This window comes from Muntiacus reevesi, unplaced genomic scaffold (assembly GCF_963930625.1).
Source record: "Muntiacus reevesi unplaced genomic scaffold, mMunRee1.1 SCAFFOLD_33, whole genome shotgun sequence".
Classification (NCBI taxonomy): domain Eukaryota; kingdom Metazoa; phylum Chordata; class Mammalia; order Artiodactyla; family Cervidae; genus Muntiacus; species Muntiacus reevesi.
In genome coordinates this window covers 1,201,913-1,274,001 of record NW_027078014.1, presented here as the reverse complement: position 1 = coordinate 1,274,001, position 72,089 = coordinate 1,201,913, and positions in this window count along the sequence as shown.

Below are 72,089 nucleotides of genomic sequence, written 5' to 3'. Positions count from 1 at the left end.
CGTGGGAATCACGTGTCAATCAGGAGAGAATCATGTGTGAATCACATGGGAATCACGTGAGAATCACGTGGGAATCACGTGTCAATCATGTGGGAATCACGTGGGAATCATGTGTCAATCACGTTGGAATCATTGGGAATCACGTCTCAATCACGTGGGATTCACGTGGGAATCAGGTGGGAATCACATGTCAATCACGTGTCAATCAAGTGGAATTCACGTGGGAATTAGGTGGGAATCACGTGTCAATCACGTGGGAATTACGTGGGAATCACGTGTCAATCACGTGGGAATCACGTGGGAATCACGAGGGAATCACGTGGGAATCACGTGGAAATCACGTGGTAATCACGTGGGAATCACGTGGAATCACGTGTCAATCACGGGGGAATCACTTGGGAATCACGTGGGAATCATGTGCAAATCACGTGGGAATTACGTGTCAATCACGTGGGAATCACGCGGGAATCACATCTCAATTACGTGGAAATCACGTGGGAATCAGGTGGGAGTCACGTGTCAATCACGTGGGAATCACTTGGGAATCACGTGGGATTCACGTGTCAATCACGCGGGAATCTCGTGGGAATCACGTGGGAATAACTTGTGAATCACGTGGGAATCACGTGGGAATCATGTGAGAATCACATGGGAATCACGTGTGAATCACGAGGAAATCACGTGGTAATCACGTCGGAATCAGGTGGGAATCACGTTTCAATCACGTGGGAATCACGGGGGAATCACGTTTCAATCACGTGGGAGTCACTTGGGAATCACGTAGGTTTCACATGAAAATCACATGGGAATCACGTGTCAATCACGTGGGAATCATGTGGAAATCACGTGTCAATCACGTGAGAATCACGGGATAATCACGTGGGAATCACGTGGGATTCACGTGGGAATCACGTGGGAATCACGATTCAATCTCATGGGAGTCACTTTGGAATCTCGTAGGTTTCACGTGAAAATCACGTGGGAATCACGTGTCAATCACGTGGGATTCACTTGGGAATCACCGGAGAATCAAGTGGGAATCACGTGTCAGTCACGTGTCAAAAACGTGGGAATCACGTTGGAATCACGTGCGAATCACGTGTCAATCACGTGGGAATCACGAGGGAATCACGTGGGGATCACGTGGGAATCACGTGGGATTCACGTGGGAATCACGTGGGAATCTCGTGTCAATCAAGTGGGACTCACGTGCGAATCACGTGTCAATCACGTGGGAATCACGTGGGAATCACGTGGGAATCACGTGGGAATCACGTATCAATCACGAGGGAATGACGTGGGAATCACGTGTCAATCACATGAGAATCACGTGTCAATCACGTGGGCATCACGTGGGCATCACGTGGGAATCACGTGGGAATCACGTGGGAATCACGTGTCAATCAGGAGAGAATCATGTGTGAATCACATGGGAATCACGTGAGAATCACGTGGGAATCACGTGTCAATCATGTGGGAATCACGTGGGAATCATGTGTCAATCACGTGGGAATCGATTGGGGATCACGTGTCAATCATCTGGGAATCACGTGGTAATCACGTGGGAATCACGTGGGAATCACGTTCCAATCATCTGGGAATCTCGTGGAAATCACATGTCAATCACGTGTGTATCACGTGAGAATAACGTGCCAATCACTTGTCAATCACGTGGGAATCACGTGAGAATCACGTGTCAATCACGTGGGAATCACGTGCGAATCACGTGGAAATCACGTTTGAATCACGTGTCAATCACGAGGGAATCACGTCGGAATAACACTAGAATCACATCTCAATCACTTGGAAATCACGTGGGAATCACGTGACATTCACCTGGGATTCACGGGGGAATCACGTGGAAATCACGTGGGAATCATGTGGGAATCACGTGTCAATCACGTGGGAATCATGTGGGATTCACGTGTCAATCACGCGGGAATCACCTGGGAATCACGTGGGAATCATGCGTCAATCACGTGGGAATCACGTGGGAGTCACGTGGGAATAACGTGTTAATCACGTCGGAATCACATGGGAATCACGTGTCAATCCCGTGGGAATCACGTGGGAATCACGTGTCAATCACTTGGGAATCACATGGGAATCACGTGTAATTCATTTGGGAATCACCTGGGAATCATGTAGGAATCATGCGTCAATCACGTGGGAATCACGTGGGAATCACGTGACAATCACGTGGGAATCACATGGGAATCACATGTCAATCATGTGGGATTCAGGTGGAAATCACGTTGGAATCATGCATCAATCACGAGGGAATCACGTGGGAGTCACGTGGGAATCACGTGGGAATCACGTGTGAATCACGTGGGAATCATGTGGAAATCACGTGTCAATCACGAGTGAATCACTTGGGAATCACGTGGGAATAACGTGTCAATCACGTGGGAATCACTTGTGAATCAGCTGAGAATTACGTGTCAATCACGTGGAAATCATGCGTCAATCACGTGGGAATCACGTGGGAATCACGTGGGAATCACATGGGAATCACGTGTCAATCACGTGGGAATCACATGGGAATCACATGTCAATCATGTGGGATTCAGGTGGGAATCACATGGGAATCACGTGTCAATCACATGGGAATCACGTGGGAATAACGTGTCAATCACGTGGGAATCACTTGTGAATCAGGTGAGAATTACGTGTCAATTACGTGGAAATCATGCGTCAATGACGTGGGAATCACGTGTCAATCACGTGGGAATCACGTGGGAATCACATGGGAATCACGTGTCAATCACATGGGAATCCCGTGGGTATAACGTGTCAATCACGTGGGAATCACTTGTGAATCAGGTGAGAATTACGTGTCAATTACGTGGAAATCATGCGTCAATGACGTGGGAATCACGTGTCAATCACGTGGGAATCACGTGGGAATCACGTGGGAATCACGTGTCATTCACGTGAGAATCACATGGGAGTCACGTGGGACCACGTGGGAATCACGTGGGAATCACGTGTCAATCACGTGGGAATCATGTGGGAATCACGTGTCATTCACGTGTGAGTCACGTGGGAATCAATTGGAAATCAGGTGGGAATCACGTGTCAATCACGAGGGAATCACGTGTCAATCACGTGGGAATCACGAGGGAATCACGTGGGAATCACGTGGGAATCACGTGTCAATCCCGTGGGAAACACGTGGGAATCATGTGAGAATCACGTGGGAATCACGTGTCAATCACGAGGGAATCACGTGTCAATAACATGGGAATCACGTGTCAATCACGTGGGAATCACGTTTGGAATCATGTGGGAATCACGAGGGAATCAGGTGGGAATCACGTGTCAATCACGTGGGAATCACGTGGGAATCATGTGGGAGTCACGTGAGAATCACGCGGGAATCACGTGTCAATATTGTTTGAATCACGTGGGAATCACGTGGGTATCACGTGGGAATCATTTGGGAATCACGTGGGAACCACGTGGGAATCATTTGGAAATCACGTGTCAATCACGTGGGAATCACGTGGGAATCACTTGTGAATCAGGTGAGAATCACGTGTTAATCACGTGGAAATCATGCGTCAAACACGTGTGAATCACGTGGGAGTCACGTTGGAATCACGTGGGAGTCAGATGGGAATCACGTGGGAATCAAGTGTTAATCACGTGGGAATCACGTGTCATTCACGTGGGAATCACGTGGGAATCACGTGGGAATAACGTGTCAATCACGTGAGAATCACTTGGGAATCACATGGGAATCATGCGTCAATCACGTGGGAATCACATGGGAGTCACGTGGCAATCACGTGGGAATCACGTGGTAATCACGTGGTGTTCACGTGGGAATCACGTGGGAATCACGTGTCAATCACGTGGGAATCACGTGAGAATCACGTGGCAGTCACGTGTCAATCACGTGGGAGTCACGTGGGAATCACGTGTCATTCACGTGGGCATCAGGTGGGCATCTCGTGGGAATCATTAGGGAATCATGTGTCAATCATGTTGAATTCACGTGGGAATCACGTGGGAATCAAGTGTCAATCACGTGGGAATACGTGGAAAACACGTGTGAATCAAGTGTGAATCACGTGACAATCACGTGGGAATCATGTGGGAATCACGTGTCAATCGCGTGGGAATCACGTGGGAATCACGTGGGAATCACGTGGGTATCAAGTGTGAATAAAGTGACAATCACGTGGGAATCACTTGTCAATCACGTAGGAATCATGTGGGAATCATGAAGGAATCACGTGGCAATCACGTGGGAATCATGTGACAATAATTTGGGAATCACCTGGGAATCACGTGTCAATCACGTGTCATTCAAGTGAGAATCACATGGGAGTCACGTGGGACCACGTGGGAATCACGTGGGAATCACGTGTCAATCACGTGGGAATCATGTGGGAATCACGTGTCATTCACGTGTGAGTCACGTGGGAATCAATTGGAAATCAGGTGGGAATCACGTGTCAATCACGAGGGAATCACGTGTCAATCACATGGGAATCACGAGGGAATCACGTGGGAATCACGTGGGAATCACGTGTCAATCTCGTGGGAAACACGTGGGAATCATGTGAGAATCACGTGGGAATCACGTGTCAATCACGAGGGAATCACGTGTCAATAACATGGGAATCACGTGTCAATCACGTGGGAATCACGTTTGGAATCATGTGGGAATCACGATTGAATCAGGTGGGAATCACGTGTCAATCACGTGGGAATCACGTGGGAATCATGTGGGAGTCACGTGAGAATCACGCGGGAATCACGTGTCAATATCGTTTGAATCACGTGGGAATCACGTGGGTATCACGTGGGAATCATTTGGGAATCACGTGGGAACCACGTGGGAATCATTTGGAAATCATGTGTCAATCACGTGGGAATCACGTGGGAATCACTTGTGAATCAGGTGAGAATCACGTGTTAATCACGTGGAAATCATGCGTCAAACACGTGTGAATCACGTGGTAGTCACGTTGGAATCACGTGGGAGTCAGATGGTAATCACGTGAGAATCAAGTGTTAATCACGTGGGAATCACGTGTCATTCACGTGGGAATCACGTGGGAATCACGTGGGAATAACGTGTCAATCACGTGAGAATCACTTGGGAATCACATGGGAATCATGCGTCAATCACGTGGGAATCACATGGGAGTCACGTGGGAATCACGTGGGAATCACGTGGTAATCACGTGGTGTTCACGTGGGAATCACGTGGGAATCACGTGTCAATCACGTGGGAATCACGTGGGAATCACGTGGGAATCACATGTCATTCACGTGAGAATCACATGGGAGTCACGTGGGACCACGTGGGAATCACGTGGGAATCACGTGTCAATCACGTGGGAATCATGTGGGAATCACGTGTCATTCACGTGTGAGTCACGTGGGAATCAATTGGAAATCAGGTGGGAATCACGTGTCAATCACGAGGGAATCACGTGTCAATCACGTGGGAATCACGAGGGAATCACGTGGGAATCACGTGGGAATCACGTGTCAATCTCGTGGGAAACACGTGGGAATCATGTGAGAATCACGAGGGAATCACGTGTCAATCACGAGGGAATCACGTGTCAATAACATGGGAATCACGTGTCAATCACGTGGGAATCACGTTTGGAATCATGTGGGAATCACGAGGGAATCAGGTGGGAATCACGTGTCAATCACGTGGGAATCACGTGGGAATCATGTGGGAGTCACGTGAGAATAACGCGGGAATCACGTGTCAATATCGTTTGAATCACGTGGGAATCACGTGGGTATCACGTGGGAATCATTTGGGAATCACGTGGGAACCACGTGGGAATCATTTGGAAATCACGTGTCAATCACGTGGGAATCACGTGGGAATCACTAGTGAAACAGGTGAGAATCACGTGTTAATCACGTGGAAATCATGCGACAAACACGTGTGAATCACGTGGGAGTCACGTTGGAATCACGTGGGAGTCAGATGGGAATCACGTGGGAATCAAGTGTTAATCACGTGGGAATCACGTGTCATTCACGTGGGAATCACGTGGGAATCACGTGGGAATAACGTGTCAATCACGTGAGAATCACTTGGGAATCACATGGGAATCATGCGTCAATCACGTGGGAATCACATGGGAGTCACGTGGGAATCACGTGGGAATCACGTGGTAATCACGTGGTGTTCACGTGGGAATCACGTGGGAATCACGTGTCAATCACGTGGGAATCACGTGAGAATCACGTGGGAGTCACGTGTCAATCACGTGGGAGTCACGTGGGAATCACGTGTCATTCACGTGGGCATCAGGTGGGCATCTCGTGGGAATCATTAGGGAATCATGTGTCAATCATGTTGAATTCACGTGGGAATCACGTGGGAATCAAGTGTCAATCACGTGGGAATACGTGGAAAACAGGTGTGAATCAAGTGTGAATCACGTGACAATCACGTGGGAATCATGTGGGAATCACGTGTCAATCACGTGGGAATCACGTGGGAATCACGTGGGAATCACGTGGGTATCAAGTGTGAATAAAGTGACAATCACGTGGGAATCACTTGTCAATCACGTGGGAATCATTTGGGAATCACGTGTGAACCACGTGGGAATCACCTGTCAATCCCGTGGGAATCACGTGGGAATCACGTGGGAGTCCCGTTCGAATCAGGTGGGAGTCACGTAGGAATCACATGGGAATCATGCGTCAATCACGTGGGAATCACGTGGGAGTCCCGATCAAATCAGGTGGGAGTCACGTAGGAATCACATGGGGATCACATGGTAATCACGTGGTAATCACTTGGGAATCAAGTGTCAATCACGTGGGAATCATTTGGGAATTACGTGTCAATCACGTGGGAATCACGTGGGAATCACGTGGGAATCACGTGGGAATCACGTGGGAATCACGTGGGAATCACTTGTGAATCAGGTGTGAATCACGTGTCAATCACGTGGGAATCAGGTGGGAATCGCATGTCAGTCACGTGGGAATCACGTGGGAATTATGTGGAAATCACAATAGAATCACGAGGGAATCACGTGGAAATCACGTGGGAATCACGTGTCAATCACGTGAGAAACACGTGTCAATCACGTGGGAATCAGGTGGGAATCACGTGTCAGTCAGGTGGGAATCACGTGGAAATTATGTGGGAATCACATGTCAATCACGTGTGAATCACGTGGGAATCACGTGGGAATCACGTGTCAATCACGTGAGAAACACGTGTCAATCACGTGGGAATCAGGTGGGAATCACGTGTCAGTCACGTGGGAATCACGAGGGATTCACGTGGGAATCCCGTGGGAATCACGTGTCAAACACGTGGGAATGAGGTGGGAATCACGTGTCAATCACGGGGGATCACGAGGGAGTCACGTGGGAATCCCGTGGGAATCACGTGTCAATCACGTGAGAATCAAGTGGGAATGTCAATTACGTGGGAATCACGTGGGAATCACGTGTCAATCACGTGGGAATAAGGTGGGAATCACATGTCAATCACGTGGGAATTACGAGGGAGTCACGTGGGAATCCCATGGGAATCACGTGTCAATCACGTGGGAATCACGTGGGAATCACGTGTCAATCACGTGGGAATCACGTGGGAATCACGTGAAAATCACGTGTCAATTACGTGGGAATCACGTGGGAATGTGTCAGTCACGTGGGAATCCGGTGGGAATCACGTGTCAAACACGTGGGAATTAGGTGGGAATCACGTGTCAATCACGTGGGAATCACGTGGGAATCACGTGTCAATCACGCGGGAATCACGTGGGAATCACCTGAAAATCACGTGTCAATTACGTGGGAATCACGTGTCAATCACGTGGGAATCACGTGTCAATTAAGTGGGAATCTCTTGGGAATCACGTGGGAATCACGTGTCAATCACGTGGGAATCACATGGGAATCACTGGTCAATCACGTGGGAATCACGTGGGAATCACGTTTCAATCACGTGGGAATCACGTGGGAATCACGTGTCAATCACGTTGGATTCAAGTGGGAATCAGGTAGGATTCACGTTAGAGTCACGTGGGAATCACGTGTCAATCACGTGGGAATCGATTGGGGATCACGTGTCAATCATCTGGGAATCACGTTGTAATCACGTGGGAATCACGTGGGTATCACGTGGGAATCAAGTGCCAATCATCTGGGAATCTCGTGGAAATCACGTGTCAATCACGTGGGTATCACGTGAGAATAACGTGCCAATCACTTGTCAATCACGTGGGAATCACGTGAGAATCACGTGTCAATCACGTGGGAATCACGTCGGAATTACGCGGGAATCACATCTCAATCACGAGGAAATCACGTGGGAATCACGTGACATTCACCTGGGATTCACGGGGGAATCACGTGGAAATCACGTGGGAATCATGTGGGAATCACGTGTTAATCACGTGGGAATCACGTGGGATTCACGTGTCAATCACGCGGGAATCTCGTGGGAATCACGTGGGAATAACTTGTGAATCACGTGGGAATCACGTGGGAATCATGTGAGAATCACCTGGGAATCACGTGTGAATCACGAGGCAATCATGTGTGAATCATGAGGTAATCATGTGGGAATCACGTGATATTCACCTGGGATTCACGGGGGAATCACGTGGGAATCACGAGGGAATCACGTGTCAATCACGTGGGAATCAGGAGGGAATCACGTGGGAATCACGTGTGAATCACGTGTCAATCTCGTGGGAAACACGTGAGAATCACGTGGGAATCACGTGTCAATCATGAGGGAATCACGTGTCAATAACATGGGAATCACGTGTCAATCACGTGGGAATCACGTTTGGAATCATGTGGGAATCACGAGGGAATCAGGTGGGAATCACGTGTCAATCACGTTGAAATCACGTGGGAATCACGTGGGAATCACGTGGGAATCACGTGTCAATCACGAGGGAATCACGTGTCAATAACTTGGGAATCACGTGTCAATCACGTGGGAATCACGTTTGGAATCATGTGGGAGTCACGTGAGAATCACGTGGGAATCATGTGTCAATATCGTGTGAATCACGTGGTAATCACGTGGGTATCACGTGCGAATCACGTGGGAATCACGTGTCAATCATGTGGGAATCACGTGGGAACCACGTGGGAATCATTTGGAAATCACGTGTCAATCACGTGGGAATCACGTGGGAATCACTTGGGAATCACGTGTCAGTCCCCTGGGAATCACGTGGGAATCACGTGGGAATCACGTGTCAATCACGTGGGAATCACGTGGGAATCACGTGTTAATCACTTGGGAATCACATGGGAATCACGTGGGAATAGGTGGGAATCACATGTCAATCACGTGGGAATCACGTGGGAATTATGTGGGAATCACGTCAGAATCACGAGGGAATCACGTGTCAATAACGTGAGAATCACGTGGGAATCACCTGGGAATCATGTGTCAATCACGTGTCAATCACGTGGGAAATACGTGGGAATCACTTGTGAATCAGGTGAGAATCACGTGTCAATCACGTGGAAATCATGCGTCAAACACGTGTGAATCACGTGGGAGTCACGTTGGAATCACGTGGGAGTCAGGTGGGAATCACGTGGGAATCAAGTGTTAATCACGTGGGAATCACGTGTCAATCATGTGGGAATCACGTGGGAACCACGTGGGAATCATTTGGAAATCACGTGTCAATCACGTGGGAATCACGTGGGAATCACTTGGGAATCACGTGTCAGTCCCCTGGGAATCACGTGGGAATCACGTGGGAATCACGTGTCAATCACGTGGGAATCACGTGGGAATCACGTGTCTAACACGTGGGAATCACTTGAGAATCACGTGGGAATCACGTGGGCATCACGTGTCAATCACGTGGGAATCATGTGGGAATCACGTTTGAATCACGTGTCATTCACGTGTGAATCACGTGGTAATCACATGTCAATCTCTTGGGAATCACATGGGAATCACATGGGAATCACGTGTCAAACACGTGGGAATCACGAGGGAATCACGTGTCAATCATGTGGGAATCACGTGGCAATTACGTGGGAATCATGTGGGAATCACGTGTCAATCACGTGGGAATCACGTGTCAATCATTTGGGAATCATGTGGAAATCACGTGGGAATCACGTGGAAATCACGTGGCAATCACGTGGGAATCACGTGTCAATCACGTGGGAATCACGTGGGAATCACCTGTGAATCACGTGGGAATCACGTGGGATCACGTGTCAATTATGTGTGAATCATTTGGGAATCACATAGGCATCATGCGTCAATCACGTGGGAATCACGTGTGAGTCACGTGGGAATCACGTGTCATTCACATGGAAATCAAGTGGGAATCACGTGTCAGTCACTTGGGAATCACGTGGGAATCACGGTGGAATCACGTGTCAATCACGTGGGAATCACGTGTTAATCACGTGGGAATCAGTTGGGAATCACGTGGGAATCACGTGTTAATCACGTGGGAATCACGTGGGAATCAGGTGGGAAGCACGTGTCAATCACGTGGGAATCACGTGGGAATCAGGTGGGAATCACGTTTCAATCACGTGGGAGTCACGTTGGAATCACGTGGGAATCAATTGTCAATCACGTCGAATCACGTGGGAATTATGTGGGAATAACGTGAGAATCACGTGGGAATCACGTGTCAGTAACGTGTGAATCTCGTGGGAATCTCGTCGGAATCACGTGTGAATCACGTGGGAAACATGTGTCAATCGCGTACAAATCACGTGGAAATCACGTGGGAATAACCAGGGAATCACTTGGGAATCATGTGGTAATCACGTGTCAATCACGTGCGAATCACGTGCGAATCACGTGTCAATCACGATGGAATCGCGTGGAAATCACGTGGGAATCACGTGTCAATCACGTGGGAATCACGTGGGAATCTCGTGGGAATCACGTGTCAATCATGTGGGAATCACGTGGGAATCACGTGTGAATCACGTGGGAATCATGTGTCAATCGCGTACGAATCACGTGGAAATCACGTGGGAATCACGTGGGAATCACGTGGGAATCACGTGTCAATCAAGTGGAAATAACCGGGGAATCACTTGGGAATCATGTGGTAATCACTTGTCAATCAAATGGGAATCACGTGGGAATCACGTGTCAATCACAAGGGAATCCCGTGTGAATCACGTGCGAATCACGTGGGAATCACGTGGGAATCACGTGGGAATCACGTGTCATTCACGTGAGAATCACATGGGAGTCACGTGGGACCACGTGGGAATCACGTGGGAATCACGTGTCAATCACTTCGGAATCATGTGGGAGTCACGTGTCATTCACGTGGGAGTCACGTGGGAATCAATTGGAAATCAGGTGAGAATCACGTGTCAATCACGAGGGAATCACGTGTCAATCACGTGGAATCACGACGGAATCACGTGGGAATCACGTGTCAATCTCGTGGGAAACACGTGGGAATCACGTGGGAATCACGTGGGAATCACGTGTCAATCACGAGGGAATCACGTGTCAATAACATGGGAATCACGTGTCAATCACGTGGGAATCACGTTTGGAATCATGTGGGAATCACGAGGGAATCAGGTGGGAATCATGTGTCAATCACGTGGGAATCACGTGGGAATCATGTGGGAGTCACGTGAGAATCACGCGGGAATCACGTGTCAATATCGTTTGAATCACGTGGGAATCACGTGGGTATCACGTGGGAATCATTTGGGAATCACGTGGGAACCACGTGGGAATCATTTGGAAACCACGTGTCAATCACGTGGGAGTCACGTGGGAATCACGTGTCATTCACGGGGGAATCAGGTGGGCATCTCGTGGGAATCATTAGGGAATCATGTGTCAATCACGTTGGATTCACGTGGGAATCACGTGGGAATCACGTGTCAATCACGTGGGAATACGTGGGAAACACGTGTGAATCAAGTGTGAATCACGTGACAATCACGTGGGAATCACGTGGGAATCACGTGTCAATCGCGTGGGAATCACGTGGGAATCACGTGGGAATCACGTGTCAATCACGTGGGAACCACGTGGGAATCACGTGTCTATCACGTGGGAGTCACGTGGGAATCACGTGAAAGTCAGGTGGGAATCACGTGGGAATCACATCACGTGTCAATCACGTGGGAATCACGTGGGAATCACGTGGGAGTCACGTGGGAATCACGTGGGAATGACCTGTCAGTCACGTGGGAATCACGTGGGAATCACGTGGAAATCACGTGTCAATCATGTGGGAATCACGTGGGAATCACGTGGGAATCACGTGGGAATCACTTGTGAATCAGGTGTCAATCACTTGTCAACACGTGGAGATCATGCGTCAAACAGGTGGGAATCACGTGGGAGTCACGTTGGAATCACGTGGGAGTCACGTGGGAATCACGTGGGAATCACGTGTCAATCACGTGGGAATCATGTGGGAATCACGTGTCAATCACGAGTGAATCACTTGGGAATCACGTGGGAATAACTTGTCAATCACGTGGGAATTACGGGGGAATCACGTGTCAATCACGTGGGAATCATGTGGGAATCACGTGGGAACCACGTGGGAATCACGTGGAAATCACGTGGAAATCCCTTGGGAATCACGTGTCAATCACGAGGGAATCATGTGGAAATCACGTGTCAATCACGAGTGAATCACGTGGGAATCACGTGGGAATAACGGGTCAATCACGTGGGAATCACGTGGGAATCATGAGTCAATCAAGTAGGCATCAGGTGGGCATCACGTGGGAATCATTTGGGAATCACATGTCATTCATGTTGGAATCACGTGGGAATCACGTGGGAATCACGTGGGTATCAAGTGTGAATAAAGTGACAATCACGTGGGAATCACTTGTCAATCACGTAGGAATCATGCGGGAATCACGAAGGAATCACGTGGCAATCACGTCGGAATCACGTGACAATAATTTGGGAATCACCTGGGGATCACGTGTCAATCACGTGGAAATCACGCGGAAATCACTTGGGAATCACGTTTCAGTCACGTGGGAATCACGTGGGAATCACGTGGGAATCATTTGGGAATCACGTGGGAATCACGTGGGAATCACGGTGGAAACACGCTTTAATCACGTGGGAATCACGTGGGAATCACGTGTCAATGACGTGGGAAACACCTCGGAATCACGTGGGAATCACGTGGGAATCACATGGGAATCACGTGTCAATCACCTGGGAATCACGTGGGAATCACGTGAGTATCACGTGGGAATCACGTGTCAATCACGTGGGAATCACGTGTCAATCACGTGGGAATCACGTGGAATCATGTGTCAATCACAAGGGAATCATGAGGGAGTCACGTGTGAATCACGTGGGAATGACGTGTCAATCACGTGGGAATCACGTGGGAGTCACGTGTCAATCACGTGGGAATCACCTGGGAATCACGTGTCAATCATGTGGAAATCACGTGGGAATCACGTGGGAATCATGCGTCAATCACGGGGGAATTACGTGGGAGTCACGTTGGAATCAAGTGGGAATCACCTGGGTATCACGTGGGAATCACGTGGTAATCACGTGGTAATCACGTGGGAATTATGTGTCAATCTCGTGAGAAACATGTGGGAATCACGTGGAATCACGTGGGAATCACGTGTAACTCACGAGGGAATCACGTGTCAATAACATGGGAATCACGTGTCAATCACGTGGGAATCACGATTGGAATCATGTGGGAATCACGGGGGCATCATGTGGGAATCATTTGGGATTCAGGTGGGAATCACGTGGGAATCACGTGGGAAACACATGGCAATCACGTGGGAATCACATGGGAATCACGTGGGAATCACGTGTCAATCACGTGGGAATCACGTGGGAATCACGTGGGAATCACGTGTCAATCACGTATGAATCATTATGGAATCACGTAGTAAACACGTGTGAATCATGTGGGAATCACGTTACAAACACTTGGGAATCACCTGCGAACCAAGTGTCAATCACGTGGGAATCACGTGGGAGTCACGTGTCAATCACGTGGGAATCACGAGGGAATCACGTTGGAATCACGTGGGAATCAAGTGGGAATCACATGGGAATCACGTGGGAGTCACGTGTCAATCACGTGGGAATCACATGTTAATCTCGTGGGAATCACGTGGGAATCACTTGGGAATCAGGTGGGAATCACGTGTCAAACACGTGGGAATCACGTGGGAATTATTTGGGAATCACGTGAGAATCAAGAGGGAATCACGTGTAAATAACGTGTGAATAACGTGGGAATCTCGTGGGTATCATGTGGGAATGACGTGTCAATCACGTGGGAGTCAGGTGGGAATCACGTGAAAATCAGGTGGGAATCTCGTGGGAATCACATCACGTGTCAATCACGTGGGAATCACGTGGGAATCACGTGGGAGTCACGTGGGAATCACGTGGGAATGACCTGTCAGTCACGTGGGAATCACGTGGGAATCACGTGGAAATCACGTGTCAATCATGTGGGAATCACGTGGGAATCACGTGGGAATCACTTGTGAATCAGGTGTCAATCACTTGTCAACACGTGGAGATCATGCGTCAAACAGGTGGGAATCACGTGGGAGTCACGTTGGAATCACGTGGGAGTCACGTGGGAATCACGTGGGAATCACGTGTCAATCACGTGGGAATCATGTGGGAATCACGTGTCAATCACGAGTGAATCACTTGGGAATCACGTGGGAATAACTTGTCAATCACGTGGGAATTACGGGGGAATCACGTGTCAATCACGTGGGAATCATGTGGGAATCACGTGGGAACCACGTGGGAATCACGTGGAAATCACGTGGAAATCCCTTGGGAATCACGTGTCAATCACGAGGGAATCATGTGGAAATCACGTGTCAATCACGAGTGAATCACGTGGGAATCACGTGGGAATAACGGGTCAATCACGTGGGAATCACGTGGGAATCATGAGTCAATCAAGTAGGCATCAGGTGGGCATCACGTGGGAATCATTTGGGAATCACATGTCATTCATGTTGGAATCACGTGGGAATCACGTGGGAATCACGTGGGTATCAAGTGTGAATAAAGTGACAATCACGTGGGAATCACTTGTCAATCACGTAGGAATCATGCGGGAATCACGAAGGAATCACGTGGCAATCACGTCGGAATCACGTGACAATAATTTGGGAATCACCTGGGAATCACGTGTCAATCACGTGGAAATCACGCGGAAATCACTTGGGAATCACGTTTCAGTCACGTGGGAATCACGTGGGAATCACGTGGGAATCATTTGGGAATCACGTGGGAGTCACGTGGGAATCACGTGTCATTCACGTGGGCATCAGGTTGGCATCTCGTGGGAATCATTAGGGAATCATGTGTCAATCACGTTGGATTCACGTGGGAATCACGTGGGAATCACGTGTCAATCACGTGGGAATACGTGGGAAACACGTGTGAATCAAGTGTGAATCACGTGACAATCACGTGGGAATCACGTGGGAATCACGTGTCAATCGCGTGGGAATCACGTGGGAATCACGTGGGAATCACGTGTCAATCACGTGGGAACCACGTGGGAATCACGTGTCTATCACGTGGGAGTCACGTGGGAATCACGTGAAAATCAGGTGGGAATCACGTGGGAATCACATCACGTGTCAATCACGTGGGAATCACGTGGGAATCACGTGGGAGTCACGTGGGAATCACGTGGGAATGACCTGTCAGTCACGTGGGAATCACGTGGGAATCACGTGGAAATCACGTGTCAATCATGTGGGAATCACGTGGGAATCACGTGGGAATCACGTGGGAATCACTTGTGAATCAGGTGTCAATCACTTGTCAACACGTGGAGATCATGCGTCAAACAGGTGGGAATCACGTGGGAGTCACGTTGGAATCACGTGGGAGTCACGTGGGAATCACGTGGGAATCACGTGTCAATCACGTGGGAATCATGTGGGAATCACGTGTCAATCACGAGTGAATCACTTGGGAATCACGTGGGAATAACTTGTCAATCACGTGGGAATTACGGGGGAATCACGTGTCAATCACGTGGGAATCATGTGGGAATCACGTGGGAACCACGTGGGAATCACGTGGAAATCACGTGGAAATCCCTTGGGAATCACGTGTCAATCACGAGGGAATCATGTGGAAATCACGTGTCAATCACGAGTGAATCACGTGGGAATCACGTGGGAATAACGGGTCAATCACGTGGGAATCACGTGGGAATCATGAGTCAATCAAGTAGGCATCAGGTGGGCATCACGTGGGAATCATTTGGGAATCACATGTCATTCATGTTGGAATCACGTGGGAATCACGTGGGAATCACGTGGGTATCAAGTGTGAATAAAGTGACAATCACGTGGGAATCACTTGTCAATCACGTAGGAATCATGCGGGAATCACGAAGGAATCACGTGGCAATCACGTCGGAATCACGTGACAATAATTTGGGAATCACCTGGGAATCACGTGTCAATCACGTGGAAATCACGCGGAAATCACTTGGGAATCACGTTTCAGTCACGTGGGAATCACGTGGGAATCACGTGGGAATCATTTGGGAATCACGTGGGAATCACGGTGGAAACACGCTTTAATCACGTGGGAATCACGTGGGAATCACGTGTCAATGACGTGGGAAACACCTCGGAATCACGTGGGAATCACGTGGGAATCACATGGGAATCACGTGTCAATCACCTGGGAATCACGTGGGAATCACGTGAGTATCACGTGGGAATCACGTGTCAATCACGTGGGAATCACGTGTCAATCACGTGGGAATCATGTGGGAATCACGTGGGAACCACGTGGGAATCACGTGGAAATCACGTGGAAATCCCTTGGGAATCACGTGTCAATCACGTGGGAATCACATGGGAATCACGTGTCAATCACCTGGGAATCACGTGGGAATCACGTGAGTATCACGTGGGAATCACGTGTCAATCACGTGGGAATCACGTGTCAATCACGTGGGAATCATGTGGGAATCACGTGGGAACCACGTGGGAATCACGTGGAAATCACGTGGAAATCCCTTGGGAATCACGTGTCAATCACGAGGGAATCATGTGGAAATCACGTGTCAATCACGAGTGAATCACTTGGGAATCACGTGGGAATAACGGGTCAATCACGTGGGAATCACGTGGGAATCATGAGTCAATCAAGTAGGCATCAGGTGGGCATCACGTGGGAATCATTTGGGAATCACATGTCATTCATGTTGGAATCACGTGGGAATCACGTGGGAATCACGTGGGTATCAAGTGTGAATAAAGTGACAATCACGTGGGAATCACTTGTCAATCACGTAGGAATCATGCGGGAATCACGAAGGAATCACGTGGCAATCACGTCAGAATCACGTGACAATAATTTGGGAATCACCTGGGAATCACGTGTCAATCACGTGGAAATCACGCAGAAATCACTTGGGAATCACGTTTCAGTCACGTGGGAATCACGTGGGAATCACGTGGGAATCATTTGGGAATCACGTGGGAATCACGTGGGAATCACGGTGGAAACACGCTTTAATCAGGTGGGAATCACGTGGGAATCACGTGTCAATGACGTGGGAAACACCTCGGAATCACGTGGGAATCACGTGGGAATCACATGGGAATCACGTGTCAATCACCTGGGAATCACGTGGGAATCACGTGAGTATCACGTGGGAATCACGTGTCAATCACGTGGGAATCACGTGTCAATCACGTGGGAATCACGTGGAATCATGTGTCAATCACAAGGGAATCATGAGGGAGTCACGTGTGAATCACGTGGGAATGACGTGTCAATCACGTGGGAATCACGTGGGAGTCACGTGTCAATCACGTGGGAATCACCTGGGAATCACGTGTCAATCATGTGGAAATCACGTGGGAATCACGTGGGAATCATGCGTCAATCACGGGGGAATCACGTGGGAGTCACGTTGGAATCAAGTGGGAATCACCTGGGTATCACGTGGGAATCACGTGGTAATCACGTGGTAATCACGTGGGAATTACGTGTCAATCTCGTGAGAAACATGTGGGAATCACGTGGAATCACGTGGGAATCACGTGTAACTCACGAGGGAATCACGTGTCAATAACATGGGAATCACGTGTCAATCACGTGGGAATCACGATTGGAATCATGTGGGAATCACGGGGGCATCATGTGGGAATCATTTGGGATTCAGGTGGGAATCACGTGGGAATCACGCGGGAATCACATCTCAATTACGTGGAAATCACGTGGGAATCAGGTGGTAATCACGTGTCAATCACGTGCGAATCTCGTGCGAATCACGTGTCAATCACGAGGAAATCGCGTGGGAATCACGTGGGAATCACGTGTCAATCACGTGGAAATCACGTGTCAATCACGTGGGAATCACGTTTCAATCACATGGGAGTCACTTGGGAATCACGAAGGTTTCACGTGAAAATCACGTGGGAATCACGTGTCAATCACGTGGGAATCACGTGAAAATCACGTGTCAATTACGTGGGAATCACGTGTAAATCACGTGGAAATCACGTGTCAATTAAGTGGGAATCTCGTGGGAATCACGTGGGAATCACATGGGAATCACTTGTCAATCATGTGGGAATCACGTGGGAATCACGTTTCAATCACGTGGGAATCACGTGGGAATCACGTGTCAATCACGTTGGATTCAAGTGGGAATCAGGTAGGATTCACGTTAGAGTCACGTGGGAATCACGTGTCAATCACGTGGGAATCGATTGGGGATTACGTGTCAATCATCTGGGAATCACGTGATAATCACGTGGGAATCACGTGGGTATCACGTGGGAATCACGTGCCAATCATCTGGGAATCTCGTGGAAATCACGTGTCAATCACGTGGGTATCACGTGAGAATAACGTGCCAATCACTTGTCAATCACGTGGGAATCACGTGAGAATCACGTGTCAATCACGTGGGAATCACGTGCGAATCACGTGGAAATCACGTTTGAATCACGTGTCAATCACGTGGGAATCACGTCGGAATTATGCGGGAATCACATCTCAATCACGTGGAAATCACGAGGGAATCACGTGACATTCACCTGGGATTCACGGGGGAATCACGTGGAAATCACGGCGGAATCATGTGGGAATCACGTGTCAATCACGTGGGAATCACGTGGGATTCACGTGTCAATCACGCGGAAATCTCGTGGGAATCACGTGGGAATAACTTGTGAATCACGTGGGAATCACGTGGGAATCATGTGAGAATCACATGGGAATCATGTGTGAATCACGAGGTAATCATGTGGGAATCACGTGTGAATCACGTGGGATTCACGTGGGAATCACGTGGGTATCACGTGTGAATCACGTGGGAGTTACTTGGGAATCACGTAGGTTTCACGTGAAAATCACGTGGGAATCACGTGAGAATCACGTGGGAATCACGTGTCAATCACGTGGGAATCACGTGGGAATCACGTGTCAATCACGTGGGAATCACGTGTCAATCAAGTGGGAATCACTTGGGAATCACTTGGGAATCACGTGTCAATCACGTGGGAATCACGTGGGAATCACGTATCAATCACGAGGGAATGACGTGGGAATCACGTGTCAATCACGTGGGAATCACGTGTCAATCACGTGGGAATCACGTGGGCATCACGTGGGAATCACGTGGGAATCACGTGTGAATCACGTGTCAATCAGGAGAGAATCATGTGTGAATCACATGGGAATCACCTGAGAATCACGTGGGAATCACGTGTCAATCATGTGGGAATCACGTGGGAATCATGTGTCAATCACGTTGGAATCATTGGGAATCACGTCTCAATCACGTGGGATTCACGTGGGAATCAGGTGGGAATCACTTGTCAATCACGTGTCAATCAAGTGGAATTCACGTGGGAATCAGGTGGGAATCACGTGTCAATCACGTGTCAATTACGTGGGAATCACGTGGTAATCACGTGTCAATCACGTGGGAATCACGTGGGAATCACGAGGGAATCACGTGGGAATCACGTGGAAATCACGTGGTAATCACGTGGGAATCACGTGGGAATCACGTGTCAATCACGGGGGAATCACTTGGGAATCACGTGGGAATCATGTGCAAATCACGTGGGAATCACGTGTCAATCACGTGGGAATCACGCGGGAATCACATCTCAATTACGTGGAAATCACGTGGGAATCAGGTGGGAATCACGTATCAATCACGTGGGAATCACTTGGGAATCACGTGGGATTCACGTGTCAATCACGCGGGAATCTCGTGGGAATCACGTGGGAATAACTTGTGAATCACGTGGGAATCACGTGGTAATCATGTGAGAATCACATGGGAATCACGTGTGAATCACGAGGAAATCACGTGGTAATCACGTCGGAATCAGGTGGGAATCACGTTTCAATCACGTGGGAATAACGTGGGAATCACGTTTCAATCACGTGGGAGTCACTTGGGAATCACGTGTCAGTCACGTGGGAATCACGTGGGAATCACGTGTCAATAACGTGGCAATCACGTGGGAATCACGTGGGAATCACTTGTTTGTCACGTGGGAATCACGTGGGAATCACGTATCATTCACATGGGAATCACGTGGGAATCACGTGGGAATCACGTGGTAATCACGTGTCAATCACGTGCGAATCTCGTGCGAATCACGTGTCAATCACGAGGAAATCGCGTGGGAATCACGTGGGAATCACGTGTCAATCACGTGGAAATCACGTGTCAATCACGTTGGAATCACGTTTCAATCACATGGGAGTCACTTGGGAATCACGAAGGTTTCACGTGAAAATCACGTGGGAATCACGTGTCAATCACGTGGGAATCACGTGAAAATCACGTGTCAATTACGTGGGAATCACGTGTAAATCACGTGGGAATCACGTGTCAATTAAGTGGGAATCTCGTGGGAATCACGTGGGAATCACGTGTCAATCACGTGGGAATCACATGGGAATCACTTGTCAATCACGTGGGAATCACGTGGGTATCACGTTTCAATCACGTGGGAATCACGTGGGAATCACGTTTCAATCACGTTGGATTCAAGTGGGAATCAGGTAGGATTCACGTTAGAGTCACGTGGGAATCACGTGTCAATCACGTGGGAATCGATTGGGGATTACGTGTCAATCATCTGGGAATCACGTGGAAATCACGTGGAAATCCCTTGGGAATCACGTGTCAATCACGTGGGAATCACATGGGAATCACGTGTCAATCACCTGGGAATCACGTGGGAATCACGTGAGTATCACGTGGGAATCACGTGTCAATCACGTGGGAATCACGTGTCAATCACGTGGGAATCATGTGGGAATCACGTGGGAACCACGTGGGAATCACGTGGAAATCACGTGGAAATCCCTTGGGAATCACGTGTCAATCACGAGGGAATCATGTGGAAATCACGTGTCAATCACGAGTGAATCACTTGGGAATCACGTGGGAATAACGGGTCAATCACGTGGGAATCACGTGGGAATCATGAGTCAATCAAGTAGGCATCAGGTGGGCATCACGTGGGAATCATTTGGGAATCACATGTCATTCATGTTGGAATCACGTGGGAATCACGTGGGAATCACGTGGGTATCAAGTGTGAATAAAGTGACAATCACGTGGGAATCACTTGTCAATCACGTAGGAATCATGCGGGAATCACGAAGGAATCACGTGGCAATCACGTCAGAATCACGTGACAATAATTTGGGAATCACCTGGGAATCACGTGTCAATCACGTGGAAATCACGCAGAAATCACTTGGGAATCACGTTTCAGTCACGTGGGAATCACGTGGGAATCACGTGGGAATCATTTGGGAATCACGTGGGAATCACGTGGGAATCACGGTGGAAACACGCTTTAATCAGGTGGGAATCACGTGGGAATCACGTGTCAATGACGTGGGAAACACCTCGGAATCACGTGGGAATCACGTGGGAATCACATGGGAATCACGTGTCAATCACCTGGGAATCACGTGGGAATCACGTGAGTATCACGTGGGAATCACGTGTCAATCACGTGGGAATCACGTGTCAATCACGTGGGAATCACGTGGAATCATGTGTCAATCACAAGGGAATCATGAGGGAGTCACGTGTGAATCACGTGGGAATGACGTGTCAATCACGTGGGAATCACGTGGGAGTCACGTGTCAATCACGTGGGAATCACCTGGGAATCACGTGTCAATCATGTGGAAATCACGTGGGAATCACGTGGGAATCATGCGTCAATCACGGGGGAATCACGTGGGAGTCACGTTGGAATCAAGTGGGAATCACCTGGGTATCACGTGGGAATCACGTGGTAATCACGTGGTAATCACGTGGGAATTACGTGTCAATCTCGTGAGAAACATGTGGGAATCACGTGGAATCACGTGGGAATCACGTGTAACTCACGAGGGAATCACGTGTCAATAACATGGGAATCACGTGTCAATCACGTGGGAATCACGATTGGAATCATGTGGGAATCACGGGGGCATCATGTGGGAATCATTTGGGATTCAGGTGGGAATCACGTGGGAATCACGCGGGAATCACATCTCAATTACGTGGAAATCACGTGGGAATCAGGTGGTAATCACGTGTCAATCACGTGCGAATCTCGTGCGAATCACGTGTCAATCACGAGGAAATCGCGTGGGAATCACGTGGGAATCACGTGTCAATCACGTGGAAATCACGTGTCAATCACGTGGGAATCACGTTTCAATCACATGGGAGTCACTTGGGAATCACGAAGGTTTCACGTGAAAATCACGTGGGAATCACGTGTCAATCACGTGGGAATCACGTGAAAATCACGTGTCAATTACGTGGGAATCACGTGTAAATCACGTGGAAATCACGTGTCAATTAAGTGGGAATCTCGTGGGAATCACGTGGGAATCACATGGGAATCACTTGTCAATCATGTGGGAATCACGTGGGAATCACGTTTCAATCACGTGGGAATCACGTGTCAATCACGTTGGATTCAAGTGGGAATCAGGTAGGATTCACGTTAGAGTCACGTGGGAATCACGTGTCAATCACGTGGGAATCGATTGGGGATTACGTGTCAATCATCTGGGAATCACGTGATAATCACGTGGGAATCACGTGGGTATCACGTGGGAATCACGTGCCAATCATCTGGGAATCTCGTGGAAATCACGTGTCAATCACGTGGGTATCACGTGAGAATAACGTGCCAATCACTTGTCAATCACGTGGGAATCACGTGAGAATCACGTGTCAATCACGTGGGAATCACGTGCGAATCACGTGGAAATCACGTTTGAATCACGTGTCAATCACGTGGGAATCACGTCGGAATTATGCGGGAATCACATCTCAATCACGTGGAAATCACGAGGGAATCACGTGACATTCACCTGGGATTCACGGGGGAATCACGTGGAAATCACGGCGGAATCATGTGGGAATCACGTGTCAATCACGTGGGAATCACGTGGGATTCACGTGTCAATCACGCGGAAATCTCGTGGGAATCACGTGGGAATAACTTGTGAATCACGTGGGAATCACGTGGGAATCATGTGAGAATCACATGGGAATCATGTGTGAATCACGAGGTAATCATGTGGGAATCACGTGTGAATCACGTGGGATTCACGTGGGAATCACGTGGGTATCACGTGTGAATCACGTGGGAGTTACTTGGGAATCACGTAGGTTTCACGTGAAAATCACGTGGGAATCACGTGAGAATCACGTGGGAATCACGTGTCAATCACGTGGGAATCACGTGGGAATCACGTGTCAATCACGTGGGAATCACGTGTCAATCAAGTGGGAATCACTTGGGAATCACTTGGGAATCACGTGTCAATCACGTGGGAATCACGTGGGAATCACGTATCAATCACGAGGGAATGACGTGGGAATCACGTGTCAATCACGTGGGAATCACGTGTCAATCACGTGGGAATCACGTGGGCATCACGTGGGAATCACGTGGGAATCACGTGTGAATCACGTGTCAATCAGGAGAGAATCATGTGTGAATCACATGGGAATCACCTGAGAATCACGTGGGAATCACGTGTCAATCATGTGGGAATCACGTGGGAATCATGTGTCAATCACGTTGGAATCATTGGGAATCACGTCTCAATCACGTGGGATTCACGTGGGAATCAGGTGGGAATCACTTGTCAATCACGTGTCAATCAAGTGGAATTCACGTGGGAATCAGGTGGGAATCACGTGTCAATCACGTGTCAATTACGTGGGAATCACGTGGTAATCACGTGTCAATCACGTGGGAATCACGTGGGAATCACGAGGGAATCACGTGGGAATCACGTGGAAATCACGTGGTAATCACGTGGGAATCACGTGGGAATCACGTGTCAATCACGGGGGAATCACTTGGGAATCACGTGGGAATCATGTGCAAATCACGTGGGAATCACGTGTCAATCACGTGGGAATCACGCGGGAATCACATCTCAATTACGTGGAAATCACGTGGGAATCAGGTGGGAATCACGTATCAATCACGTGGGAATCACTTGGGAATCACGTGGGATTCACGTGTCAATCACGCGGGAATCTCGTGGGAATCACGTGGGAATAACTTGTGAATCACGTGGGAATCACGTGGTAATCATGTGAGAATCACATGGGAATCACGTGTGAATCACGAGGAAATCACGTGGTAATCACGTCGGAATCAGGTGGGAATCACGTTTCAATCACGTGGGAATAACGTGGGAATCACGTTTCAATCACGTGGGAGTCACTTGGGAATCACGTGTCAGTCACGTGGGAATCACGTGGGAATCACGTGTCAATAACGTGGCAATCACGTGGGAATCACGTGGGAATCACTTGTTTGTCACGTGGGAATCACGTGGGAATCACGTATCATTCACATGGGAATCACGTGGGAATCACGTGGGAATCACGTGGTAATCACGTGTCAATCACGTGCGAATCTCGTGCGAATCACGTGTCAATCACGAGGAAATCGCGTGGGAATCACGTGGGAATCACGTGTCAATCACGTGGAAATCACGTGTCAATCACGTTGGAATCACGTTTCAATCACATGGGAGTCACTTGGGAATCACGAAGGTTTCACGTGAAAATCACGTGGGAATCACGTGTCAATCACGTGGGAATCACGTGAAAATCACGTGTCAATTACGTGGGAATCACGTGTAAATCACGTGGGAATCACGTGTCAATTAAGTGGGAATCTCGTGGGAATCACGTGGGAATCACGTGTCAATCACGTGGGAATCACATGGGAATCACTTGTCAATCACGTGGGAATCACGTGGGTATCACGTTTCAATCACGTGGGAATCACGTGGGAATCACGTTTCAATCACGTTGGATTCAAGTGGGAATCAGGTAGGATTCACGTTAGAGTCACGTGGGAATCACGTGTCAATCACGTGGGAATCGATTGGGGATTACGTGTCAATCATCTGGGAATCACGTGGTAATCACGTGGGAATCACGTGATTATCAAGTGGGAATCACGTGCCAATCATCTGGGAATCTCGTGGAAATCACGAGTCAATCACGTGGGTATCACGTGAGAATAACGTGCCAATCACTTGTCAATCACGTGGGAATCACGTGAGAATCACGTGTCAATCACGTGGGAATCACGTGCGAATCACGTGGAAATCACGTTTGAATCACGTGTCAATCATGTGGGAATCACGTCGGAATTACGCGGGAATCACATCTCAATCACGTGGAAATCACGTGGGAATCACGTGACATTCACCTGGGATTCACGGGGGAATCACGTGGAAATCACGTGGGAATGATGTGGGAATCACGTGTCAATCACGTGGGAATCACGTGGGATTCACGTGTCAATCACGCGGGAATCTCGTGGGAATCACGTGGGAATAACTTGTGAATCACGTGGGAATCACGTGGGAATCATGTGAGTATCACATGGGAATCACGTGTGAATCACGAGGTAATCATGTGGGAATCACGTGGGAATCACGTGGGATTCACGTGGGAATCACGTGGGAATCACGTGTGAATCACGTGGGAGTTACTTGGGAATCACGTAGGTTTCACGTGAAAATCACGTGGGAATCACGTGAGAATCACGTGGGAATCACGTGGGAATCACGTGTCAATCAAGTGGGAATCACGTGGGAATCACTTGGGAATCACGTGTCAATCACGTGGGAATCATGTGGGAATCACGTATCAATCAGGAGGGAATGATGTGGGAATCACGTGTCAATCACGTGGGAATCACGTGTCAATCAAGTGGGAATCACGTGGGAATCACTTGGGAATCACGTGTCAATCACGTGGGAATCATGTGGGAATCACGTATCAATCACGAGGGAATGATGTGGGAATCACGTGTCAATCACGTGGGAATCACGTGTCAATCACGTGGGCATCACGTGGGCATCACGTGGGAATCACGTGGGAATCACGTGTCAATCAGGAGAGAATCATGTGTGAATCACATGGGAATCACGTGAGAATCATGTGTCAATGACGTTGGAATCATTGGGAATCACGTCTCAATCACGTGGGATTCACGTGGGAATCACTTGTCAATCACGTGTCAATCAAGTGGAATTCACGTGGGAATCAGGTGGGAATCACGTGTCAAACACGTGTCAATCACTTGGGAATCACTTGGGAATCACGTGTCAATCACGTGGGAATCACGAGGGAATCACGTGGGAATCACGTGGAAATCACGTGGTAATCACGTGGGAATCACGTGGGAATCACGTGTCAATCACGGGGGAATCACTTGGGAATCACGTGGGAATCATGTGCAAATCACGTGGGAATCACGTGTCAATCACGTGGGAATCACGCGGGAATCACATCTCAATTACGTGGAAATCACGTGGGAATCAGGTGGGAATCACGTGTCAATCACGCGGGAATCTCGTGGGAATCACGTGGGAATAACTTGTGAATCACGTGGGAATCACGTGGGAATCATGTGAGAATCACATGGGAATCACGTGTGAATCATGTGGGAATCACGTGGGAATCATGTGATAATCACATGGGAATCACGTGTGAATCACTAGGAAATCACGTGGTAATCACGTCGGAATCAGGTGGGAATCACGTCGGAATCAGGTGGGAATCACATTTCAATCACGTGGGAATCACGTGGGAATCACGTTTCAATCACGTGGGAGTCACTTGGGAATCACGTAGGTTTCACATGAAAATCACATGGGAATCACGTGTCAATCACGTGGGAATCATGTGGAAATCACGTGTCAATCACGTGGGAATCACGGGATAATCACGTGGGAATCACGTGGGATTCATGTGGGAATCACGTGGGAATCACGATTCAATCACATGGGAGTCACTTGGGAATCACGTAGGTTTCACGTGAAAATCACGTGGGAATCACGTGTCAATCACGTGGGAATCACTTGGGAATCACGTGTCAATCACGAGGGAATCACGTGTCAATAACATGGGAATCACGTGTCAATCACGTGGGAATCACGTTTGGAATCATGTGGGAATCACGAGGGAATCAGGTGGGAATCACGTGTCAATCACGTGGGAATCACGTGGGAATCATGTGGGAGTCACGTGAGAATCACGCGGGAATCACGTGTCAATATCGTTTGAATCACGTGGGAATCACGTGGGTATCACGTGGGAATCATTTGGGAATCACGTGGGAACCACGTGGGAATCATTTGGAAATCACGTGTCAATCACGTGGGAATCACGTGGGAATCACTTGTGAATCAGGTGAGAATCACGTGTTAATCACGTGGAAATCATGCGTCAAACACGTGTGAATCACGTGGGAGTCACGTTGGAATCACGTGGGAGTCAGATGGTAATCACGTGAGAATCAAGTGTTAATCACGTGGGAATCACGTGTCATTCACGTGGGAATCACGTGGGAATCACGTGGGAATAACGTGTCAATCACGTGAGAATCACTTGGGAATCACATGGGAATCATGCGTCAATCACGTGGGAATCACATGGGAGTCACGTGGGAATCACGTGGGAATCACGTGGTAATCACGTGGTGTTCACGTGGGAATCACGTGGGAATCACGTGTCAATCACGTGGGAATCACGTGGGAATCACGTGGGAATCACGTGTCATTCACGTGAGAATCACATGGGAGTCACGTGGGACCACGTGGGAATCACGTGGGAATCACGTGTCAATCACGTGGGAATCATGTGGGAATCACGTGTCATTCACGTGTGAGTCACGTGGGAATCAATTGGAAATCAGGTGGGAATCACGTGTCAATCACGAGGGAATCACGTGTCAATCACGTGGGAATCACGAGGGAATCACGTGGGAATCACGTGGGAATCACGTGTCAATCTCGTGGGAAACACGTGGGAATCATGTGAGAATCACGAGGGAATCACGTGTCAATCACGAGGGAATCACGTGTCAATAACATGGGAATCACGTGTCAATCACGTGGGAATCACGTTTGGAATCATGTGGGAATCACGAGGGAATCAGGTGGGAATCACGTGTCAATCACGTGGGAATCACGTGGGAATCATGTGGGAGTCACGTGAGAATAACGCGGGAATCACGTGTCAATATCGTTTGAATCACGTGGGAATCACGTGGGTATCACGTGGGAATAATTTGGGAATCACGTGGGAACCACGTGGGAATCATTTGGAAATCACGTGTCAATCACGTGGGAATCACGTGGGAATCACTTTTGAAACAGGTGAGAATCACGTGTTAATCACGTGGAAATCATGCGTCAAACACGTGAGAATCACGTGGGAGTCACGTTGGAATCACGTGGGAGTCAGATGGGAATCACGTGGGAATCAAGTGTTAATCACGTGGGAATCACGTGTCATTCACGTGGGAATCACGTGGGAATCACGTGGGAATAACGTGTCAATCACGTGAGAATCACTTGGGAATCACATGGGAATCATGCGTCAATCACGTGGGAATCACATGGGAGTCACGTGGGAATCACGTGGGAATCACGTGGTAATCACGTGGTGTTCACGTGGGAATCACGTGGGAATCACGTGTCAATCACGTGGGAATCACGTGAGAATCACGTGGGAGTCACGTGTCAATCACGTGGGAGTCACGTGGGAATCACGTGTCATTCACGTGGGCATCAGGTGGGCATCTCGTGGGAATCATTAGGGAATCATGTGTCAATCATGTTGAATTCACGTGGGAATCACGTGGGAATCAAGTGTCAATCACGTGGGAATACGTGGAAAACACGTGTGAATCAAGTGTGAATCACGTGACAATCACGTGGGAATCATGTGGGAATCACGTGTCAATCGCGTGGGAATCACGTGGGAATCACGTGGGAATCACGTGGGTATCAAGTGTGAATAAAGTGACAATCACGTGGGAATCACTTGTCAATCACGTAGGAATCATGTGGGAATCATGAAGGAATCACGTGGCAATCACGTGGGAATCATGTGACAATAATTTGGGAATCACCTGGGAATCACGTGTCAATCACGTGGAAATCACGAGGAAATCACTTGGGAATCACGTTTCAGTCACGTGGGAATCACGTGGGAATCACGTGGGAATCATTTGGGAATAACTAGGGAATCACGTGCGAATCACGGTGGAAACACGCTTTAATCACGTGGGAATCACGTGTCAATCACGTGGGAATCACGTGGCAATCACGGTGGAAACACGCTTTAATCAGGTGGGAATCACGTGGGAATCACGTGTCAATGACGTGGGACTCACGTGGGAATCACGTGGGAATCACGTGGGAATCACATGGGAATCACGTGTCAATCACCTGGGAATCACGTGGGAATCATGCGTCAATCACGTGGGAATCACATGGGAGTCACGTGGGAATCACGTGGGAATCACGTGGTAATCACGTGGTGTTCACGTGGGAATCACGTGGGAATCACGTGTCAATCACGTGGGAATCACGTGGGAATCACGTGGGAATAACGTGTCAATCACGTGAGAATCACTTGGGAATCACATGGGAATCATGCGTCAATCACGTGGGAATCACATGGGAGTCACGTGGGAATCACGTGGGAATCACGAGGGAATCACCTGGGAATCACGTGTCAATCATGTGGAAATCACGTGGGAATCACGTGGGAATCATGCGTCAATCACGGGGGAATCACGTGGGAGTCACGTTGGAATCAAGTGGGAATCACCTGGGTATCACGTGGGAATCACGTGGTAATCACGTGATAATCACATGGGAATTACGTGTCAATCACGTGGGAATCATGTGGGAATCACGTGTCTATCACAAGTGAATCACGTGGGAATAACCTGTCAATCACTTGGGATTCAAGTGGGAATCACGTGTCATTCACGTGGGAGTCTCGTGGGAATCAATTGGAAATCAGGTTGGAATCACGTGTCAATCACGAGGGAATCACGTGTCAATCACGTGGGAATCACGAGGGAATCACGTGGGAATCACGTGTCAATCACATGGGAATCACGAGGAAATCACGTGGGAATCACGTGGGAATCACGTGTCAATCTCGTGAGAAACATGTGGGAATCACATGGAATCACGTGGGAATCACGTGTCACTCACGAGGGAATCACGTGTCAATAACATGGGAATCACGTGTCAATCACGTGGGAATCACGTTTGGAATCATGTGGGAATCACGAGGGAATCAGGTGGGAAGCACGTGTCAATCACGTGGGAATCACGTGGGAATCACGTGAGAATCACGCGGTAATCACGTGTCAATATCGTGTGAATCACGTGGGAATTATGTGGGAATCACGTGAGAATCAAAAGGGAATCATGTGTCAATAACGTGTGAATAACGTGGGAGTCTCGTGGGTATCATGTGGGAATGACGTGTCAATCACGTGGGAATCATTTGGGAATCACGTGTGAACCACGTGGGAATCACCTGTCAATCCCGTGGGAATCACGTGGGAATCACGTGGGAGTCCCGTTCGAATCAGGTGGGAGTCACGTAGGAATCACATGGGAATCATGCGTCAATCACGTGGGAATCACGTGGGAGTCCCGTTCGAATCAGGTGGGAGTCACGTAGGAATCACATGGGGATCACATGGTAATCACGTGGTAATCACTTGGGAATCAAGTGTCAATCACGTGGGAATCATTTGGGAATTACGTGTCAATCACGTGGGAATCACGTGGGAATCACGTGTCAATCATGTGGGAATCACGTGGGAATCACGTGGGAATCACGTGGGAATCACTTGTGAATCAGGTGTGAATCACGTGTCAATCACGTGGGAATCAGGTGGGAATCGCATGTCAGTCACGTGGGAATCACGTGGGAATTATGTGGAAATCACAATAGAATCACGAGGGAATCACGTGGAAATCACGTGGGAATCACGTGTCAATCACGTGAGAAACACGTGTCAATCACGTGGGAATCAGGTGGGAATCACGTGGCAGTCAGGTGGGAATCACGTGGAAATTATGTGGGAATCACATGTCAATCACGTGTGAATCACGTGGGAATCACGTGGGAATCTCGTGTCAATCACGTGAGAAACACGTGTCAATCACGTGGGAATCAGGTGGGAATCACGTGTCAGTCACGTGGGAATCACGAGGGAGTCACGTGGGAATCCCGTGGGAATCACGTGTCAAACACGTGGGAATTAGGTGGGAATCACGTGTCAATCACGGGGGATCACGAGGGAGTCACGTGGGAATCCCGTGGGAATCACGTGTCAATCACGTGGGAATCAAGTGGGAATGTCAATTACGTGGGAATCACGTGGGAATCACGTGTCAATCACGTGGGAATAAGGTGGGAATCACATGTCAATCACGTGGGAATTACGAGGGAGTCACGTGGGAATCCCATGGGAATCACGTGTCAATCACGTGGGAATCACGTGGGAATCACGTGTCAATCACGTGGGAATCACGTGGGAATCACGTGAAAATCACGTGTCAATTACGTGGGAATCACGTGGGAATGTGTCAGTCACGTGGGAATCCGGTGGGAATCACTTGTCAAACACGTGGGAATTAGGTGGGAATCACGTGTCAATCACGTGGGAATCACGTGGGAATCACGTGTCAATCACGCGGGAATCACGTGGGAATCACCTGAAAATCACGTGTCAATTACGTGGGAATCACGTGTCAATCACGTGGGAATCACGTGTCAATTAAGTGGGAATCTCTTGGGAATCACGTGGGAATCACGTGTCAATCACGTGGGAATCACATGGGAATCACTGGTCAATCACGTGGGAATCACGTGGGAATCACGTTTCAATCACGTGGGAATCACGTGGGAATCACGTGTCAATCACGTTGGATTCAAGTGGGAATCAGGTAGGATTCACGTTAGAGTCACGTGGGAATCACGTGTCAATCACGTGGGAATCGATTGGGGATCACGTGTCAATCATCTGGGAATCACGTTGTAATCACGTGGGAATCACGTGGGTATCACGTGGGAATCAAGTGCCAATCATCTGGGAATCTCGTGGAAATCACGTGTCAATCACGTGGGTATCACGTGAGAATAACGTGCCAATCACTTGTCAATCACGTGGGAATCACGTGAGAATCACGTGTCAATCACGTGGGAATCACGTCGGAATTACGCGGGAATCACATCTCAATCACGAGGAAATCACGTGGGAATCACGTGACATTCACCTGGGATTCACGGGGGAATCACGTGGAAATCACGTGGGAATCATGTGGGAATCACGTGTTAATCACGTGGGAATCACGTGGGATTCACGTGTCAATCACGCGGGAATCTCGTGGGAATCACGTGGGAATAACTTGTGAATCACGTGGGAATCACGTGGGAATCATGTGAGAATCACCTGGGAATCACGTGTGAATCACGAGGCAATCATGTGTGAATCATGAGGTAATCATGTGGGAATCACGTGATATTCACCTGGGATTCACGGGGGAATCACGTGGGAATCACGAGGGAATCACGTGTCAATCACGTGGGAATCAGGAGGGAATCACGTGGGAATCACGTGTGAATCACGTGTCAATCTCGTGGGAAACACGTGAGAATCACGTGGGAATCACGTGTCAATCATGAGGGAATCACGTGTCAATAACATGGGAATCACGTGTCAATCACGTGGGAATCACGTTTGGAATCATGTGGGAATCACGAGGGAATCAGGTGGGAATCACGTGTCAATCACGTTGAAATCACGTGGGAATCACGTGGGAATCACGTGGGAATCACGTGTCAATCACGAGGGAATCACGTGTCAATAACTTGGGAATCACGTGTCAATCACGTGGGAATCACGTTTGGAATCATGTGGGAGTCACGTGAGAATCACGTGGGAATCATGTGTCAATATCGTGTGAATCACGTGGTAATCACGTGGGTATCACGTGCGAATCACGTGTCAATCATGTGGGAATCACGTGGGAACCACGTGGGAATCATTTGGAAATCACGTGTCAATCACGTGGGAATCACGTGGGAATCACTTGGGAATCACGTGTCAGTCCCCTGGGAATCACGTGGGAATCACGTGGGAATCACGTGTCAATCACGTGGGAATCACGTGGGAATCACGTGTTAATCACTTGGGAATCACATGGGAATCACGTGGGAATAGGTGGGAATCACATGTCAATCACGTGGGAATCACGTGGGAATTATGTGGGAATCACGTGAGAATCACGAGGGAATCACGTGTCAATAACGTGAGAATCACGTGGGAATCACCTGGGAATCATGTGTCAATCACGTGTCAATCACGTGGGAAATACGTGGGAATCACTTGTGAATCAGGTGAGAATCACGTGTCAATCACGTGGAAATCATGCGTCAAACACGTGTGAATCACGTGGGAGTCACGTTGGAATCACGTGGGAGTCAGGTGGGAATCACGTGGGAATCAAGTGTTAATCACGTGGGAATCACGTGTCAATCATGTGGGAATCACGTGGGAACCACGTGGGAATCATTTGGAAATCACGTGTCAATCACGTGGGAATCACGTGGGAATCACTTGGGAATCACGTGTCAGTCCCCTGGGAATCACGTGGGAATCACGTGGGAATCACGTGTCAATCACGTGGGAATCACGTGGGAATCACGTGTCTAACACGTGGGAATCACTTGAGAATCACGTGGGAATCACGTGGGCATCACGTGTCAATCACGTGGGAATCATGTGGGAATCACGTTTGAATCACGTGTCATTCACGTGTGAATCACGTGGTAATCACATGTCAATCTCTTGGGAATCACATGGGAATCACATGGGAATCACGTGTCAAACACGTGGGAATCACGAGGGAATCACGTGTCAATCATGTGGGAATCACGTGGCAATTACGTGGGAATCATGTGGGAATCACGTGTCAATCACGTGGGAATCACGTGGGAATCACGTGTCAATCATTTGGGAATCATGTGGAAATCACGTGGGAATCACGTGGAAATCACGTGGCAATCACGTGGGAATCACGTGTCAATCACGTGGGAATCACGTGGGAATCACCTGTGAATCACGTGGGAATCACGTGGGATCACGTGTCAACTATGTGTGAATCATTTGGGAATCACATAGGCATCATGCGTCAATCACGTGGGAATCACGTGTGAGTCACGTGGGAATCACGTGTCATTCACATGGAAATCAAGTGGGAATCACGTGTCAGTCACTTGGGAATCACGTGGGAATCACGGTGGAATCACGTGTCAATCACGTGGGAATCACGTGTTAATCACGTGGGAATCAGTTGGGAATCACGTGGGAATCACGTGTTAATCACGTGGGAATCACGTGGGAATCAGGTGGGAAGCACGTGTCAATCACGTGGGAATCACGTGGGAATCAGGTGGGAATCACGTGTCAATCACGTGGGAGTCACGTGGGAATCACGTGGGAATCAATTGTCAATCACGTCGAATCACGTGGGAATTATGTGGGAATCACGTGAGAATCACGTGGGAATCACGTGTCAGTAACGTGTGAATCTCGTGGGAATCTCGTCGGAATCACGTGTGAATCACGTGGGAAACATGTGTCAATCGCGTACAAATCACGTGGAAATCACGTGGGAATAACCAGGGAATCACTTGGGAATCATGTGGTAATCACGTGTCAATCACGTGCGAATCACGTGCGAATCACGTGTCAATCACGATGGAATCGCGTGGAAATCACGTGGGAATCACGTGTCAATCACGTGGGAATCACGTGGGAATCTCGTGGGAATCACGTGTCAATCATGTGGGAATCACGTGGGAATCACGTGTGAATCACGTGGGATCATGTGTCAATCGCGTACGAATCACGTGGAAATCACGTGGGAATCACGTGGGAATCACGTGGGAATCACGTGTCAATCAAGTGGAAATAACCGGGGAATCACTTGGGAATCATGTGGTAATCACTTGTCAATCACATGGGAATCACGTGGGAATCACGTGTCAATCACAAGGGAATCCCGTGTGAATCACGTGCGAATCACGTGGGAATCACGTGGGAATCACGTGGGAATCACGTGTCATTCACGTGAGAATCACATGGGAGTCACGTGGGACCACGTGGGAATCACGTTGGAATCACGTGTCAATCACTTCGGAATCATGTGGGAGTCACGTGTCATTCACGTGGGAGTCACGTGGGAATCAATTGGAAATCAGGTGAGAATCACGTGTCAATCACGAGGGAATCACGTGTCAATCACGTGGAATCACGAGGGAATCACGTGGGAATCACGTGTCAATCTCGTGGGAAACACGTGGGAATCACGTGGGAATCACGTGGGAATCATGTGTCAATCACGAGGGAATCACGTGTCAATAACATGGGAATCACGTGTCAATCACGTGGGAATCACGTTTGGAATCATGTGGGAATCACGAGGGAATCAGGTGGGAATCATGTGTCAATCACGTGGGAATCACGTGGGAATCATGTGGGAGTCACGTGAGAATCACGCGGGAATCACGTGTCAATATCGTTTGAATCACGTGGGAATCACGTGGGTATCACGTGGGAATCATTTGGGAATCACGTGGGAACCACGTGGGAATCATTTGGAAACCACGTGTCAATCACGTGGGAGTCACGTGGGAATCACGTGTCATTCACGGGGGAATCAGGTGGGCATCTCGTGGGAATCATTAGGGAATCATGTGTCAATCACGTTGGATTCACGTGGGAATCACGTGGGAATCACGTGTCAATCACGTGGGAATACGTGGGAAACACGTGTGAATCAAGTGTGAATCACGTGACAATCACGTGGGAATCACGTGGGAATCACGTGTCAATCGCGTGGGAATCACGTGGGAATCACGTGGGAATCACGTGTCAATCACGTGGGAACCACGTGGGAATCACGTGTCTATCACGTGGGAGTCACGTGGGAATCACGTGAAAGTCAGGTGGGAATCACGTGGGAATCACATCACGTGTCAATCACGTGGGAATCACGTGGGAATCACGTGGGAGTCACGTGGGAATCACGTGGGAATGACCTGTCAGTCACGTGGGAATCACGTGGGAATCACGTGGAAATCACGTGTCAATCATGTGGGAATCACGTGGGAATCACGTGGGAATCACGTGGGAATCACTTGTGAATCAGGTGTCAATCACTTGTCAACACGTGGAGATCATGCGTCAAACAGGTGGGAATCACGTGGGAGTCACGTTGGAATCACGTGGGAGTCACGTGGGAATCACGTGGGAATCACGTGTCAATCACGTGGGAATCATGTGGGAATCACGTGTCAATCACGAGTGAATCACTTGGGAATCACGTGGGAATAACTTGTCAATCACGTGGGAATTACGGGGGAATCACGTGTCAATCACGTGGGAATCATGTGGGAATCACGTGGGAACCACGTGGGAATCACGTGGAAATCACGTGGAAATCCCTTGGGAATCACGTGTCAATCACGAGGGAATCATGTGGAAATCACGTGTCAATCACGAGTGAATCACGTGGGAATCACGTGGGAATAACGGGTCAATCACGTGGGAATCACGTGGGAATCATGAGTCAATCAAGTAGGCATCAGGTGGGCATCACGTGGGAATCATTTGGGAATCACATGTCATTCATGTTGGAATCACGTGGGAATCACGTGGGAATCACGTGGGTATCAAGTGTGAATAAAGTGACAATCACGTGGGAATCACTTGTCAATCACGTAGGAATCATGCGGGAATCACGAAGGAATCACGTGGCAATCACGTCGGAATCACGTGACAATAATTTGGGAATCACCTGGGGATCACGTGTCAATCACGTGGAAATCACGCGGAAATCACTTGGGAATCACGTTTCAGTCACGTGGGAATCACGTGGGAATCACGTGGGAATCATTTGGGAATCACGTGGGAATCACGTGGGAATCACGGTGGAAACACGCTTTAATCACGTGGGAATCACGTGGAAATCACGTGTCAATGACGTGGGAAACACCTCGGAATCACGTGGGAATCACGTGGGAATCACATGGGAATCACGTGTCAATCACCTGGGAATCACGTGGGAATCACGTGAGTATCACGTGGGAATCACGTGTCAATAACGTGGGAATCACGTGTCAATCACGTGGGAATCACGTGGAATCATGTGTCAATCACAAGGGAATCATGAGGGAGTCACGTGTGAATCACGTGGGAATGACGTGTCAATCACGTGGGACTCACGTGGGAGTCACGTGTCAATCACGTGGGAATCACCTGGGAATCACGTGTCAATCATGTGGAAATCACGTGGGAATCACGTGGGAATCATGCGTCAATCACGGGGGAATTACGTGGGAGTCACGTTGGAATCAAGTGGGAATCACCTGGGTATCACGTGGGAATCACGTGGTAATCACGTGGTAATCACGTGGGAATTACGTGTCAATCTCGTGAGAAACATGTGGGAATCACGTGGAATCACGTGGGAATCACGTGTAACTCACGAGGGAATCACGTGTCAATAACATGGGAATCACGTGTCAATCACGTGGGAATCACGATTGGAATCATGTGGGAATCACGGGGGCATCATGTGGGAATTATTTGGGATTCAGGTGGGAATCACGTGGGAATCACGTGGGAAACACATGGCAATCACGTGGGAATCACGTGGGAATCACGTGGGAATCACGTGTCAATCACGTGGGAATCACGTGGGAATCACGTGGGAATCACGTGTCAATCACGTATGAATCATTATGGAATCACGTAGTAAACACGTGTGAATCATGTGGGAATCACGTTACAAACACTTGGGAATCACCTGCGAACCAAGTGTCAATCACGTGGGAATTACGTGGGAGTCACGTGTCAATCACGTGGGAATCACGAGGGAATCACGTTGGAATCACGTGGGAATCAAGTGGGAATCACATGGGAATCACGTGGGAGTCACGTGTCAATCACGTGGGAATCACATGTTAATCTCGTGGGAATCACGTGGGAATCACGTGGGAATCAGGTGGGAATCACGTGTCAAACACGTGGGAATCACGTGGGAATTATTTGGGAATCACGTGAGAATCAAGAGGGAATCACGTGTAAATAACGTGTGAATAACGTGGGAATCTCGTGGGTATCATGTGGGAATGACGTGTCAATCACGTGGGAGTCAGGTGGGAATCACGTGAAAATCAGGTGGGAATCTCGTGGGAATCACATCACGTGTCAATCACGTGGGAATCACGTGGGAATCACGTGGGAGTCACGTGGGAATCACGTGGGAATGACCTGTCAGTCACGTGGGAATCACGTGGGAATCACGTGGAAATCACGTGTCAATCATGTGGGAATCACGTGGGAATCACGTGGGAATCACTTGTGAATCAGGTGTCAATCACTTGTCAACACGTGGAGATCATGCGTCAAACAGGTGGGAATCACGTGGGAGTCACCTTGGAATCACGTGGGAGTCACGTGGGAATCACGTGGGAATCACGTGTCAATCACGTGGGAATCATGTGGGAATCACGTGTCAATCACGAGTGAATCACTTGGGAATCACGTGGGAATAACTTGTCAATCACGTGGGAATTACGGGGGAATCACGTGTCAATCACGTGGGAATCATGTGGGAATCACGTGGGAACCACGTGGGAATCACGTGGAAATCACGTGGAAATCCCTTGGGAATCACGTGTCAATCACGAGGGAATCATGTGGAAATCACGTGTCAATCACGAGTGAATCACGTGGGAATCACGTGGGAATAACGGGTCAATCACGTGGGAATCACGTGGGAATCATGAGTCAATCAAGTAGGCATCAGGTGGGCATCACGTGGGAATCATTTGGGAATCACATGTCATTCATGTTGGAATCACGTGGGAATCACGTGGGAATCACGTGGGTATCAAGTGTGAATAAAGTGACAATCACGTGGGAATCACTTGTCAATCACGTAGGAATCATGCGGGAATCACGAAGGAATCACGTGGCAATCACGTCGGAATCACGTGACAATAATTTGGGAATCACCTGGGAATCACGTGTCAATCACGTGGAAATCACGCGGAAATCACTTGGGAATCACGTTTCAGTCACGTGGGAATCACGTGGGAATCACGTGGGAATCATTTGGGAATCACGTGGGAGTCACGTGGGAATCACGTGTCATTCACGTGGGCATCAGGTTGGCATCTCGTGGGAATCATTAGGGAATCATGTGTCAATCACGTTGGATTCACGTGGGAATCACGTGGGAATCACGTGTCAATCACGTGGGAATACGTGGGAAACACGTGTGAATCAAGTGTGAATCACGTGACAATCACGTGGGAATCACGTGGGAATCACGTGTCAATCGCGTGGGAATCACGTGGGAATCACGTGGGAATCACGTGTCAATCACGTGGGAACCACGTGGGAATCACGTGTCTATCACGTGGGAGTCACGTGGGAATCACGTGAAAATCAGGTGGGAATCACGTGGGAATCACATCACGTGTCAATCACGTGGGAATCACGTGGGAATCACGTGGGAGTCACGTGGGAATCACGTGGGAATGACCTGTCAGTCACGTGGGAATCACGTGGGAATCACGTGGAAATCACATGTCAATCATGTGGGAATCACGTGGGAATCACGTGGGAATCACGTGGGAATCACTTGTGAATCAGGTGTCAATCACTTGTCAACACGTGGAGATCATGCGTCAAACAGGTGGGAATCACGTGGGAGTCACGTTGGAATCACGTGGGAGTCACGTGGGAATCACGTGGGAATCACGTGTCAATCACGTGGGAATCATGTGGGAATCACGTGTCAATCACGAGTGAATCACTTGGGAATCACGTGGGAATAACTTGTCAATCACGTGGGAATTACGGGGGAATCACGTGTCAATCACGTGGGAATCATGTGGGAATCACGTGGAAATCACGTGGAAATCCCTTGGGAATCACGTGTCAATCACGAGGGAATCATGTGGAAATCACGTGTCAATCACGAGTGAATCACGTGGGAATCACGTGGCAATAACGGGTCAATCACGTGGGAATCACGTGGGAATCATGAGTCAATCAAGTAGGCATCAGGTGGGCATCACGTGGGAATCATTTGGGAATCACATGTCATTCATGTTGGAATCACGTGGGAATCACGTGGGAATCACGTGGGTATCAAGTGTGAATAAAGTGACAATCACGTGGGAATCACTTGTCAATCACGTAGGAATCATGCGGGAATCACGAAGGAATCACGTGGCAATCACGTCGGAATCACGTGACAATAATTTGGGAATCACCTGGGAATCACGTGTCAATCACGTGGAAATCACGCGGAAATCACTTGGGAATCACGTTTCAGTCACGTGGGAATCACGTGGGAATCACGTGGGAATCATTTGGGAATCACGTGGGAATCACGTGGGAATCACGGTGGAAACACGCTTTAATCACGTGGGAATCACGTGGGAATCACGTGTCAATGACGTGGGAAACACCTCGGAATCACGTGGGAATCACGTGGGAATCACATGGGAATCACGTGTCAATCACCTGGGAATCACGTGGGAATCACGTGAGTATCACGTGGGAATCACGTGTCAATCACGTGGGAATCACGTGTCAATCACGTGGGAATCATGTGGGAATCACGTGGGAACCACGTGGGAATCACGTGGAAATCACGTGGAAATCCCTTGGGAATCACGTGTCAATCACGTGGGAATCACATGGGAATCACGTGTCAATCACCTGGGAATCACGTGGGAATCACGTGAGTATCACGTGGGAATCACGTGTCAATCACGTGGGAATCACGTGTCAATCACGTGGGAATCATGTGGGAATCACGTGGGAACCACGTGGGAATCACGTGGAAATCACGTGGAAATCCCTTGGGAATCACGTGTCAATCACGAGGGAATCATGTGGAAATCACGTGTCAATCACGAGTGAATCACTTGGGAATCACGTGGGAATAACGGGTCAATCACGTGGGAATCACGTGGGAATCATGAGTCAATCAAGTAGGCATCAGGTGGGCATCACGTGGGAATCATTTGGGAATCACATGTCATTCATGTTGGAATCACGTGGGAATCACGTGGGAATCACGTGGGTATCAAGTGTGAATAAAGTGACAATCACGTGGGAATCACTTGTCAATCACGTAGGAATCATGCGGGAATCACGAAGGAATCACGTGGCAATCACGTCAGAATCACGTGACAATAATTTGGGAATCACCTGGGAATCACGTGTCAATCACGTGGAAATCACGCAGAAATCACTTGGGAATCACGTTTCAGTCACGTGGGAATCACGTGGGAATCACGTGGGAATCATTTGGGAATCACGTGGGAATCACGGTGGAAACACGCTTTAATCAGGTGGGAATCACGTGGGAATCACGTGTCAATGACGTGGGAAACACCTCGGAATCACGTGGGAATCACGTGGGAATCACATGGGAATCACGTGTCAATCACCTGGGAATCACGTGGGAATCACGTGAGTATCACGTGGGAATCACGTGTCAATCACGTGGGAATCACGTGTCAATCACGTGGGAATCACGTGGAATCATGTGTCAATCACAAGGGAATCATGAGGGAGTCACGTGTGAATCACGTGGGAATGACGTGTCAATCACGTGGGAATCACGTGGGAGTCACGTGTCAATCACGTGGGAATCACCTGGGAATCACGTGTCAATCATGTGGAAATCACGTGGGAATCACGTGGGAATCATGCGTCAATCACGGGGGAATCACGTGGGAGTCACGTTGGAATCAAGTGGGAATCACCTGGGTATCACGTGGGAATCACGTGGTAATCACGTGGTAATCACGTGGGAATTACGTGTCAATCTCGTGAGAAACATGTGGGAATCACGTGGAATCACGTGGGAATCACGTGTAACTCACGAGGGAATCACGTGTCAATAACATGGGAATCACGTGTCAATCACGTGGGAATCACGATTGGAATCATGTGGGAATCACGGGGGCATCATGTGGGAATCATTTGGGATTCAGGTGGGAATCACGTGGGAATCACGCGGGAATCACATCTCAATTACGTGGAAATCACGTGGGAATCAGGTGGTAATCACGTGTCAATCACGTGCGAATCTCGTGCGAATCACGTGTCAATCACGAGGAAATCGCGTGGGAATCACGTGGGAATCACGTGTCAATCACGTGGAAATCACGTGTCAATCATGTGGGAATCACGTTTCAATCACATGGGAGTCACTTGGGAATCACGAAGGTTTCACGTGAAAATCACGTGGGAATCACGTGTCAATCACGTGGGAATCACGTGAAAATCACGTGTCAATTACGTGGGAATCACGTGTAAATCACGTGGAAATCACGTGTCAATTAAGTGGGAATCTCGTGGGAATCACGTGGGAATCACATGGGAATCACTTGTCAATCATGTGGGAATCACGTGGGAATCACGTTTCAATCACGTGGGAATCACGTGGGAATCACGTGTCAATCACGTTGGATTCAAGTGGGAATCAGGTAGGATTCACGTTAGAGTCACGTGGGAATCACGTGTCAATCACGTGGGAATCGATTGGGGATTACGTGTCAATCATCTGGGAATCACGTGATAATCACGTGGGAATCACGTGGGTATCACGTGGGAATCACGTGCCAATCATCTGGGAATCTCGTGGAAATCACGTGTCAATCACGTGGGTATCACGTGAGAATAACGTGCCAATCACTTGTCAATCACGTGGGAATCACGTGAGAATCACGTGTCAATCACGTGGGAATCACGTGCGAATCACGTGGAAATCACGTTTGAATCACGTGTCAATCACGTGGGAATCACGTCGGAATTATGCGGGAATCACATCTCAATCACGTGGAAATCACGTGGGAATCACGTGACATTCACCTGGGATTCACGGGGGAATCACGTGGAAATCACGGCGGAATCATGTGGGAATCACGTGTCAATCACGTGGGAATCACGTGGGATTCACGTGTCAATCACGCGGAAATCTCGTGGGAATCACGTGGGAATAACTTGTGAATCACGTGGGAATCACGTGGGAATCATGTGAGAATCACATGGGAATCATGTGTGAATCACGAGGTAATCATGTGGGAATCACGTGTGAATCACGTGGGATTCACGTGGGAATCACGTGGGTATCACGTGTGAATCACGTGGGAGTTACTTGGGAATCACGTAGGTTTCACGTGAAAATCACGTGGGAATCACGTGAGAATCACGTGGGAATCACGTGTCAATCACGTGGGAATCACGTGGGAATCACGTGTCAATCACGTGGGAATCACGTGTCAATCAAGTGGGAATCACTTGGGAATCACTTGGGAATCACGTGTCAATCACGTGGGAATCACGTATCAATCACGAGGGAATGACGTGGGAATCACGTGTCAATCACGTGGGAATCACGTGTCAATCACGTGGGCATCACGTGGGCATCACGTGGGAATCACGTGGGAATCACGTGTGAATCACGTGTCAATCAGGAGAGAATCATGTGTGAATCACATGGGAATCACCTGAGAATCACGTGGGAATCACGTGTCAATCATGTGGGAATCACGTGGGAATCATGTGTCAATCACGTTGGAATCATTGGGAATCACGTCTCAATCACATGGGATTCACGTGGGAATCAGGTGGGAATCACTTGTCAATCACGTGTCAATCAAGTGGAATTCACGTGGGAATCAGGTGGGAATCACGTGTCAATCACGTGTCAATTACGTGGGAATCACGTGGTAATCACGTGTCAATCACGTGGGAATCACGTGGGAATCACGAGGGAATCACGTGGGAATCACGTGGAAATCACGTGGTAATCACGTGGGAATCACGTGGGAATCACGTGTCAATCACGGGGGAATCACTTGGGAATCACGTGGGAATCATGTGCAAATCACGTGGGAATCACGTGTCAATCACGTGGGAATCACGCGGGAATCACATCTCAATTACGTGGAAATCACGTGGGAATCAGGTGGGAATCACGTATCAATCACGTGGGAATCACTTGGGAATCACGTGGGATTCACGTGTCAATCACGCGGGAATCTCGTGGGAATCACGTGGGAATAACTTGTGAATCACGTGGGAATCACGTGGTAATCATGTGAGAATCACATGGGAATCACGTGTGAATCACGAGGAAATCACGTGGTAATCACGTCGGAATCAGGTGGGAATCACGTTTCAATCACGTGGGAATAACGTGGGAATCACGTTTCAATCACGTGGGAGTCACTTGGGAATCACGTGTCAGTCACGTGGGAATCACGTGGGAATCACGTGTCAATAACGTGGCAATCACGTGGGAATCACGTGGGAATCACTTGTTCGTCACGTGGGAATCACGTGGGAATCACGTATCATTCACATGGGAATCACGTGGGAATCACGTGGGAATCACGTGGTAATCACGTGTCAATCACGTGCGAATCTCGTGCGAATCACGTGTCAATCACGAGGAAATCGCGTGGGAATCACGTGGGAATCACGTGTCAATCACGTGGAAATCACGTGTCAATCACGTTGGAATCACGTTTCAATCACATGGGAGTCACTTGGGAATCACGAAGGTTTCACGTGAAAATCACGTGGGAATCACGTGTCAATCACGTGGGAATCACGTGAAAATCACGTGTCAATTACGTGGGAATCACGTGTAAATCACGTGGGAATCACGTGTCAATTAAGTGGGAATCTCGTGGGAATCACGTGGGAATCACGTGTCAATCACGTGGGAATCAGATGGGAATCACTTGTCAATCACGTGGGAATCACGTGGGTATCACGTTTCAATCACGTGGGAATCACGTGGGAATCACGTTTCAATCACGTTGGATTCAAGTGGGAATCAGGTAGGATTCACGTTAGAGTCACGTGGGAATCACGTGTCAATCACGTGGGAATCGATTGGGGATTACGTGTCAATCATCTGGGAATCACGTGGTAATCACGTGGGAATCACGTGATTATCAAGTGGGAATCACGTGCCAATCATCTGGGAATCTCGTGGAAATCACGAGTCAATCACGTGGGTATCACGTGAGAATAACGTGCCAATCACTTGTCAATCACGTGGGAATCACGTGGGAATAACGTGTCAATCACGTGGGAATCACTTGTGAATCAGCTGAGAATTACGTGTCAATCACGTGGAAATCATGCGTCAATCACGTGGGAATCACGTGGGAGTCACGTGGGAATCACATGGGAATCACGTGTCAATCACGTGGGAATCACATGGGAATCACATGTCAATCATGTGGGATTCAGGTGGGAATCACATGGGAATCACGTGTCAATCACATGGGAATCACGTGGGAATAACGTGTCAATCACGTGGGAATCACTTGTGAATCAGGTGAGAATTACGTGTCAATTACGTGGAAATCATGCGTCAATGACGTGGGAATCACGTGTCAATCACGTGGGAATCACGTGGGAATCACATGGGAATCACGTGTCAATCACATGGGAATCCCGTGGGTATAACGTGTCAATCACGTGGGAATCATTTGTGAATCAGGTGAGAATTACGTGTCAATTACGTGGAAATCATGCGTCAATGACGTGGGAATCACGTGTCAATCACGTGGGAATCACGTGGGAATCACGTGGGAATCACGTGTCATTCACGTGAGAATCACATGGGAGTCACGTGGGACCACGTGGGAATCACGTGGGAATCACGTGTCAATCACGTGGGAATCACATGGGAATCACGTGTCAATCAAGTGGGAATCACGTGGGAATCACTTGGGAATCACGTGTCAATCACGTGGGAATCACGTGGGAATCACGCGTCAATCACGAGGGAATGACGTGGGAATCACGTGTCAATCACGTGGGAATCACGCGGGAATCACATCTCAATCACGTGGAAATCACGTGGGAATCATGTGGGAATCACGTGTCAATCACGTGGGAATCACTTGGGAATCACGCGGGATTCACGTGTCAATCACGCGGGAATCTCGTGGGAATCACGTGGGAATAACTTGTGAATCACGTGGGAATCACGTGGGAATCATGTGAGAATCACATGGGAATCACTTGTGAATCACGAGGGAATCACGTGGTAATCACGTCGGAATCAGGTGGGAATCTCGTTTCAATCACGTGGGAATCACGTGGGAATCACGTGTCAATCACGTGGGCATCACGTGGAAATCACGTGGGAATCACGTGGGAATCACGTGTCAATCAGGAGAGAATTATGTGTGAATCACATGGGAATCACGTGAGAATCACGTGGGAATCACGTGTCAATCATGTGGGAATCACGTGGGAATCATGTGTCAATCACGTGGGAATCATTGGTAATCACATCTCAATCACGTGGGATTCACGTGGGAATCAGGTGGGAATCACTTGTCAATCACGTGTCAATCAAGTGGAATTAACGTGGGAATCAGGTGGGAATCACGTGTCAATCACGTGTCAATCACGTGGGAATCACGTGGGAATCACGTGTCAATCACGTGGGAATCACGTGGGAATCACGTGTCAATCACGTGGGAATCACGTTTCAATCACGTGGGAATCACATGGGAGTCACGTGTCAATCACGAGGGAATCACGTGGGAATCACGTGGAAATCACGAGGGAATCACGTGGGAAACACGTGGAAATCACGTGGTAATCACGTGGGAATCACGTGGGAATCACGTGTCAATCACGGGGGAATCACTTGGGAATCACATGGGAATCATGTGCAAATCACGTGGGAATCACGTGTCAATCACGTGGGAATCACGCGGGAATCACATCTCAATTACGTGGAAATCACGTGGGAATCAGGTGGGAATCACGTATCAATCACGAGGGAATCACGTGTCAATCACGTATTCATCACGTGGGAATCACGTGTAAATCACGGGGGCATCACGTGTCAATCACGTATTCATCACGTGGGAATCACGTGTAAATCACGGGGGCATCACGTGGGAATATGTGGGAGTCACTTGGGAATCACGTGGGTTTCACGTGGAAATCACATTGGAATCACGTGTAAATCAAGTGGGAATCATGTGGGAATCATGTGGAAATCACGTGTCAATCACGCGGGAATCCCGTGGGAATCACGTGAAAATCACGTGTCAATTACGTGGGAATCACGTGTCAATCACGTGGGAATCACGTGTCAATTACGTGGGAATCTCGTGGGAATCACGTGGAAATCACGTGTCAATCACGTGGGAATCACATGGGAATCACTTGTCAATCACGTGGGAATCACGTGGGAATCACGTTTCAATCACGTGGGAATCACGTGGGAATCACGTGTCAATCACGTTGGATTCACGTGGGAATCAGGTAGGATTCACGTTAGAGTCACGTGGGAATCACGTGTCAATCACGTGGGAATCGACTGGGGATCACGTGTCAAACATCTGGGAATCACGTGTTAATCACGTGGGAATCACGTGGTAATCACGTGTCAATCACGTTGGATTCAAGTGGGAATCAGGTAGGATTCACGTTAGAGTCACGTGGGAATCACGTGTCAATCACGTGGGAATCGATTGGGGATCACGTGTCAATCATCTGGGAATCACGTGGGAATCACGTTTCAATCACGTGGGAATCACGTGGGAATCAGGTGTCAATCACGTTGGATTCAAGTGGGAATCAGGTAGGATTCACGTTAGAGTCACGTGGGAATCACTTGTCAATCACGTGGGAATCACGTGCGAATCACGTGGAAATCACGTTTAAATCACGTGTCAATCACGTGGGAGTCACGTCGGAATCACGCGGGAATCACATCTCAATCACGTGGAAATCACGTGGGAATCACGTGACATTCACCTGGGATTCACGGGGGAATCACGTGGAAATCACGTGGGAATCATTGGTAATCACGTCTCAATCACGTGGGATTCACGTGGGAATCAGGTGGGAATCACTTGTCAATCACGTGTCAATCAAGTGGAATTCACATGGGAATCAGGTGGGAATCACGTGTCAATCACGTGTCAATCACGTGGGAATCACGTGGGAATCAAGTGTCAATCTCGTGGGAATCACGTGGGAATCACGTGGGAATCACGTGTCAATCACGTGGGAATCACGTTTCAATCACGTGGGAATCACATGGGAATCACGTGTCAATCACGAGGGAATCACATTTGAATCAAGTGGAAATCACGAGGGAATCACGTGGGAATCACGTGGAAATCACGTGGTAATCACGTGGGAATCACGTGGGAATCACGTGTCAATCACGGGGGAATCACTTGGGAATCACGTGAGAATCATGTGGGAATCACATGTCAAACACGAGGGAATCACGTGGGAATCACGTGGGAATCACGTGTCAATCACGTGGGAATCACGTGGGAATCACGTGGGAATCACGTGACATTCACCTGGGATTCACGGGGGAATCATGTGGAAATCACGTGGGAATCACGTGTCAATCACGTGGGAATCACGCGGGAATCACATCTCAATCACGTGGAAATCACGTGGGAATCAGGTGGGAATCACGTGTCAATCACGTGGGAATAACTTGGGAATCACGTGGGATTCACGTGTCAATCACGCGGGATTCTCGTGGGAATCACGTGGGAATAACTTGTGAATCACGTGGGAATCACGTGGGAATCATGTGAGAATCACATGGGAATCACGTGTGAATCACGAAGAAATCACGTGGTAATCACGTGGGAATCAGGTGGGAATCACGTTTCAATCACGTGGGAATCACGTGGGAATCACGTTTCAATCACGTGGGAGTCATTTGGGAATCACGTAGGTTTCAGGTGAAAATCACATGGGAATCACGTGTCAATCACGTGGGAATCATGTGGAAATCACGTGTCAATCACGTGGGAATCACGGGATAATCACGTGGGAATCACGTGGGATTCACGTGGGAATCACGTGGGAATCACGTTTCAATCACATGGGAGTCACTTGGGAATCACGTAGGTTTCACATGAAAATCACGTGGGAATCACGTGTCAATCACGTGGGAATCACGTGGGAATCACGTGTCAATCACGTGGATATCACGTGGGAATCACGTGTCAATCACGTGGGCATCACTTGGGCATCACGTGAGAATCACGAGGGAATCACATGGGAATCACGTGGGAATCACGTCTCAATCACGAGAGAATCATGTGTGAATCACATGTAAATCACGTGAGAGTCACGTGGGAATAACGTGTCAATCACGTCGGAATCACGTGGGAATCACGAGTGAATCACGTGGGATTCACGTGGAAATCACGAGGGAATTACGTGGGAATCACGTGGAAATCACGTGGTAATCACGTGGTAATCACGTGGGAATCACGTGTCAATCACGGGGGAATCACTTGGGAATCACTTGAGAATCATGTGGGAATCACATGTCAAACACGAGGGAATCACGTGGGAATCACGTGGGAATCACGTGTCAATCACGTGGGAATCACTTTGGAATCACGTGGGAATCACGTGACATTCACCTGGGATTCACGGGGGAATCACGTGGAAATCACGAGGGAATCACGTGTCAATCACGTGGGAATCACGCGGGAATCACATCTCAATCACGTGGAAATCACGTGGGAATCACGTGGGAATCACGTGTCAATCACGTGGGAATCACGTGCGATTCACGTGTCAATCACGCGGGAATCTCGTGGGAATCACGTGGGAATAACTTGTGAATCACGTGGGAATCACGAGTGAATCATGTGAGAGTCACATGGGAATCACGTGTGAATCACGAGGGAATCACGTGGGATTCACGTGTCAATCACGTGGGAATCACGTGAGAATCACGTGGGAATCACGTGTCAATCACGTGGGAATCACGTGGGAATCACTTGGGAATCACGTGTGAATCACGTGGGAATCACGTGGGAATCACGAATCAATCACGAGGGAATGACGTGGAAATCACGTGTCAATCACGTGGGAATCACGTGTCAATCACGTTGGATTCAAGTGGGAATCAGGTAGGATTCACGTTAGAGTCACGTGGGAATCACGTGTCAATCACGTGGGAATCGATTGGGGATCACGTGTCAATCATCTGGGAATCACGTGGGAATCACGTTTCAATCACGTGGGAATCACGTGGGAATCACGTGTCAATCACGTTGGATTCAAGTGGGATTCAGGTAGGATTCACGTTAGAGTCACGTGGGAATCACTTGTCAATCACGTGGGAATCACGTGCGAATCACGTGGAAATCACGTTTAAATCACGTGTCAATCACGTGGGAATCACGTCGGAATCACGCGGGAATCACATCTCAATCACGTGGAAATCACGTGGGAATCACGTGACATTCACCTGGGATTCACGGGGGAATCACGTGGAAATCACGTGGGAATCATTGCGAATCACGTCTCAATCACGTGGGATTCACGTGGGAATCAGGTGGGAATCACATGTCAATCACGTGTCAATCAAGTGGAATTCACGTGGGAATCAGGTGGGAATCACGTGTCAATCACGTGGGAATCATGTGTCAATCACGTGGGAATCACGTGGGAATCACGTGTCAATCACGTGGGAATCACGTGTCAATCACGTGGGAATCACGTGGGAATCACGTGTCAATCACGAGGGAATCACGTGGGATTCACGTGGAAATCACGAGGGAATTACGTGGGAATCACGTGGAAATCACGTGGTAATCACGTGGGAATCACGTGGGAATCACGTGTCAATCACGTGGGAATCACGTTTCAATCACGTGGGAATCACATGGGAATCACGTGTCAATCACGAGGGAATCACGTTTGAATCAAGTGGAAATCACGAGGGAATCACGTGGGAATCACGTGGAAATCACGTGGTAATCACGTGGGAATCACGTGGGAATCACGTGTCAATCACGGGGGAATCGCTTGGGAATTACGTGAGAATCATGTGGGAATCACATGTCAAACACGAGGGAATCACGTGGGAATCACGTGGTAATCACGTGTCAATCACGTGGGAATCACGTGGGAATCACGTGGGAATCACGTGACATTCACCTGGGATTCACATGGGAATCATGTGGAAATCACGTGGGAATCACGTGTCAATCACGTGGGAATCACGCGGGAATCACATCTCAATCACGTGGAAATCACGTGGGAATCAGGTGGGAATCAAGTGTCAATCACGTGGGAATCACTTGGGAATCACGTGGGATTCACGTGTCAATCACGCGGGATTCTCTTGGGAATCACGTGGGAATAACTTGTGAATCACGTGGGAATCACGTGGGAATCATGTGAGAATCACATGGGAATCACGTGTGAATCACGAGGAAATCACGTGGTGATCACGTGGGAATCAGGTGGGAATCACGTTTCAATCACGTGGGAATCACGTGGGAATCACGTTTCAATCACGTGGGAGTCACTTGGGAATCACGTAGGTTTCACGTGAAAATCACATGGGAATCACGTGTCAATCACGTGGGAATCATGTGGAAATCACGTGTCAATCACGTGGGAATCACGGGATAATCACGGAATCACGTGGGATTCACGTGGGAATCACGTGGGAATCACGTTTCAATCACATGGGAGTCACTTGGGAATCACGTAGGTTTCACATGAAAATCACGTGGGAATCACGTGTCAATCACGTGGGAATCACGTGGGAATCACGTGGGAATCACGTGTCAATCACGTGGGAATCACGTGGGAATCACGTGTCAATCACGTGGGCATCACTTGGGCATCACGTGAGAATCACGAGGGAATCACATGGGAATAACGTGGGAATCACGTCTCAATCACGAGAGAATCATGTGTGAATCACATGTAAATCACGTGAGAGTCACGTGGGAATTACGTGTCAATCACGTCGGAATCACGTGGGAATCAGGTGTAAATCACGGGGGCATCACGTGGAATCACGTGGGAGTCACTTGGGAATCACGTGTCAATCACGAGGGAATCACGTGGGAATCTCGTGGGAATCACAAGGGAATCACGTGTCAATCACGAGGGAATCACGTGGGAATCACGAGTCAATCACGTGGGAATCATGTGGGAATCACATGTCAATCACGTGGGAATCACGTGTCAATCACGTGGGAATCACATGGGAATCACGTGTCAATCACGAGGGAATCACGTGGGAATCACGTTTAAATCACGTGGCAATCACGTGACAATCACGTGGGATTCACGTGGGAGTCAGGTGGGAATCACGTGTCAATCACGTGTCAATCATGTGGGAATCACGTGGGAATCACCTGTCAATCACGTGGGAATCACGTGTCAGTCATGTGGGAATCATTGGGAATCACGTCTCAATCACGTGGGATTCACGTGGGAAACAAGTGGGAATCACATGTCAATCACGTGTCAATCAAGTGGAATTCACGTGGGAATCAGGTGGGAATCACGTGTCAATCACGTGTCAATCACGTGGTAATCACGTGGGAATCATGTGTCAATCACGTGGGAATCACGTGGGAATCACGTGTCGATCACGTGGGAATCACGTGGGAATCACGTGTCAATCACGAGGGAATCACGTGGGATTCACGTGGAAATCACGAGGGAATTACGTGGGAATCACGTGGAAATCACGTGGTAATCACGTGGGAATCACGTGGGAATCACGTGTCAATCACGGGGGAATCACTTGGGAATCACTTGAGAATCATGTGGGAATCACATGTCAAACACGAGGGAATCACGTGGGAATCACGTGGGAATCACGTGTCAATCACGTGGGAATCACTTTGGAATCACGTGGGAATCACGTGACATTCACCTGGGATTCACGGGGGAATCACGTGGAAATCACGAGGGAATCACGTGTCAATCACGTGGGAATCACGCGGGAATCACATCTCAATCACGTGGAAATCACGTGGGAATCAAGTGGGAATCACGTGTCAATCACGTGGGAATCACGTGCGATTCACGTGTCAATCACGCGGGAATCTCGTGGGAATCACGTGGGAATAACTTGTGAATCACGTGGGAATCACGAGTGAATCATGTGAGAATCACATGGGAATCACGTGTGATTCACGAGGGAATCACGTGGGATTCACGTGTCAATCACGTGGGAATCTCGTGAGAATCACGTGGGAATCACGTGTCAATCACGTGGGAATCACGTGGGAATCACTTGGGAATCACGTGGGAATCACGTGGGAATCACGAATCAATCACGAGGGAATGACGTGGAAATCACGTGTCAATCACGTGGGAATCACGTGTCAATCACGTTGGATTCAAGTGGGAATCAGTTAGGATTCACGTTAGAGTCACGTGGGAATCACGTGTCAATCACGTGGGAATCGATTGGGGATCACGTGTCAATCATCTGGGAATCACGTGGGAATCACTTTCAATCACGTGGGAATCACGTGGGAATCACGTGTCAATCACGTTGGATTCAAGTGGGAATCAGGTAGGATTCACGTTAGAGTCACGTGGGAATCACTTGTCAATCACGTGGGAATCACGTGCGAATCACGTGGAAATCACGTTTAAATCACGTGTCAATCACGTGGGAATCACGTCGGAATCACGCGGGAATCACATCTCAATCACGTGGAAATCACGTGGGAATCACGTGACATTCACCTGGGATTCACGGGGGAATCACGTGGAAATCACGTGGGAATCACGTGGGAATCACGAATCAATCACGAGGGAATGACGTGGAAATCACGTGTCAATCACGCGCGATTCACGTGTCAATCACGCGGGAATCTCGTGGGAATCACGTGGGAATAACTTGTGAATCACGTGGGAATCACGAGGGAATCATGTGAGAATCACATGGGAATCACGTGTGAATCACGAGGGAATCACGTGGGATTCACGTGTCAATCACGTGGGAATCACGTGAGAATCACGTGGGAATGACGTGTCAATCACGTGGGAATCACGTGGGAATCACTTGGGAATCACGTGTGAATCACGTGGGAATCACGTGGGAATCACGAATCAATCACGAGGGAATGACGTGGAAATCACGTGTCAATCACGTGGGAATCACGTGTCAATCACGTTGGATTCAAGTGGGAATCAGGTAGGATTCACGTTAGAGTCACGTGGGAATCACGTGTCAATCACGTGGGAATCGATTGGGGATCACGTGTCAATCATCTGGGAATCACGTGGGAATCACGTTTCAATCACGTGGGAATCACGTGGGAATCACGTGTCAATGACGTTGGATTCAAGTGGGAATCAGGTAGGATTCACGTTAGAGTCACGTGGGAATCACTTGTCAATCACGTGGGAATCACGTGGAAATCACGTTTAAATCACGTGTCAATCACGTGGGAATCACGTCGGAATCACGCGGGAATCACATCTCAATCACGTGGAAATCACGTGGGAATCACGTGACATTCACCTGGGATTCACGGGGGAATCACGTGGAAATCACGTGGGAATCATTGCGAATCACGTCTCAATCACGTGGGATTCACGTGGGAATCAGGTGGGAATCACTTGTCAATCACGTGTCAATCAAGTGGAATTCACATGGGAATCAGGTGGGAATCACGTGTCAATCACGTGTCAATCACGTGGGAATCACGTGGGAATCAAGTGTCAATCTCGTGGGAATCACGTGGGAATCACGTGTCAATCACGTGGGAATCACGTTTCAATCACGTGGGAATCACATGGGAATCACGTGTCAATCACGAGGGAATCACGTTTGAATCAAGTGGAAATCACGAGGGAATCACGTGGGAATCACGTGGAAATCACGTGGTAATCACGTGGGAATCACGTGGGAATCACGTGTCAATCACGGGGGAATCACTTGGGAATCACGTGAGAATCATGTGGGAATCACATGTCAAACACGAGGGAATCACGTGGGAATCACGTGGGAATCACGTGTCAATCACGTGGGAATCACTTTGGAATCACGTGGGAATCACGTGACATTCACCTGGGATTCACGGGGGAATCATGTGGAAATCACGAGGGAATCACGTGTCAATCACGTGGGAATCACGCGGGAATCACATCTCAATCACGTGGAAATCACGTGGGAATCAGGTGGGAATCACGTGTCAATCACGTGGGAATCACTTGGGAATCACGTGGGATTCACGTGTCAATCACGCGGGATTCTCGTTGGAATCACGTGGGAATAACTTGTGAATCACGTGGGAATCACGTGGGAATCATGTGAGAATCACATGGGAATCACGTGGGAATCACGAGGGAATCACGTGGTAATCACGTGGGAATCAGGTGGGAATCACGTTTCAATCACGTGGGAATCACGTGGGAATCACGTTTCAATCACGTGGGAGTCACTTGGGAATCACGTAGGTTTCACGTGAAAATCACATGGGAATCACGTGTCAATCACGTGGGAATCATGTGGAAATCACGTGTCAATCACGTGGGAATCACGGGATAATCACGTGGGAATCACGTGGGATTCACGTGGGAATCACGTGGGAATCACGTTTCAATCACATGGGAGTCACTTGGGAATCACGTAGGTTTCACATGAAAATCACGTGGGAATCACGTGTCAATCACGTGGGAATCACGTGGGAATCACGTGGGAATCACGTGTCAATCACGTGGGAATCACGTGGGAATCACGTGTCAATCACGTGGGCATCACTTGGGCATCACATGAGAATCACGAGGGAATCACATGGGAATAACGTGGGAATCACGTCTCAATCACGAGAGAATCATGTGTGAATCACAAGTAAATCACGTGAGAGTCACGTGGGAATTACGTGTCAATCACGTCGGAATCACGTGGGAATCAGGTGTAAATCACGGGGGCATCACGTGGAATCACGTGGGAGTCACTTGGGAATCACGTGTCAATCACGAGGGAATCACGTGGGAATCTCGTGGGAATCACAAGGGAATCACGTGTCAATCACGAGGGAATCACGTGGGAATCACGTGTCAATCACGTGGGAATCATGTGGGAATCACATGTCAATCACGTGGGAATCACGTGTCAATCACGTGGGAATCACATGGGAATCACGTGTCAATCACGAGGGAATCACGTGGGAATCACGTTTAAATCACGTGGCAATCACGTGACAATCACGTGGGATTCACGTGGGAGTCAGGTGGGAATAACGTGTCAATCACGGGGGAATCACGTGAGAATCATGTGGGAATCACGTGTCAATCACGTGTCAATCACGTGGGAATCACGTGGGAATCACCTGTCAATCACGTGGGAATCACGTGTCAATCACGTGGGAATCACGTGGGAATCACGTGTCAATCACGAGGGAATCACGTGGGATTCACGTGGAAATCACGAGGGAATTACGTGGGAATCACGTGGAAATCACGTGGTAATCACGTGGGAATCACGTGGGAATCACGTGTCAATCACGTGGGAATCACGTTTCAATCACGTGGGAATCACATGGGAATCACGTGTCAATCACGAGGGAATCACGTTTGAATCAAGTGGAAATCACGAGGGAATCACGTGGGAATCACGTGGAAATCACGTGGTAATCACGTGGGAATCACGTGGGAATCACGTGTCAATCACGGGGGAATCACTTGGGAATCACGTGAGAATCATGTGGGAATCACATGTCAAACACGAGGGAATCACGTGGGAATCACGTGGTAATCACGTGTCAATCACGTGGGAATCACGTGGGAATCACGTGGGAATCACGTGACATTCACCTGGGATTCACATGGGAATCATGTGGAAATCACGTGGGAATCACGTGTCAATCACGTGGGAATCACGCGGGAATCACATCTCAATCACGTGGAAATCACGTGGGAATCAGGTGGGAATCAAGTGTCAATCACGTGGGAATCACTTGGGAATCACGTGGGATTCACGTGTCAATCACGCGGGATTCTCTTGGGAATCACGTGGGAATAACTTGTGAATCACGTGGGAATCACGTGGGAATCATGTGAGAATCACATGGGAATCACGTGTGAATCACGAGGAAATCACGTGGTAATCACGTGGGAATCAGGTGGGAATCACGTTTCAATCACGTGGGAATCACGTGGGAATCACGTTTCAATCACGTGGGAGTCACTTGGGAATCACGTAGGTTTCACGTGAAAATCATGTGGGAATCACGTGGGAATCATGCGTCAATCACGGGGGAATCACGTGGGAGTCACGTTGGAATCAAGTGGGAATCACCTGGGTATCACGTGGGAATGACGTGGTAATCATGTGATAATCACACGGGAATTACGTGTCAATCACGTGGGAATCATGTGGGAATCACGTGTCTATCACAAGTGAATCACGTGGGAATAACCTGTCAATCACTTGGGATTCAAGTGGGAATCACGTGTCATTCACGTGGGAGTCTCGTGGGAATCAATTGGAAATCAGGTTGGAATCACGTGTCAATCACGAGGGAATCACGTGTCAATCACGTGGGAATCACGAGGGAATCACGTGGGAATCACGTGGGAATCACGTGTCAATCACATGGGAATCACGAGGGAATCACGTGGGAATCACGTGGGAATCACGTGTCAATCTCGTGAGAAACATGTGGGAATCACGTGGAATCACGTGGGAATCACGTGTCACTCACCAGGGAATCACGTGGGAATCACGTGTCAATCACTTGGGAATCACATGGGAATCACGTGTCAATCATTTGGGAATCACCTGGGAATCACGTGGGAATCATGCGTCAATCACGTGGGAATCACGTGGGAGTCACGTGGGAATCACATGGGAATCACGTGTCAATCACGTGGGAATCACATGGGAATCACATGTCAATCATGTGGGATTCAGGTTGAAATCACGTTGGAATCATGCATCAATCACGAGGGAATCACGTGGGAGTCACGTGGGAATCACGTGGGAATCACGGGTCAGTCACGTGGGAATACGTGGGAAACACGTGTGAATCAAGTGTGAATCACGTGACAATCACGTGGGAATCATGTGGGAATCACGTGTCAATCGCGTGGGAATCACGTGGGAATCACGTGGGAATCACATGGGTATCAAGTGTGAATAAAGTGACAATCACGTGGGAATCACTTGTCAATCACATAGGAATCATGTGGGAATCACGAAGGAATCACGTGGCAATCACGTGGGAATCACGTGACAATAATTTGGGAATCACCTGGGAATCACATGTCAATCACGTGGAAATCACGAGGAAATCACTTGGGAATCACGTTTCAGTCACGTGGGAATCACGTGGGAATCACGTGGGAATCATTTGGGAATCACTAGGGAATCACGTGCGAATCACGGTGGAAACACGCTTTAATCACGTGGGAATCACGTGGGAATCACGTGTCAATGACGTGGGACTCACGTGGGAATCACGTGTCAATCACGTGGGACACTTCTGGGAATCAAGTGTCAATCACATGGGAATCACGTGGGAATCACGTGGGAATCACGTGTCAATCACGTGGGAAACACCGGGGAATCACGTGTAAATCACGTGGGAATCACGTCGGAATTACACGGGAATCACATCTCAATCACGTGGAAATCACGTGGGAATCACGTGACATTCACCTGGGATTCACGGGGGAATCACGTGGAAATCACGTGGGAATCATGTGGGAATCACGTGTCAATCACGTGAGAATCACGTGGGATTCACGTGTTAATCACGCGGGAATCTCGAGGGAATCACGTGGGAATAACTTGTGAATCACGTGGGAATCACGTGGGAATCATGTGAGAATCACATGGGAATCACGTGTGAATCACGAGGTAGTCATGTGGGAATCACGTGGGAATCACGTGGGATTCACGTGGGAATCACGTGGGAATCACGTGTGAATCACGTGGGAGTTAGTTGGGAATCACGTAGGTTTCACGTGAAAATCACGTGGGAATCACGTGAGAATCACGTGGGAATCACGTGTCAATCACGTGGGAATCACGTGGGAATCACGTGTCAATCACGTGGGAATCACGTGTCAATCAAGTGGGAATCACGTGGGAATCACTTGGGAATCACGTGTCAATCACGTGGGCATCAGGTGGGAATCACGTATCAATCACGAGGGAATGACGTGGGAATCACGTGTCAATCACGTGGGAATCACGTGTCAATCACGTGGGCATCACGTGGGCATCACGTGGGAATCACGTGGGAATCACGTGGGAATCACGTGTCAATCAGGAGAGAATCATGTGTGAATCACATGGGAATCACGTGAGAATCACGTGGGAATCACGTGTCAATCATGTGGGAATCACGTGGGAATCATGTGTCAATCACGTTGGAATCATTGGGAATCACGTCTCAATCACGTGGGATTCACGTGGGAATCAGGTGGGAATCACATGTCAATCACGTGTCAATCAAGTGGAATTCACGTGGGAATTAGGTGGGAATCACGTGTCAATCACGTGGGAATTACGTGGGAATCACGTGTCAATCACGTGGGAATCACGTGGGAATCACGAGGGAATCACGTGGGAATCACGTGGAAATCACGTGGTAATCACGTGGGAATCACGTGGAATCACGTGTCAATCACTGGGGAATCACTTGGGAATCACGTGGGAATCATGTGCAAATCACGTGGGAATTACGTGTCAATCACGTGGGAATCACGCGGGAATCACATCTCAATTACGTGGAAATCACATGGGAATCAGGTGGGAATCACGTGTCAATCACGTGGGAATCACTTGGGAATCACTTGGGATTCACGTGTCAATCACGCGGGAATCTCGTGGGAATCACGTGGGAATAACTTGTGAATCACGTGGGAATCACGTGGGAATCATGTGAGAATCACATGGGAATCACGTGTGAATCACGAGGAAATCACGTGGTAATCACGTCGGAATCAGGTGGGAATCACGTTTCAATCACGTGGGAATCACGGGGGAATCACGTTTCAATCACGTGGGAGTCACTTGGGAATCACGTAGGTTTCACATGAAAATCACATGGGAATCACGTGTCAATCACGTGGGAATCATGTGGAAATCACGTGTCAATCACGTGGGAATCACGGGATAATCACGTGGGAATCACGTGGGATTCACGTGGGAATCACGTGGGAATCACGATTCAATCTCATGGGAGTCACTTGGGTATCTCGTAGGTTTCACGTGAAAATCACGTGGGAATCACGTGTCAATCACGTGGGATTCACTTGGGGATCACCGGAGAATCAAGTGGGAATCACGTGTCAGTCACGTGTCAAAAACGTGGGAATCACGTTGGAATCACGTGCGAATCACGTGTCAATCACGTGGGAATCACGAGGGAATCACGTGGGGATCACGTGGGAATCACGTGGGATTCACGTGGGAATCACGTGGGAATCTCGTGTCAATCAAGTGGGAATCACGTGGGACTCACGTGCGAATCACGTGTCAATCACGTGGGAATCACGTGGGAATCACGTGGGAATCACGTGGGAATCACGTATCAATCACGAGGGAATGACGTGGGAATCACGTGTCAATCACATGGGAATCACGTGTCAATCACGTGGGCATCACGTGGACATCACGTGGGAATCACGTGGGAATCACGTGGGAATCACGTGTCAATCAGGAGAGAATCATGTGTGAATCACATGGGAATCACGTGAGAATCACGTGGGAATCACGTGTCAATCATGTGGGAATCACGTGGGAATCATGTGTCAATCACGTGGGAATCGATTGGGGATCACGTGTCAATCATCTGGGAATCACGTGGTAATCACGTGGCAATCACGTGGGAATCACGTTCCAATCATCTGGGAATCTCGTGGAAATCACATGTCAATCACGTGTGTATCACGTGAGAATAACGTGCCAATCACTTGTCAATCACGTGGGAATCACGTGAGAATCACGTGTCAATCACGTGGGAATCACGTGCGAATCACGTGGAAATCACGTTTGAATCACGTGTCAATCACGAGGGAATCACGTCGGAATAACGCTAGAATCACATCTCAATCACTTGGAAATCACGTGGGAATCACGTGACATTCACCTGGGATTCACGGGGGAATCACGTGGAAATCACGTGGGAATCATGTGGGAATCACGTGTCAATCACGTGGGAATCATGTGGGATTCACGTGTCAATCACGCGGGAATCACCTGGGAATCACGTGGGAATCATGCGTCAATCACGTGGGAATCACGTGGGAGTCACGTGGGAATAACGTGTTAATCACGTCGGAATCACATGGGAATCACGTGTCAATCCCGTGGGAATCACGTGGGAATCACGTGTCAATCACTTGGGAATCACATGGGAATCACGTGTAATTCATTTGGGAATCACCTGGGAATCACGTGGGAATCATGCGTCAATCACGTGGGAATCACGTGGGAATCACGTGACAATCACGTGGGAATCACATGGGAATCACATGTCAATCATGTGGGATTCAGGTGGAAATCACGTTGGAATCATGCATCAATCACGAGGGAATCACGTGGGAGTCACGTGGGAATCACGTGGGAATCACGTGTCAATCACGTGGGAATCACGTGGAAATCATGCGTCAATCACGTGGGAATCACGTGGGAGTCACGTGGGAATCACATGGGAATCACGTGTCAATCACGTGGGAATCACATGGGAATCACATGTCAATCATGTGGGATTCAGGTGGGAATCACATGGGAATCACGTGTCAATCACATGGGAATCACGTGGGAATAACGTGTCAATCACGTGGGAATCACTTGTGAATCAGGTGAGAATTACGTGTCAATTACGTGGAAATCATGCGTCAATGACGTGGGAATCACGTGTCAATCACGTGGGAATCACGTGGGAATCACATGGGAATCACGTGTCAATCACATGGGAATCCCGTGGGTATAACGTGTCAATCACGTGGGAATCACTTGTGAATCAGGTGAGAATTACGTGTCAATTACGTGGAAATCATGCGTCAATGACGTGGGAATCACGTGTCAATCACGTGGGAATCACGTGTCATTCACGTGAGAATCACATGGGAGTCACGTGGGACCACGTGGGAATCACGTGGGAATCACGTGTCAATCACGTGGGAATCATGTGGGAATCACGTGTCATTCACGTGTGAGTCACGTGGGAATCAATTGGAAATCAGGTGGGAATCACGTGTCAATCACGAGGGAATCACGTGTCAATCACGTGGGAATCACGAGGGAATCACGTGGGAATCACGTGGGAATCACGTGTCAATCTCGTGGGAAACACGTGGGAATCATGTGAGAATCACGTGGGAATCACGTGTCAATCACGAGGGAATCACGTGTCAATAACATGGGAATCACGTGTCAATCACGTGGGAATCACGTTTGGAATCATGTGGGAATCACGAGGGAATCAGGTGGGAATCACGTGTCAATCACGTGGGAATCACGTGGGAATCATGTGGGAGTCACGTGAGAATCACGCGGGAATCACGTGTCAATATTGTTTGAATCACGTGGGAATCACGTGGGTATCACGTGGGAATCATTTGGGAATCACGTAGGAACCACGTGGGAATCATTTGGAAATCACGTGTCAATCACGTGGGAATCACGTGGGAATCACTTGTGAATCAGGTGAGAATCACGTGTTAATCACGTGGAAATCATGCGTCAAACACGTGTGAATCACGTGGGAGTCACGTTGGAATCACGTGGGAGTCAGATGGGAATCACGTGGGAATCAAGTGTTAATCACGTGGGAATCACGTGTCATTCACGTGGGAATCACGTGGGAATCACGTGGGAATAACGTGTCAATCACGTGAGAATCACTTGGGAATCACATGGGAATCATGCGTCAATCACGTGGGAATCACATGGGAGTCACGTGGGAATCACGTGGGAATCACGTGGTAATCACGTGGTGTTCACGTGGGAATCACGTGGGAATCACGTGTCAATCACGTGGGAATCACGTGAGAATCACGTGGGAGTCACGTGTCAATCACGTGGGAGTCACGTGGGAATCACGTGTCATTCACGTGGGCATCAGGTGGGCATCTCGTGGGAATCATTAGGGAATCATGTGTCAATCATGTTGAATTCACGTGGGAATCACGTGGGAATCAAGTGTCAATCACGTGGGAATACGTGGAAAACACGTGTGAATCAAGTGTGAATCACGTGACAATCACGTGGGAATCATGTGGGAATCACGTGTCAATCGCGTGGGAATCACGTGGGAATCACGTGGGAATCACGTGGGTATCAAGTGTGAATAAAGTGACAATCACGTGGGAATCACTTGTCAATCACGTAGGAATCATGTGGGAATCATGAAGGAATCACGTGGCAATCACGTGGGAATCATGTGACAATAATTTGGGAATCACCTGGGAATCACGTGTCAATCACGTGTCATTCACGTGAGAATCACATGGGAGTCACGTGGGACCACGTGGGAATCACGTGGGAATCACGTGTCAATCACGTGGGAATCATGTGGGAATCACGTGTCATTCACGTGTGAGTCACGTGGGAATCAATTGGAAATCAGGTGGGAATCACGTGTCAATCACGAGGGAATCACGTGTCAATCACATGGGAATCACGAGGGAATCACGTGGGAATCACGTGGGAATCACGTGTCAATCTCGTGGGAAACACGTGGGAATCATGTGAGAATCACGTGGGAATCACGTGTCAATCACGAGGGAATCACGTGTCAATAACATGGGAATCACGTGTCAATCACGTGGGAATCACGTTTGGAATCATGTGGGAATCACGAGGGAATCAGGTGGGAATCACGTGTCAATCACGTGGGAATCACGTGGGAATCATGTGGGAGTCACGTGAGAATCACGCGGGAATCACGTGTCAATATCGTTTGAGTCACGTGGGAATCACGTGGGTATCACGTGGGAATCATTTGGGAATCACGTGGGAACCACGTGGGAATCATTTGGAAATCACGTGTCAATCACGTGGGAATCACGTGGGAATCACTTGTGAATCAGGTGAGAATCACGTGTTAATCACGTGGAAATCATGCGTCAAACACGTGTGAATCACGTGGGAGTCACGTTGGAATCACGTGGGAGTCAGATGGGAATCACGTGGGAATCAAGTGTTAATCACGTGGGAATCACGTGTCCTTCACGTGGGAATCACGTGGGAATCACGTGGGAATAACGTGTCAATCACGTGAGAATCACTTGGGAATCACATGGGAATCATGCGTCAATCACGTCGGAATCACATGGGAGTCACGTGGGAATCACGTGGGAATCACGTGGTAATCACGTGGTGTTCACGTGGGAATCACGTGGGAATCACGTGTCAATCACGTGGGAATCACGTGAGAATCACGTGGGAGTCACGTGACAATCACGTGGGAATCATGTGGGAATCACGTGTCAATCGCGTGGGAATCACGTGGGAATCACGTGGGAATCACGTGTCAATCACGCGGGAATCTCGTGGGAATCACGTGGGAATAACTTGTGAATCACGTGGGAATCACGTGGGAATCATGTGAGAATCACATGGGAATCACGTGTGAATCACGAGGTAGTCATGTGGGAATCACGTGGGAATCACGTGGGATTCACGTGGGAATCACGTGGGAATCACGTGTGAATCACGTGGGAGTTACTTGGGAATCACGTAGGTTTCACGTGAAAATCACGTGGGAATCACGTGAGAATCACGTGGGAATCACGTGTCAATCACGTGGGAATCACGTGGGAATCACGTGTCAATCACGTGGGAATCACGTGTCAATCAAGTGGAAATCACGTGGGAATCACTTGGGAATCACGTGTCAATCACGTGGGCATCAGGTGGGAATCACGTATCAATCACGAGGGAATGACGTGGGAATCACGTGTCAATCACGTGGGAATCACGTGTCAATCACGTGGGCATCACGTGGGCATCACGTGGGAATCACGTGGGAATCACGTGGGAATCACGTGTCAATCAGGAGAGAATCATGTGTGAATCACATGGGAATCACGTGAGAATCACGTGGGAATCACGTGTCAATCATGTGGGAATCACGTGGGAATCATGTGTCAATCACGTTGGAATCATTGGGAATCACGTCTCAATCACGTGGGATTCACGTGGGAATCAGGTGGGAATCACATGTCAATCACGTGTCAATCAAGTGGAATTCACGTGGGAATTAGGTGGGAATCACGTGTCAATCACGTGGGAATTACGTGGGAATCACGTGTCAATCACGTGGGAATCACGTGGGAATCACGAGGGAATCACGTGGGAATCACGTGGAAATCACGTGGTAATCACGTGGGAATCACGTGGAATCACGTGTCAATCACTGGGGAATCACTTGGGAATCACGTGGGAATCATGTGCAAATCACGTGGGAATTACGTGTCAATCACGTGGGAATCACGCGGGAATCACATCTCAATTACGTGGAAATCACGTGGGAATCAGGTGGGAATCACGTGTCAATCACGTGGGAATCACTTGGGAATCACTTGGGATTCACGTGTCAATCACGCGGGAATCTCGTGGGAATCACGTGGGAATAACTTGTGAATCACGTGGGAATCATGTGAGAATCACATGGGAATCACGTGTGAATCACGAGGAAATCACGTGGTAATCACGTCGGAATCAGGTGGGAATCACGTTTCAATCACGTGGGAATCACGGGGGAATCACGTTTCAATCACGTGGGAGTCACTTGGGAATCACGTAGGTTTCACATGAAAATCACATGGGAATCACGTGTCAATCACGTGGGAATCATGTGGAAATCACGTGTCAATCACGTGGGAATCACGGGATAATCACGTGGGAATCACGTGGGATTCACGTGGGAATCACGTGGGAATCACGATTCAATCTCATGGGAGTCACTTGGGTATCTCGTAGGTTTCACGTGAAAATAACGTGGGAATCACGTGTCAATCACGTGGGATTCACTTGGGGATCACCGGAGAATCAAGTGGGAATCACGTGTCAGTCACGTGTCAAAAACGTGGGAATCACGTTGGAATCACGTGCGAATCACGTGTCAATCACGTGGGAATCACGAGGGAATCACGTGGGGATCACGTGGGAATCACGTGGGATTCACGTGGGAATCACGTGGGAATCTCGTGTCAATCAAGTGGGAATCACGTGGGACTCACGTGCGAATCACGTGTCAATCACGTGGGAATCACGTGGGAATCACGTGGGAATCACGTGGGAATCACGTATCAATCACGAGGGAATGACGTGGGAATCACGTGTCAATCACATTGGAATCACGTGTCAATCACGTGGGCATCACGTGGACATCACGTGGGAATCACGTGGGAATCACGTGGGAATCACGTGTCAATCAGGAGAGAATCACGTGTGAATCACATGGGAATCACGTGAGAATCACGTGGGAATCACGTGTCAATCATGTGGGAATCACGTGGGAATCATGTGTCAATCACGTGGGAATCGATTGGGGATCACGTGTCAATCATCTGGGAATCACGTGGTAATCACGTGGGAATCACGTGGGAATCACGTTCCAATCATCTGGGAATCTCGTGGAAATCACATGTCAATCACGTGTGTATCACGTGAGAATAACGTGCCAATCACTTGTCAATCACGTGGGAATCACGTGAGAATCACGTGTCAATCACGTGGGAATCACGTGCGAATCACGTGGAAATCACGTTTGAATCACGTGTCAATCACGAGGGAATCACGTCGGAATAACGCTAGAATCACATCTCAATCACTTGGAAATCACGTGGGAATCACGTGACATTCACCTGGGATTCACGGGGGAATCACGTGGAAATCACGTGGGAATCATGTGGGAATCACGTGTCAATCACGTGGGAATCATGTGGGATTCACGTGTCAATCACGCGGGAATCACCTGGGAATCACGTGGGAATCATGCGTCAATCACGTGGGAATCACGTGGGAGTCACGTGGGAATAACGTGTTAATCACGTCGGAATCACATGGGAATCACGTGTCAATCCCGTGGGAATCACGTGGGAATCACGTGTCAATCACTTGGGAATCACATGGGAATCACGTGTAATTCATTTGGGAATCACCTGGGAATCACGTGGGAATCATGCGTCAATCACGTGGGAATCACGTGGGAATCACGTGACAATCACGTGGGAATCACATGGGAATCACATGTCAATCATGTGGGATTCAGGTGGAAATCACGTTGGAATCATGCATCAATCACGAGGGAATCACGTGGGAGTCACGTGGGAATCACGTGGGAATCACGTGTCAATCACGTGGGAATCACTTGGGAATCACTTGGGATTCACGTGTCAATCACGCGGGAATCTCGTGGGAATCACGTGGGAATAACTTGTGAATCACGTGGGAATCATGTGAGAATCACATGGGAATCACGTGTGAATCACGAGGAAATCACGTGGTAATCACGTCGGAATCAGGTGGGAATCACGTTTCAATCACGTGGGAATCACGGGGGAATCACGTTTCAATCACGTGGGAGTCACTTGGGAATCACGTAGGTTTCACATGAAAATCACATGGGAATCACGTGTCAATCACGTGGGAATCATGTGGAAATCACGTGTCAATCACGTGGGAATCACGGGATAATCACGTGGGAATCACGTGGGATTCACGTGGGAATCACGTGGGAATCACGATTCAATCTCATGGGAGTCACTTGGGTATCTCGTAGGTTTCACGTGAAAATAACGTGGGAATCACGTGTCAATCACGTGGGATTCACTTGGGGATCACCGGAGAATCAAGTGGGAATCACGTGTCAGTCACGTGTCAAAAACGTGGGAATCACGTTGGAATCACGTGCGAATCACGTGTCAATCACGTGGGAATCACGAGGGAATCACGTGGGGATCACGTGGGAATCACGTGGGATTCACGTGGGAATCACGTGGGAATCTCGTGTCAATCAAGTGGGAATCACGTGGGACTCACGTGCGAATCACGTGTCAATCACGTGGGAATCACGTGGGAATCACGTGGGATTCACGTGGGAATCACGTGGGAATCTCGTGTCAATCAAGTGGGAATCACGTGGGACTCACGTGCGAATCACGTGTCAATCACGTGGGAATCACGTGGGAATCACGTGTCAATCACGTGGGAATCATGTGGAAATCACGTGTCAATCACGTGGGAATCACGGGATAATCACGTGGGAATCACGTGGGATTCACGTGGGAATCACGTGGGAATCACGATTCAATCTCATGGGAGTCACTTGGGTATCTCGTAGGTTTCACGTGAAAATAACGTGGGAATCACGTGTCAATCACGTGGGATTCACTTGGGGATCACCGGAGAATCAAGTGGGAATCACGTGTCAGTCACGTGTCAAAAACGTGGGAATCACGTTGGAATCACGTGCGAATCACGTGTCAATCACGTGGGAATCACGAGGGAATCACGTGGGGATCACTTGGGAATCACGTGGGATTCACGTGGGAATCACGTGGGAATCTCGTGTCAATCAAGTGGGAATCACGTGGGACTCACGTGCGAATCACGTGTCAATCACGTGGGAATCACGTGGGAATCACGTGGGAATCACGTGGGAATCACGTTCCAATCATCTGGGAATCTCGTGGAAATCACATGTCAATCACGTGTGTATCACGTGAGAATAACGTGCCAATCACTTGTCAATCACGTGGGAATCACGTGAGAATCACGTGTCAATCACGTGGGAATCACGTGCGAATCACGTGGAAATCACGTTTGAATCACGTGTCAATCACGAGGGAATCACGTCGGAATAACGCTAGAATCACATCTCAATCACTTGGAAATCACGTGGGAATCACGTGACATTCACCTGGGATTCACGGGGGAATCACGTGGAAATCACGTGGGAATCATGTGGGAATCACGTGTCAATCACGTGGGAATCATGTGGGATTCACGTGTCAATCACGCGGGAATCACCTGGGAATCACGTGGGAATCATGCGTCAATCACGTGGGAATCACGTGGGAGTCACGTGGGAATAACGTGTTAATCACGTCGGAATCACATGGGAATCACGTGTCAATCCCGTGGGAATCACGTGGGAATCACGTGTCAATCACTTGGGAATCACATGGGAATCACGTGTAATTCATTTGGGAATCACCTGGGAATCACGTGGGAATCATGCGTCAATCACGTGGGAATCACGTGGGAATCACGTGACAATCACGTGGGAATCACATGGGAATCACATGTCAATCATGTGGGATTCAGGTGGAAATCACGTTGGAATCATGCATCAATCACGAGGGAATCACGTGGGAGTCACGTGGGAATCACGTGGGAATCACGTGTCAATCACGTGGGAATCACTTGGGAATCACTTGGGATTCACGTGTCAATCACGCGGGAATCTCGTGGGAATCACGTGGGAATAACTTGTGAATCACGTGGGAATCATGTGAGAATCACATGGGAATCACGTGTGAATCACGAGGAAATCACGTGGTAATCACGTCGGAATCAGGTGGGAATCACGTTTCAATCACGTGGGAATCACGGGGGAATCACGTTTCAATCACGTGGGAGTCACTTGGGAATCACGTAGGTTTCACATGAAAATCACATGGGAATCACGTGTCAATCACGTGGGAATCATGTGGAAATCACGTGTCAATCACGTGGGAATCACGGGATAATCACGTGGGAATCACGTGGGATTCACGTGGGAATCACGTGGGAATCACGATTCAATCTCATGGGAGTCACTTGGGTATCTCGTAGGTTTCACGTGAAAATAACGTGGGAATCACGTGTCAATCACGTGGGATTCACTTGGGGATCACCGGAGAATCAAGTGGGAATCACGTGTCAGTCACGTGTCAAAAACGTGGGAATCACGTTGGAATCACGTGCGAATCACGTGTCAATCACGTGGGAATCACGAGGGAATCACGTGGGGATCACGTGGGAATCACGTGGGATTCACGTGGGAATCACGTGGGAATCTCGTGTCAATCAAGTGGGAATCACGTGGGACTCACGTGCGAATCACGTGTCAATCACGTGGGAATCACGTGGGAATCACGTGGGAATCACGTGGGAATCACGTATCAATCACGAGGGAATGACGTGGGAATCACGTGTCAATCACATGGGAATCACGTGTCAATCACGTGGGCATCACGTGGACATCACGTGGGAATCACGTGGGAATCACGTGGGAATCACGTGTCAATCAGGAGAGAATCACGTGTGAATCACATGGGAATCACGTGAGAATCACGTGGGAATCACGTGTCAATCATGTGGGAATCACGTGGGAATCATGTGTCAATCACGTGGGAATCGATTGGGGATCACGTGTCAATCATCTGGGAATCACGTGGTAATCACGTGGGAATCACGTGGGAATCACGTTCCAATCATCTGGGAATCTCGTGGAAATCACATGTCAATCACGTGTGTATCACGTGAGAATAACGTGCCAATCACTTGTCAATCACGTGGGAATCACGTGAGAATCACGTGTCAATCACGTGGGAATCACGTGCGAATCACGTGGAAATCACGTTTGAATCACGTGTCAATCACGAGGGAATCACGTCGGAATAACGCTAGAATCACATCTCAATCACTTGGAAATCACGTGGGAATCACGTGACATTCACCTGGGATTCACGGGGGAATCACGTGGAAATCACGTGGGAATCATGTGGGAATCACGTGTCAATCACGTGGGAATCATGTGGGATTCACGTGTCAATCACGCGGGAATCACCTGGGAATCACGTGGGAATCATGCGTCAATCACGTGGGAATCACGTGGGAGTCACGTGGGAATAACGTGTTAATCACGTCGGAATCACATGGGAATCACGTGTCAATCCCGTGGGAATCACGTGGGAATCACGTGTCAATCACTTGGGATTCACATGGGAATCACGTGTAATTCATTTGGGAATCACCTGGGAATCACGTGGGAATCATGCGTCAATCACGTGGGAATCACGTGGGAATCACGTGACAATCACGTGGGAATCACATGGGAATCACATGTCAATCATGTGGGATTCAGGTGGAAATCACGTTGGAATCATGCATCAATCACGAGGGAATCACGTGGGAGTCACGTGGGAATCACGTGGGAATCACGTGTCAATCACGTGGGAATCATGTGGAAATCACGTGTCAATCACGAGTGAATCACTTGGGAATCACGTGGGAATAACGTGTCAATCACGTGGGAATCACTTGTGAATCAGCTGAGAATTACGTGTCAATCACGTGGAAATCATGCGTCAATCACGTGGGAATCACGTGGGAGTCACGTGGGAATCACATGGGAATCACGTGTCAATCACGTGGGAATCACATGGGAATCACATGTCAATCATGTGGGATTCAGGTGGGAATCACATGGGAATCACGTGTCAATCACATGGGAATCACGTGGGAATAACGTGTCAATCACGTGGGAATCACTTGTGAATCAGGTGAGAATTACGTGTCAATTACGTGGAAATCATGCGTCAATGACGTGGGAATCACGTGTCAATCACGTGGGAATCACGTGGGAATCACATGGGAATCACGTGTCAATCACATGGGAATCCCGTGGGTATAACGTGTCAATCACGTGGGAATCACTTGTGAATCAGGTGAGAATTACGTGTCAATTACGTGGAAATCATGCGTCAATGACGTGGGAATCACGTGTCAATCACGTGGGAATCACGTGGGAATCACGTGGGAATCACGTGTCATT